Raw genomic sequence first — 72,089 nt, 5'->3', positions numbered from 1 at the left:
GTGTGTGTGTGTGTGTGTGTGTGTGTGTGTGTGTGTGTGTGTGTGTGTGTGTGTGTGTGTGTGTGTGTGTGTGTGTGTGTGTGTGTGTGTGTGTGTGTGTGTGTGCTCTACAGACACAGCAGCATCTTAACTTCCCCCAGTTGAAGTGTGGCGCAGGGCTAAGTGGTCCCTGTGCTCACAACGCCACCTCTCTCTGCCCAAACATGACAGCTGGGGACCTGACTGTTGCTATGGAAATCAGACCCCACCCGCCCCCGCATAAACACACACACACACACACACACACACACACACACACACACACACACACACACACACACACACACACACACACACACACACACACACACACACACACACACACACACAGGTTGAAAATGCCCCAGACTGCTCCTTTAAGACCAGTCCTCCTCCTCTTCTCCATGTTAACAAGTAGACATTTTTGTTGTTCCAAGCTGTTTCAAACAGGGTTTATTGCAAATGGGAAAATGGCTGAGGGAACACTGGGGTGCTTAACTGCACAGCTCAGCTTAGCTCTGTAGCTGAAACCATTCCCTCGAATGGCTTTCTAGTGGAAGTCATTTGTGAGTAATAAAAAAATACAAATAAAATGGTTGATTCATTAAACCTTAGTTTGAACAACACAATAGGCATTGTGAGTTAGGCATTAGTTACATACTGCAGTTATCCAGTTAAAGGTGTCTTCATATCTCTAATAACTGAAAAACACTGAATGTTGGAATCTTATTCATCTTTGAAGTTCTTTCTCTATTTTTGAACTAGTCATTTCATTACAGTACTGTACAATGAGCAGAACCTGTACTGTCACAGAGCCATGGGTCAAGCACGGCATATTACGTAGAGAAAGGGAGAGGAAGAGAGAGAGACAGATAGAGGACAATTCTCAGCACTCCTACTCTGAGACACTTTATACATTACAAGTCCTGGTCTTGGTGCCATTAAATATTGTGGTAATGACATTTGTGGGGTGGTTTGTGTTTTACAGTAGTGATTAGCCTCAAAGTGGGTTGTGTTTTACAGTAGTGATTAGCCTCAATGTGGGTTGTGTTTTACAGTAGTGATTAGCCTCAAGGTGGGTTGTGTTTTACAGTAGTGATTAGACTCAATGTGGGTTGTGTTTTACAGTAGTGATTAGCCTCAATGTGGGTTGTGTTTTACAGTAGGGATTAGCCTCAATGTGGGTTGTGTTTTACAGTAGTGATTAGCCTCAAGGGTGGTTGTGTTTTACAGTAGTGATTAGCCTCAAGGTGGGTTGTGTTTTACAGTAGGGATTAGCCTCAAGGGTGGTTGTGTTTTACAGTAGTGATTAGCCTCAAGGGTGTTTGTGTTTTACAGTAGTGATTAGCCTCAAGGTGGGTTGTGTTTTACAGTAGGGATTAGCCTCAAGGGTGGTTGTGTTTTACAGTAGTGATTAGCCTCAATGTGGGTTGTGTTTTACAGTAGGGATTAGCCTCAAGGGTGGTTGTGTTTTACAGTAGTGATTAGCCTCAAGGTGGGTTGTGTTTAACAGTAGTGATTAGCCTCAAGGTGGGTTGTGTTTTACAGTAGTGATTAGCCTCATGGTGGGTTGTGTTTTACAGTAGGGATTAGCCTCATGGTGGGTTGTGTTTTACAGTAGAGATTAGCCTCAAGGTGGGTCGTGTTTTACAGTAGTGATTAGCCTCAAGGTGGGTTGTGTTTTACAGTAGTGATTAGCCTCATGGTGGGTTGTGTTTTACAGTAGTGATTAGCCTCAATGTGGGTTGTGTTTTACAGTAGTGATTAGCCTCAAGGTGGTTTGTGTTTTACAGTAGTGATTAGCCTCATGGTGGGTTGTGTTTTACAGTAGGGATTAGCCTCAAGGTGGGTTGTGTTTTACCTATCCAATTGATAGATAATTATCTTAGGGCTGCGTCCTAAATGGAACCCTATTCACTATATGGTGCCCACACAACCCTGGTCAAAAGTAGTGCACTATAAAGAGAATAGGGTGATTTTTGGGACCCATCAGTATAAAATAAGTAATCCGGACCTTAATGCACTTGGTCACTATGTGTGAATCAAACAGGACCTGTGCTCTAATACAGAGTGGGAGAGGAGGCTTGCATCCTGAAAGGTAACCTATTCCCCATAGGCTTCTGCTCAAAAGTAGTGCACTATATTTGTATTTTATTTAACCTTGATTTTGACAGGGAGTCATATATATATATATATATAATATATATATATATTCCTAGAAAGGGAATAGGGTGCCATTTGGGATACAGATGAGATGTGGACCCATTAGACTGGAGATAAAGGTGCTCGTGGTGGGTGAGATTTATCTCTCAGGCTGAGTTGGCAGTTTATAGCAGAATGAATGGTAGAGACAAGATGGAGAACCAGAAGACACTACCGTTCTGAGTGTGATCTGAGATGGATCCGACCTTAAGGATGCAGATGACAATTATAAAACAAGTACAATTATTATCCAATAATTCCCAAGTCATTCCACTGTCTTGAATCTGAATAAATGAAAGATGGTCCTTGTCTATGGTTATCTAAGCTATTATTTGATACTTTTAAACATCTCCCGTTGTATATGAGTTGCCAGATTTTCTCTGTCCAACCTCAGCCTTTGTTGTTGGACAGTTCAGCCATGACAAGTGTAAACAGCCAGCCAACACATCTTCAACATGCTGAGAGAGACGAATGCTGAGTGCAAAGTGCTTGAGGGGGCTCTGTATAGAAAAGTTAGCTATACATCACACTAAATAATGATCTCCTATACATTTCATCAGTCCCACTCTCTCTGTCCCTGCTGTTTCTGTCAATTCTGGACTGTAGATGCTGCTGTCTCTGGCTGGTTGATATTAATGAGTGGAAGCTGATGGATACAGACAGTCAGTCCTGGCACAGGGACACGTGAGTCCTCCCTATCAAAGTCATCCACTCCATGTTCGTTGTTATTCACTCATCATGGACACGGAGCTGTCCCTATCAGAGTCATCCACTCCATGTTGTTGTTGTTATTCACTCATCATGGACACGGAGCTGTCCCTATCAGAGTCATCCACTCCATGTTGTTGTTATTCACTCATCATGGACACGGAGCTGTCCCTATCAGAGTCATCCACTCCATGTTGTTGTTATTCACTCATCATGGACACGGAGCTGTCCCTATCAGAGTCATCCACTCCATGTGTTGTTGTTATTCACTCATCATGGACACGGAGCTGTCCCTATCAGAGTCATCCACTCCATGTTGTTGTTGTTATTCACTCATCATGGACACGGAGCTGTCCCTATCAGAGTCATCCACTCCATGTTGTTGTTATTCACTCATCATGGACACGGAGCTGTCCCTATCAGAGTCATCCTTTTTTAATTTATACGTTGTTGTTGTTGTTGACTACAGAAGGATCCTGGTTTGACACTATGGAATATTTGCGGCATGCCTCGGTGTAGATACAAGTTTGCAATGTTGTTTTCTAAAATATTTTGCTCTTGAGACACCAAATCATATCATCCTCTCTGGTTTTGGGAGAAGGCAGTGACGTTTAGGCTACGATGTTGAAGAAGACGTGTATTGTGTGGAGTACCATAGTGGAAGTGGGCCTACAGACACAGGTGGGAGCAGGCCTCTCTAGTGCCAGCTCCAGTCTTGGTCCCTGGTCCTCTATCTCCAGGCCCTGTCATGCTGAGAGCACACATGACTGGTCCCTCCATGGAAGGGACCTATCGGCCAGCCGGCCGGCCGGAGACAGACCAGACCCTGGGAGCACTCAACCCCCCGCTGTCCACCCCATCCTACCCCATCCATCCGTCTAGCAGTATGTTGGCAATGTGAAGAATAAACTGGGTTCTTCACTGGGAGAGGCGGAGGTGTGTGTGTGTGTGTGTGTATGTGATCTGGGATGGAGTGCACCGGAGAGTAGCCCCTTCCCCACTGGAGGGCCAGCGACCAGCAGGCTCAGATTAGAGGAAATTTGTTCCACAATATTGCTGCCTCCTGGTTTCCAAGGCTGGGGCAGAGGCCCGCACAGAAGGTAGAGGCAGAGATTTGGGCGCAGGCCAAACCCTTTTCGCGTGTCTGTGGCTCCTCGTATCTACGCCACATGTGCTGAGCTCGACTCCCCACTGATCCTGCTCGAGCTTCATAGCCTCCCTGCCTGATGGAACAAATGCTAGATTTTCAGAAAATAAACTTATCTCATTTTGGATGACAACACATCCCCTCGGGTTGCGATGATGGCAAGGCACCGTTCTGGAAACCAGGCAGGCAGGGTCGACTGTACATTTCCCTACAGCTCTCTTCTGTTGTTAAAAAACGGCTGTCATTTTTCTCCAAGGGTGTTACAGTGAATTAGATGCACGTAGCCTTCATTTTTTTATTCCCGTGGCTGTAATATAAAAATAATCATTCAGTATCAATATCTGAAGTCCCTCTGGAAACCCCTCTTTGTACATGTCAGAGTTATTAAATGATCAGACCAGATTTAACCTATTGAGTCTATCATCAAACAAATGATCTTTATTCATTTCAAAGTATTGCTCTAAAAAGCGTGGTGCCTTTTTTGAAGCCTGTAATGTACAAAGGCTAATGTTTTCTAAATTGAAGTGTCACATGACATGATTGATGGCCTTAGTAGATTATCTATCTCCAATACGAGAGCCGTTATTGGCCAGACAGCAGGGAGGCCATTGTGTGTCCAATCAAATCAAATCAAATGTTATTGGTCACATACACGTGTTTAGCAGATGTAATTGCGGGTGTGGCGAAATGCTTGTGTTTCTAGCTCCAACAGTGCAGTAATATCTAACAAGTAATATTTAACAATTTCACAACAATACACACAATACACACACATCTAAAGTAAAGGAATGGAATTAAGAATATATAAATATGTGGATGATCAATGTCAGAGTGGCATAGACTAAGATACAGTAGAATAGAATACAGTATATACATATGAGATGAGTAATACATAGACTAAGATACAGTAGAATAGAATACAGTATATACATATGAGATGAGTAATGCATAGACTAAGATAAGTAGTAGAATAGAATACAGTATATACATATGAGATTAGTAATGCATAGACTAAGATACAGTAGAATAGAATAGAATACAGTATATACATATGAGATGAGTAATGCATAGACTAAGATATAGTAGAATAGAATACAGTATATACATATGAGATGAGTAATGCATAGACTAAGATACAGTAGAATAGAATACAGTATATACATATGAGATGAGTAATACATAGACTAAGATACAGTAGAATAGGATAGAATACAGTATATACATATGAGATGAGTAATGCAAGATATGTAAACATTATGTGTGTGTGTGTGTGTTTGTGATGTTTCCCATTTATTTCAATTGTATATTTTCATGATCTATATAAAATGGCCAGCTGTGGAAGAGAATTGTTTGCACACAAAACGGTGAATATCTATTCTGGACCTTATTCCCCTCATGATGAGTGTTTGAATGTAGGCTCTTCCTTCCTAGTCAGTTCCTTAGTGAGTTGTTAGCTAGTGGTCTCCTTGGGGACAGACGCTCGCTGACCGTATTGCTAAATGACATGCTAATACCAGTGTGTGAGTGTGTGTGAGTGTGTGTGTGGTGTGTGTGTGTGTGTGTGTGTGTGTGTGTGTGTGTGTGTGAGTGTGTGTGAGTGTGTGTGTGCTAAATGACATGTTAATACCATTGATCTCAACAGATCATCAGATGGACGTAACTCCCACACAGAGAACATTGATGACCCAAGCAGAAAATACATATATTTAAATATACTTAAATCATTAATATATTTAAGTATAAAGAATATGTTCGTCATAAATATACTTTAGTATACTAAACATGATCTAAATTGGAACAATTTTAAATACATTTAATTCATTTAATGTCAACTTTATTAGTGTTATTAGCTAAATATATATTAAATACATTTAAAATGATGTAAATGTAGACACTTTTTTTGTACTTAAGTATATTCTTAGTATACTAGATAAAGAGCAAAAAAAAAATATACCTTGAATACACCTTAAGTACATTTTATGTATATTTCTCCTAAATTAGAAATATACTACAATTCTGATTAAGTGTAAGTTTGATGTAGTTGACCAGTCAATGTCATTGTATTATTAATATACTAGCATAATCAATTAAATCGTATTCCTGTATTTATTTTTTCCCCAAATAAAGTATATTTATAATGTGTTTCAAACATACTTTTACAAATAGACTTCTACTCATTAACCACATTGGCTATTGTAAATAGCCATGTAAAGGTTACCTTGATTCACCAAGGCATCTTCTCATCCACAATGTTACAACATGCTATTTCCAAAGGAGTTGTGGCTGGAGCAGCAATGTACAATTAAAATGTTTGGTAAATGTGCAGCTGTGGCATTTCACACGAGTTGTTCACATTACAGTGATAAATTAACGTTTCAAAATATGTGTGATATGTAACGTGTAATAAAAAATGTACATCATTATTTAGTTGGAAAATTAACATCAAAACATTTGAATAAGCTAAATACACAGAACAAACATATTATAAATCAAAACTCCAGCTGCAGAAAAGGATGCTGGGTAATATGCAAAAAAAACATTTTCAAATACTTTTTAGAAAGTATACTTAAGTATATTTTCTCGAGATATTGAAAAGTATACTCTTAGGAAGCATGTTTCAGTTGAATGCATTCAGTTGTAGAACTGACTAGTCTCCCCCTTTCCCTTTCCTCAGCTGTGGAAGTTTCCCTTATGTGGAACAAAAAATCATGACCATTTTCAACTTTCTCTTTCTCTGCACTCTTCTGAACAGGAATTCATTACTGAAACTACACTTCTTGTGTACTTGATCACTCACAAGCAGAGATTCATTAAAACAAACAATGTTTGAACTTCAAAAATCTACTCCAAGTGTATTTGGAATGAATATCAAAATTACAATGAATGTGAATGGAATTGAAGTACACTTTTAATATGTTTGTTTTAAGTGTAATGATAGGTAACATATAGTTAAAGACTGAAAAACAATGAATGTAAAATACACTTTAATAAGCGTATTGAATTGTAATGATAGTATATTGCCACGTTCACAGTCAGAACTAGGAAACTCAGACATTTCCAGCTTGCTAACTGGTTGTAGTTATACACTTGCCATGTTCAACCAGTTAGCAAGACGTAAAAGTCAGTGTTTCCTATTTCTGAGTAGCACGTGAACATGGCATACGTACAATATATTAAAATACTGAAAAAACTATTAATTTAAAGTACACTTTAATAAGTGTGTTGAAGTGTAATAATAGTTTATGTATAGAATACTTAAGATATACTAGAAAAGTACATCTCGTATTTGAAGTATATTATATGAATTTGTACTATATTTAAGTATACTTCATTATATTTGTAATGTATTTAAATATACTTTCTTTTCGCTTGGGGATAAATACTTCTGCTAGAGGATTGATTTGAGAAGATAGATCTCATTAAAAAGTTGTATTTAGTGGTTGGACAAGGTATTAGGTGTATTTCCTCTCGGTTTAATTAGGAAAAGCAACAACAACAAAACTACAAAGAAATGCATCCAAATAAATAAGTTCAGTCCTTATTTCTAAATAGCTTGACTGGACAGACGTTAAAAACTTATTTCTCCATAGCTTGACTGGACGGCCATTTAAACCTTATTTCTCCATAGCTTGACTGGACAGACGTTTAAACCTTATTTCTCCATAGCGAGACTGGACAGACGTTTAAACCTTATTTCTCCATAGCTTGACTGGACAGACGTTTAAACCTTATTTCTCCATAGCGAGACTGGACAGACGTTTAAACCTTATTTCTCCATAGCTTGACTGGACAGACGTTTAAACCTTATTTCTCCATAGCTTGACTGGACAGACGTTTAAACCTTATTTCTCCATAGCTTGAATGGACAGACGTTTAAACCTTATTTCTCCATAGCTTGAATGGACAGACGTTTAAACCTTATTTCTCCATAGCTTGAATGGACAGACGTTTAAACCTTATTTCTCCATAGCTTGAATGGACAGACGTTTAAACCTTATTTCTCCATAGCTTGACTGGATGGCCGTTTAAACCTTATTTCTCCATAGCTTGAATGGACAGACGTTTAAACCTTATTTCTCCATAGCTTGAATGGACAGACGTTTAAACCTTATTTCTCCATAGCTTGACTGGATGGCCGTTTAAACCTTATTTCTCCATAGCTTGAATGGACAGACGTTTAAACCTTATTTCTCCATAGCGTGACTGGACGGCCGTTTAAACCTTATTTCTCCATAGCTTGAATGGACAGACGTTTAAACCTTATTTCTCCATAGCTTGACTGAACCAGTGATGATGTGACCGGTGTACTAGTCTGTCATGTGACCTCCAGTCAGACTAGGTTCTTTCTGTCCATCTTCTATTCATGAAATAACTCTCTAATAGACCTCGTTTGTCCGCTGAGGACCTATTAAACAGTGATCCGTATTCATCTCTCAAACAAAACCAGAAAGGAGAGGGTCTGCATCCCAAACGACATTCCAAACCAGGGCCAAAGTAATGCACTATGTAGGGAATAGGGTGCTATTTGGGACACACACAGGAATGCCCACTATCAGCAGCACAACTCCACCTCAAAAAGAGCAAGGCCAAAAGAACAAAACAAGCCAAACAAAGAAGGACTTCATTAGATCTAAATGAATAGTCTCCTGGGTCCATGACTGTCCTCCTTTCCTTGGGCCAAAGGATTACAAGTCCTTAATAGCTTTTTATCATCTACCCCTTTGATTTCCATCCAGCAATCAAGTGGCTTCTTCCATTTAATTTAAGTGTCTTGAGATGATGAGAAAAGAGAAATATGTCCCTCAATACTCCCTCTGTCCTGGAGTATAGACTGAGAGAGACTAGTCTCACTACTACCTCTGACCTGGAGTATAGACTGAGAGACTAGTCTCACTACTCCCTCTGACCTGGAGTATAGACTGAGAGAGACTAGTCTCACTACTCCCTCTGTCCAGGAGTATAGACTGAGACTAGTCTCACTACTCCCTCTGTCCTGGAGTATAGACTGAGAGACTAGTCTCACTACTCCCTCTGTTCTGGAGTATAGACTGAGAGAGACTAGTCTCACTACTCCCTCTGACCTGGAGTATAGACTGAGAGACTAGTCTCACTACTCCCTCTGTCCTGGAGTATAGACTGAGAGAGACAAGTCTCACTACTCCCTCTGTCCTGGAGTATAGACTGAGAGAGACTAGTCTCACTACTCCCTCTGACCTGGAGTATAGACTGAGAGACTAGTCTCACTACTCCCTCTGTCCAGGAGTATAGACTGAGACTAGTCTCACTACTCCCTCTGACCTGGAGTATAGACTGAGAGACTAGTCTCACTACTCCCTCTGTCCTGGAGTATAGACTGAGAGAGACTAGTCTCACTACTCCCTCTGACCTGGAGTATAGACTGAGAGACTAGTCTCACTACTCCCTCTGTCCTGGAGTATAGAGTGAGAGACTAGTCTCACTACTCCCTCTGTCCTGGAGTATAGACTGAGACTAGTCTCACTCCTCCCTCTGTCCTGGAGTATAGACTGAGAGACTAGTCTTACTACTCCCTCTGTCCTGGAGTATAGACTGAGAGAGACTAGTCTCACTACTCCCTCTGTCCTGGAGTATAGACTGAGAGACTAGTCTCACTACTCCCTCTGACCTGGAGTATAGACTGAGAGACTAGTCTCACTACTCCCTCTGTCCTGGAGTATAGACTGAGAGAGACTAGTCTCACTACTCCCTCTGACCTGGAGTATAGACTGAGAGAGACTAGTCTCACTACTCCCTCTGACCTGGAGTATAGACAGAGAGAGAATAGTCTCACTACTCCCTCTGTCCTGGAGTATAGACTGAGAGACTAGTCTCACTACTCCCTAAGACCTGGAGTATAGACAGAGAGACTAGTCTCACTACTCCCTCTGTCCTGGAGTATAGACAGAGAGACTAGTCTCACTACTCCCTCTGTCCTGGAGTATAGACAGAGAGACTAGTCTCACTACTCCCTCTGAGATGGAGTATAGGCTGAGAGAGACTAGTCTCACTACTCCCTCTGTCCTGGAGTATAGACTGAGAGACTAGTCTCACTACTCCCTCTGACCTGGAGTATAGACAGAGAGACTAGTCTCACTACTCCCTCTGTCCTGGAGTATAGACTGAGAGACTAGTCTCACTACTCCCTCTGTCCTGGAGTATAGACTGAGAGAGACTAGTCTCACTACTCCCTCTGACCTGGAGTATAGACTGAGAGAGACAAGTCTCACTACTCCATCTGTCCTGGAGTATAGACTGAGACTGTTCTCACTACTCCCTCTGTCCTGGAGTATAGACTGAGAGACTAGTCTCACTACTCCCTCTGTCCTGGAGTATAGACTGAGAGACAAGTCTCACTACTCCCTCTGTCCTGGAGTATAGACAGAGAGACTAGTCTCACTACTCCCTCTGACCTGGAGTATAGACTGAGAGAGACTAGTCTCACTCCTCCCTCTGTCCTGGAGTATAGACTGAGAGACTAGTCTCACTACTCTCTCTGTCCTGGAGTATAGACTGAGAGACAAGTCTCACTACTCCCTCTGTCCTGGAGTATAGACAGAGAGACTAGTCTCACTACTCCCTCTGACCTGGAGTATAGACTGAGAGAGACTAGTCTCACTACTCCCTCTGTCCTGGAGTATAGACTGAGACTAGTCTCACTACTCCCTCTGACCTGTAGTATAGACTGAGAGACTAGTCTCACTACTCCATCTGTCCTGGAGTATAGACTGAGAGACTAGTCTCACTACTCCCTCTGTCCTGGAGTGTAGACTGAGAGACTAGTCTCACTTCTCCCTCTGTCCTGGAGTATAGACTGAGAGAGACTAGTCTCACTACTCCCTCTGTCCTGGAGTATAGACTGAGAGAGACTAGTCTCACTACTCCCTCTGACCTGGAGTATAGACTGGAGAGACTAGTCTCACTACTCCCTCTGTCCTGGAGTATAGACTGAGAGACTAGTCTCACTACTCCCTCTGTCCTGGAGTATAGACTGAGAGAGACTAGTCTCACTACTCCCTCTGACCTGGAGTATAGACTGAGAGACTAGTCTCACTACTCCCTCTGTCCTGGAGTATAGACTGAGAGACTAGTCTCACTACTCCCTCTGTCCAGGAGTATAGACTGAGACTAGTCTCACTACTCCCTCTGACCTGGAGTATAGACTGAGAGACTAGTCTCACTACTCCCTCTGACCTGGAGTATAGACTGAGAGACTAGTCTCACTACTCCCTCTGTCCTGGAGTATAGACTGAGAGACTAGTCTCACTACTCCCTCTGTCCAGGAGTATAGACTGAGACTAGTCTCACTACTCCCTCTGTCCAGGAGTATAGACTGAGACTAGTCTCACTACTCCATCTGTCCTGGTGTATAGACAGAGAGACTAGTCTCACTACTCCCTCTGTCCTGGAGTATAGACTGAGACTAGTCTCACTACTCCATCTGTCCTGGTGTATAGACAGAGAGACTAGTCTCACTACTCCATCTGTCCTGGAGTATAGACTGAGAGACTAGTCTAACTACTCCCTCTGTCCTGGAGTATAGACTGGGAGACTAGTCTCACTACTCCCTCTGTCCTGGAGTATAGACTGGGAGACTAGTCTCACTACTCCCTCTGTCCTGGAGTATAGACTGAGAGAGACTAGTCTCACTACTCCCTCTGTCCTGGAGTATAGACTGAGAGAGACTAGTCTCACTACTCCCTCTGACCTGGAGTATAGACTGAGAGACTAGTCTCACTACTCCCTCTGTCCTGGAGTATAGACTGAGAGAGACTAGTCTCACTACTCCCTCTGTCCTGGAGTATAGACTGAGAGAGACTAGTCTCACTACTCCCTCTGTCCTGGAGTATAGACTGAGAGAGACTAGTCTCACTACTCCCTCTGTCCTGGAGTATAGACTGAGAGAGACTAGTCTCACTACTCCCTCTGTCCTGGAGTATAGATTGAGACTACTCTCACTACTCCCTCAGACCTGGAGTATAGACTGAGAGACTAGTCTCACTACTCCCTCTGTCCTGGAGTATAGACTGAGAGACTAGTCTCACTACTCCCTCTGACCTGGAGTATAGACTGAGAGACTAGTCTCACTACTCCATCTGTCCTGGAGTATAGACTGAGAGACTAGTCTCACTACTCCCTCTGTCCTGGAGTATAGACTGAGAGACTAGTCTCACTACTCCCTCTGAGATGGAGTATAGACTGAGAGAGACTAGTCTCACTACTCCCTCTGTCCTGGAGTATAGACAGAGAGACTAGTCTCATTACTCCCTCTAACCTGGAGTATAGACAGAGACTAGTTTCACTACTCCCTCTGTCCTGGAGTATAGACTGAGAGACTAGTCTCACTACTCCCTCTGTCCTGGAGTATAGACTGAGAGAGACTAGTCTCACTACTCCCTCTGACCTGGAGTATAGACTGAGAGAGACAAGTCTCACTACTCCATCTGTCCTGGAGTATAGACTGAGACTGTTCTCACTACTCCCTCTGTCCTGGAGTATAGACTGAGAGACTAGTCTCACTACTCTCTCTGTCCTGGAGTATAGACTGAGAGACAAGTCTCACTACTCCCTCTGTCCTGGAGTATAGACAGAGAGACTAGTCTCACTACTCCCTCTGACCTGGAGTATAGACTGAGAGAGACTAGTCTCACTACTCCCTCTGACCTGGAGTATAGACTGAGAGAGACAAGTCTCACTACTCCATCTGTCCTGGAGTATAGACTGAGAGAATAGTCTCACTACTCCCTCTGTCCTGGAGTATAGACTGAGACTAGTCTCACTACTCCCTCTGACCTGGAGTATAGACTGAGAGAGACTAGTCTCACTACTCCCTCTGTCCTGGAGTATAGACTGAGAGACTAGTCTCACTACTCCCTCTGACCTGGAGTATAGACTGAGAGACAAGTCTCACTACTCCCTCTGTCCTGGAGTATAGACTGAGAGACTAGTCTCACTACTCCCTCTGTCCTGGAGTATAGACTGAGAGACTAGTCTCACTACTCCCTCTGACATGGAGTATAGACTGAGAGAGACTAGTCTCACTACTCCCTCTGTCCTGGAGTATAGACAGAGAGACTAGTCTCACTACTCCCTCTGTCCTGGAGTATAGACTGAGAGACTAGTCTCACTACTCCCTCTGACCTGGAGTATAGACTGAGAGACTAGTCTCACTACTCCCTCTGTCCTGGAGTATAGACTGAGAGACTAGTCTCACTACTCCCTCTGAGATGGAGTATAGACTGAGAGAGACTAGTCTCACTACTCCCTCTGTCCTGGAGTATAGACTGAGAGAGACTAGTCTCACTACTCCCTCTGTCCTGGAGTATAGACAGAGAGAGACTAGTCTCACTACTCCCTCTGACCTGGAGTATAGACAGAGAGACTAGTCTCACTACTCCCTCTGTCCTGGAGTATAGACTGAGAGACTAGTCTCACTACTCCCTCTGACCTGGAGTATAGACTGAGAGAGACTAGTCTCACTACTCCATCTGTCCTGGAGTATAGACTGAGAGAGACTAGTCTCACTACTCCCTCTGTCCTGGAGTATAGATTGAGACTACTCTCACTACTCCCTCTGACCTGGAGTATAGACTGAGAGACTAGTCTCACTACTCCCTCTGTCCTGGAGTATAGACTGAGAGACTAGTCTCACTACTCCCTCTGACCTGGAGTATAGACTGAGAGACTAGTCTCACTACTCCCTCTGTCCTGGAGTATAGACTGAGAGACTAGTCTCACTACTCCATCTGTCCTGGAGTATAGACTGAGAGAGACTAGTCTCACTACTCCCTCTGTCCTGGAGTATAGACTGAGAGAGACTAGTCTCACTACTCCCTCTGACCTGGAGTATAGACTGAGAGACTAGTCTCACTACTCCCTCTGTCCTGGAGTATAGACTGAGAGAGACTAGTCTCACTACTCCCTCTGTCCTGGAGTATAGACTGAGAGAGACTAGTCTCACTACTCCCTCTGACCTGGAGTATAGACTGAGAGACTAGTCTCACTACTCCCTCTGTCCTGGAGTATAGACTGAGAGAGACTAGTCTCACTACTCCCTCTGTCCAGGAGTATAGACTGAGACTAGTCTCACTACTCCCTCTGACCTGGAGTATAGACTGAGAGACTAGTCTCACTACTCCCTCTGACCTGGAGTATAGACTGAGAGACTAGTCTCACTACTCCCTCTGTCCTGGAGTATAGACTGAGAGACTAGTCTCACTACTCCCTCTGTCCAGGAGTATAGACTGAGACTAGTCTCACTACTCCATCTGTCCTGGAGTATAGACTGAGACTAGTCTCACTACTCCCTCTGACCTGGAGTATAGACTGAGAGACTAGTCTCACTACTCCATCTGTCCTGGAGTATAGACTGAGAGACTAGTCTCACTACTCCCTCTGAGATGGAGTATAGACTGAGAGAGACTAGTCTCACTACTCCCTCTGTCCTGGAGTATAGACTGAGACTAGTCTCACTACTCCCTCTGACCTGGAGTATAGACTGAGAGACTAGTCTCACTACTCCCTCTGTCCTGGAGTATAGACTGAGAGACTAGTCTCACTACTCCCTCTGTTCTGGAGAATAGACTGAGAGACTAGTCTCACTACTCCATCTGTCCTGGAGTATAGACTGAGAGAGACTAGTGTCACTACTCCCTCTGTCCTGGAGTATAGACTGAGAGAGACTAGTCTCACTACTCCCTCTGACCTGGAGTATAGACTGAGAGAGACTAGTCTCACTACTCCATCTGTCCTGGAGTATAGACTGAGACTAGTCTCACTACTCCCTCTGTCCTGGAGTATAGACTGAGAGAGACTAGTCTCACTACTCCCTCTGACCTGGAGTATAGACTGAGAGACTAGTCTCACTACTCCCTCTGTCCTGGAGTATAGACAGAGAGACTAGTCTCACTACTCCCTCTGACCTGGAGTATAGACTGGAGAGACTAGTCTCACTACTCCCTCTGACCTGGAGTATAGACTGAGAGAGACTAGTCTCACTACTCCCTCTGTCCTGGAGTATAGACTGAGAGAGACTAGTCTCACTACTCCCTCTGTCCAGGAGTATAGACTGAGGAGACTAGTCTCACTACTCCCTCTGACCTGGAGTATAGACAGAGAGACTAGTCTCACTACTCCCTCTGTCTTGGAGTATAGACTGAGAGACTAGTCTCACTACTCCCTCTGACCTGGAGTATAGACTGAGAGAGACTAGTCTCACTACTCCCTCTGACCTGGAGTATAGACTGAGAGACTAGTCTCACTACTCCCTCTGTCCTGGAGTATAGACTGAGAGACTAGTCTCACTACTCCCTCTGTCCTGGAGTATAGACTGAGACAGACTAGTCTCACTACTCCCTCTGTCCTGGAGTATAGACTGAGAGACTAGTCTCACTACTCCCTCTGACCTGGAGTATAGACTGAGAGAGACTAGTCTCACTACTCCCTCTGTCCTGGAGTATAGACTGAGAGACTAGTCTCACTACTCCCTCTGACCTGGAGTATAGACAGAGAGACTAGTCTCACTACTCCCTCTGTCCTGGAGTATAGACTAGAGAGACTAGTCTCACTACTCCCTCTGTCCTGGAGTATAGACTGAGAGACTAGTCTCACTACTCCCTCTGTCCTGGAGTATAGACTAGAGAGACTAGTCTCACTACTCCCTCTGTCCTGGAGTATAGACTGAGAGAGACTAGTCTCACTACTCCCTCTGTCCTGGAGTATAGACTGAGAGACTAGTCTCACTACTCCCTCTGTCCTGGAGTATAGACTGAGAGAGACTAGTCTCACTACTCCCTCTGTCCTGGAGTATAGACTGAGAGAGACTAGTCTCACTACTCCCTCTGACCTGGAGTATAGACTGAGAGAGACTAGTCTCACTACTCCCTCTGTCCTGGAGTATAGACTGAGAGACTAGTCTCACTACTCCCTCTGACCTGGAGTATAGACTAGAGAGACTAGTCTCACTACTCCCTCTGACCTGGAGTATAGACTGAGAGAACTAGTCTCACTACTCCCTCTGTCCTGGAGTATAGACTGAGAGACTAGTCTCACTACTCCCTCTGTCCAGGAGTATAGACTGAGACTAGTCTCACTACTCCCTCTGACCTGGAGTATAGACTGAGAGACTAGTCTCACTACTCCCTCTGACCTGGAGTATAGACTGAGAGACTAGTCTCACTACTCCCTCTGTCCTGGAGTATAGACTGAGAGACTAGTCTCACTACTCCCTCTGACCTGGAGTATAGACTGAGAGACTAGTCTCACTACTCCATCTGTCCTGGAGTATAGACTGAGACTAGTCTCACTACTCCCTCTGACCTGGAGTATAGACTGAGAGACTAGTCTCACTACTCCCTCTGTCCTGGAGTATAGACTGAGAGAGACTAGTCTCACTACTCCCTCTGACCTGGAGTATAGACTGAGAGACTAGTCTCACTACTCCCTCTGTCCTGGAGTATAGACTGAGAGAGACAAGTCTCACTACTCCCTCTGTCCTGGAGTATAGACTGAGAGAGACTAGTCTCACTACTCCCTCTGACCTGGAGTATAGACTGAGAGACTAGTCTCACTACTCCCTCTGTCCTGGAGTATAGACTGAGACTAGTCTCACTACTCCCTCTGACCTGGAGTATAGACAGAGACTAGTCTCACTACTCCCTCTGACCTGGAGTATAGACTGAGAGAGACTAGTCTCACTACTCCCTCTGTCCTGGAGTATAGACTGAGAGAGACTAGTCTCACTACTCCCTCTGTCCTGGAGTATAGACTGAGAGACTAGTCTCACTACTCCCTCTGTCCTGGAGTATAGACTGAGAGAGACTAGTCTCACTACTCCCTCTGTCCTGGAGTATAGACAGAGAGACTAGTCTCACTACTCCATCTGTCCTGGAGTATAGACTGAGGAGACTAGTCTCACTACTCCCTCTGACCTGGAGTATAGACTGAGAGAGACTAGTCTCACTACTCCCTCTGTCCTGGAGTATAGACTGAGAGACTAGTCTCACTACTCCCTCTGTCCTGGAGTATAGACTAGAGAGACTAGTCTCACTACTCCCTCTGACCTGGAGTATAGACTGAGAGACTAGTCTCACTACTCCCTCTGACCTGGAGTATAGACTGAGAGACTAGTCTCACTACTCCCTCTGTCCTGGAGTATAGACTGAGAGACTAGTCTCACTACTCCCTCTGTCCTGGAGTATAGACTGAGAGACTAGTCTCACTACTCCCTCTGACCTGGAGTATAGACTGAGAGACTAGTCTCACTACTCCCTCTGACCTGGAGTATAGACTGAGAGAGACTAGTCTCACTACTCCCTCTGTCCTGGAGTATAGACTGAGAGACTAGTCTCACTACTCCCTCTGTCCTGGAGTATAGACTGAGAGACTAGTCTCACTACTCCCTCTGACCAGGAGTATAGACTGAGAGACTAGTCTCACTACTCCCTCTGTCCTGGAGTATAGACAGAGAGACTAGTCTCACTACTCCCTCTGACCTGGAGTATAGACTGAGAGAGACTAGTCTCACTACTCCATCTGTCCTGGAGTATAGACTGAGACTAGTCTCACTACTCCCTCTGTCCTGGAGTATAGACTGAGAGACTAGTCTCACTACTCCCTCTGACCTGGAGTATAGACTGAGAGACTAGTCTCACTACTCCCTCTGTCCTGGAGTATAGACTGAGAGACTAGTCTCACTACTCCCTCTGTCCTGGAGTATAGACTGAGAGAGACTAGTCTCACTACTCCCTCTGACCTGGAGTATAGACTGAGAGACTAGTCTCACTACTCCCTCTGTCCTGGAGTATAGACTGAGAGAGACTAGTCTCACTACTCCCTCTGTCCTGGAGTATAGACTGAGAGACTAGTCTCACTACTCCCTCTGACCTGGAGTATAGACTGAGAGAGACTAGTCTCACTACTCCCTCTGACCTGGAGTATAGACTGAGAGAGACTAGTCTCACTACTCCCTCTGTCCTGGAGTATAGACTGAGAGAGACTAGTCTCACTACTCCCTCTGACCTGGAGTATAGACTGAGAGAGACTAGTCTCACTACTCCCTCTGTCCTGGAGTATAGACTGAGAGACTAGTCTCACTACTCCCTCTGACCTGGAGTATAGACTGAGAGACTAGTCTCACTACTCCCTCTGTCCTGGAGTATAGACTGAGAGACTAGTCTCACTACTCCCTCTGTCCTGGAGTATAGACTGAGAGACTAGTCTCACTACTCCCTCTGAGATGGAGTATAGGCTGAGAGAGACTAGTCTCACTACTCCCTCTGTCCTGGAGTATAGACAGAGACTAGTCTCACTACTCCCTCTGACCTGGAGTATAGACAGAGACTAGTCTCACTACTCCCTCTGTCCTGGAGTATAGACTGAGACTAGTCTCACTACTCCCTCTGTCCTGGAGTATAGACTGAGAGAGACTAGTCTCACTACTCCCTCTGACCTGGAGTATAGACTGAGAGAGACAAGTCTCACTACTCCCTCTGTCCTGGAGTATAGACTAGAGACTGGTCTCACTACTCCCTCTGTCCTGGAGTATAGACTGAGAGACTAGTCTCACTACTCTCTCTGTCCTGGAGTATAGACTGAGAGACAAGTCTCACTACTCCCTCTGTCCTGGAGTATAGACAGAGAGACTAGTCTCACTACTCCCTCTGACCTGGAGTATAGACTGAGAGAGACTAGTCTCACTACTCCCTCTGACCTGGAGTATAGACTGAGAGAGACTAGTCTCACTACTCCCTCTGTCCTGGAGTATAGACTGAGAGACTAGTCTCACTACTCCCTCTGTCCTGGAGTATAGACAGAGAGACTAGTCTCACTACTCCCTCTGACCTGGAGTATAGACTGAGAGGACTAGTCTCACTATTCCATCTGTCCTGGTGTATAGACAGAGAGACTAGTCTCACTACTCCCTCTGACCTGGAGTATAGACTGAGAGACTAGTCTCACTACTCCATCTGTCCTGGAGTATAGACTGAGAGACTAGTCTCACTACTCCCTCTGTCCTGGAGTATAGACTGAGAGACTAGTCTCACTACTCCCTCTGTCCTGGAGTATAGACTGAGAGAGACTAGTCTCACTACTCCCTCTGTCCTGGAGTATAGACTGAGAGAGACTAGTCTCACTACTCCCTCTGACCTGGAGTATAGACTGAGAGACTAGTCTCACTACTCCCTCTGACCTGGAGTATAGACTGAGAGACTAGTCTCACTACTCCCTCTGACCTGGAGTATAGACTGAGACTAGTCTCACTACTCCCTCTGTCCTGGAGTATAGACTGAGAGAGACTAGTCTCACTACTCCCTCTGTCCTGGAGTATAGAGTGAGAGACTAGTCTCACTACTCCCTCTGTCCTGGAGTATAGAGTGAGAGACTAGTCTCACTACTCCCTCTGACCTGGAGTATAGACTGAGAGACTAGTCTCACTACTCCCTCTGTCCTGGAGTATAGACTGAGAGACTAGTCTCACTACTCCCTCTGTCCTGGAGTATAGACTGAGAGACTAGTCTCACTACTCCCTCTGTCCTGGAGTATAGACTGAGAGACTAGTCTCACTACTCCCTCTGACCTGGAGTATAGACTGAGAGAGACTAGTCTCACTACTCCCTCTGTCCTGGAGTATAGACAGAGAGACTAGTCTCACTACTCCCTCTGACCTGGAGTATAGACTGAGAGACTAGTCTCACTACTCCCTCTGTCCTGGAGTATAGACAGAGAGACTAGTCTCACTACTCCCTCTGTCCTGGAGTATAGACTGAGAGACTAGTCTCACTACTCCCTCTGTCCTGGAGTATAGACTGAGAGACTAGTCTCACTACTCCCTCTGTCCTGGAGTATAGACTGAGAGACTAGTCTCACTACTCCCTCTGTCCTGGAGTATAGACTGAGAGAGACTAGTCTCACTACTCCCTCTGACCTGGAGTATAGACTGAGAGACTAGTCTCACTACTCCCTCTGTCCTGGAGTATAGACTGAGAGACTAGTCTCACTACTCCCTCTGACCTGGAGTATAGACTGAGAGAGACTAGTCTCACTACTCCATCTGTCCTGGAGTATAGACTGAGAGACTAGTCTCACTACTCCCTCTGTCCTGGAGTATAGACTGAGAGACTAGTCTCACTACTCCCTCTGTCCTGGAGTATAGACTGAGAGAGACTAGTCTCACTACTCCCTCTGTCCTGGAGTATAGACTGAGAGAGACTAGTCTCACTACTCCCTCTGACCTGGAGTATAGACTGAGAGACTAGTCTCACTACTCCCTCTGTCCTGGAGTATAGACTGAGAGACTAGTCTCACTACTCCCTCTGACCTGGAGTATAGACTGAGAGACTAGTCTCACTACTCCCTCTGACCTGGAGTATAGACTGAGAGTAGTCTCACTACTCCCTCTGTCCTGGAGTATAGACTGAGAGACTAGTCTCACTACTCCCTCTGTCCAGGAGTATAGACTGAGACTAGTCTCACTACTCCCTCTGACCTGGAGTATAGACTGAGAGACTAGTCTCACTACTCCCTCTGACCTGGAGTATAGACTGAGAGACTAGTCTCACTACTCCCTCTGTCCTGGAGTATAGACTGAGAGACTAGTCTCACTACTCCCTCTGTCCAGGAGTATAGACTGAGACTAGTCTCACTACTCCATCTGTCCTGGAGTATAGACTGAGACTAGTCTCACTACTCCCTCTGTCCTGGAGTATAGACTGAGAGACTAGTCTCACTACTCCCTCTGTCCTGGAGTATAGACTGAGAGACTAGTCTCACTACTCCCTCTGTCCTGGAGTATAGACTGAGAGACTAGTCTCACTACTCCCTCTGTCCTGGAGTATAGACTGAGAGACTAGTCTCACTACTCCCTCTGACCTGGAGTATAGACTGAGAGACTAGTCTCACTACTCCCTCTGTCCTGGAGTATAGACTGAGAGACTAGTCTCACTACTCCCTCTGTCCTGGAGTATAGACTGAGAGACTAGTCTCACTACTCCCTCTGACCTGGAGTATAGACTGAGAGAGACTAGTCTCACTACTCCCTCTGTCCTGGAGTATAGACTGAGAGAGACTAGTCTCACTACTCCCTCTGTCCTGGAGTATAGACTGAGAGAGACTAGTCTCACTACTCCCTCTGACCTGGAGTATAGACTGAGAGAGACTAGTCTCACTACTCCCTCTGACCTGGAGTATAGACTGGAGAGACTAGTCTCACTACTCCCTCTGTCCTGGAGTATAGACTGAGAGAGACTAGTCTCACTACTCCCTCTGTCCTGGAGTATAGACTGAGAGAGACTAGTCTCACTACTCCCTCTGTCCTGGAGTATAGACTGAGAGAGACTAGTCTCACTACTCCCTCTGTCCTGGAGTATAGACTGAGAGAGACTAGTCTCACTACTCCCTCTGTCCTGGAGTATAGACTGAGAGACTAGTCTCACTACTCCCTCTGTCCTGGAGTATAGACTGAGAGACTAGTCTCACTACTCCCTCTGTCCTGGAGTATAGACTGAGAGACTAGTCTCACTACTCCATCTGTCCTGGAGTATAGACTGAGAGACTAGTCTCACTACTCCCTCTGTCCTGGAGTATAGACTGAGAGACTAGTCTCACTACTCCCTCTGTCCTGGAGTATAGACTGAGAGACTAGTCTCACTACTCCCTCTGACCTGGAGTATAGACTGAGAGAGACTAGTCTCACTACTCCCTCTGTCCAGGAGTATAGACTGAGAGACTAGTCTCACTACTCCCTCTGTCCTGGAGTATAGACTGAGAGAGACTAGTCTCACTACTCCCTCTGACCTGGAGTATAGACTGAGAGACTAGTCTCACTACTCCCTCTGTCCTGGAGTATAGACTGAGAGACTAGTCTCACTACTCCCTCTGAGATGGAGTATAGACTGAGAGAGACTAGTCTCACTACTCCCTCTGTCCTGGAGTATAGACTGAGAGACTAGTCTAACTACTCCCTCTGTCCTGGAGTATAGACTGAGAGACTAGTCTCACTACTCCCTCTGTCCTGGAGTATAGACTGAGAGACTAGTCTCACTACTCCCTCTGTCCTGGAGTATAGACTGAGAGAGACTAGTCTCACTACTCCCTCTGTCCTGGAGTATAGACAGAGACTAGTCTCACTACTCCCTCTGTCCTGGAGTATAGACTGAGAGAGACTAGTCTCACTACTCCCTCTGTCCTGGAGTATAGACTGAGAGAGACTAGTCTCACTACTCCCTCTGACCTGGAGTATAGACTGAGAGAGACTAGTCTCACTACTCCCTCTGACCTGGAGTATAGACTGAGAGACTAGTCTCACTACTCCCTCTGTCCTGGAGTATAGACTGAGAGAGACTAGTCTCACTACTCCCTCTGTCCTGGAGTATAGACTGAGAGAGACTAGTCTCACTACTCCCTCTGTCCTGGAGTATAGACTGAGAGAGACTAGTCTCACTACTCCCTCTGTCCTGGAGTATAGACTGAGAGAGACTAGTCTCACTACTCCCTCTGTCCTGGAGTATAGACTGAGACTAGTCTCACTACTCCCTCTGACCTGGAGTATAGACTGAGAGACTAGTCTCACTACTCCCTCTGTCCTGGAGTATAGACTGAGACTAGTCTCACTACTCCCTCTGACCTGGAGTATAGACTGAGAGACTAGTCTCACTACTCCATCTGTCCTGGAGTATAGACTGAGAGACTAGTCTCACTACTCCCTCTGTCCTGGAGTATAGACTGAGAGACTAGTCTCACTACTCCCTCTGAGATGGAGTATAGACTGAGAGAGACTAGTCTCACTACTCCCTCTGTCCTGGAGTATAGACAGAGACTAGTCTCACTACTCCCTCTGACCTGGAGTATAGACTGAGAGACTAGTCTCACTACTCCCTCTGTCCTGGAGTATAGACTGAGACTAGTCTCACTACTCCCTCTGTTCTGGAGTATAGACTGAGAGAGACTAGTCTCACTACTCCCTCTGACCTGGAGTATAGACTGAGAGAGACAAGTCTCACTACTCCATCTGTCCTGGAGTATAGACTGAGACTGTTCTCACTACTCCCTCTGTCCTGGAGTATAGACTGAGAGACTAGTCTCACTACTCTCTCTGTCCTGGAGTATAGACTGAGAGACAAGTCTCACTACTCCCTCTGTCCTGGAGTATAGACAGAGAGACTAGTCTCACTACTCCCTCTGACCTGGAGTATAGACTGAGAGAGACTAGTCTCACTACTCCCTCTGACCTGGAGTATAGACTGAGAGAGACAAGTCTCACTACTCCCTCTGTCCTGGAGTATAGCCTGAGACTGTTCTCACTACTCCCTCTGTCCTGGAGTATAGACTGAGAGACTAGTCTCACTACTCCCTCTGACCTGGAGTATAGACTGAGAGACTAGTCTCACTACTCCCTCTGTCCTGGAGTATAGACTAGAGACTAGTCTCACTACTCCCTCTGACCTGGAGTATAGACTGAGAGACAAGTCTCACTACTTCCTCTGTCCTGGAGTATAGACTGAGAGACTAGTCTCACTACTCCCTCTCTCCTGGAGTATAGACTGAGAGACTAGTCTCACTACTCCATCTGAGATGGATTATAGACTGAGAGAGACTAGTCTCACTACTCCCTCTGTCCAGGAGTATAGACAGAGACTAGTCTCACTACTCCCTCTGTCCTGGAGTATAGACTGAGACTAGTCTCACTACTCCCTCTGACCTGGAGTATAGACTGAGAGACTAGTCTCACTACTCCATCTGTCCTGGAGTATAGACTGAGAGACTAGTCTCACTACTCCCTCTGAGATGGAGTATAGACTGAGAGAGACTAGTCTCACTACTCCCTCTGTCCTGGAGTATAGACTGAGAGAGACTAGTCTCACTACTCCCTCTGTCCTGGAGTATAGACTGAGAGAGACTAGTCTCACTACTCCCTCTGACCTGGAGTATAGACTGAGAGACTAGTCTCACTACTCCATCTGTCCTGGAGTATAGACTGAGACTAGTCTCACTACTCCCTCTGACCTGGAGTATAGACTGAGAGAGACTAGTCTCACTACTCCCTCTGTCCTGGAGTATAGACTGAGAGACTAGTCTCACTACTCCCTCTGACCTGGAGTATAGACTGAGAGACTAGTCTCACTACTCCCTCTGACCTGGAGTATAGACTGAGAGACTAGTCTCACTACTCCCTCTGTCCTGGAGTATAGACTGAGAGACTAGTCTCACTACTCCCTCTGTCCTGGAGTATAGACTGAGAGAGACTAGTCTCACTACTCCCTCTGTCCTGGAGTATAGACTGAGAGAGACTAGTCTCACTACTCCCTCTGTCCTGGAGTATAGACTGAGAGAGACTAGTCTCACTACTCCCTCTGTCCTGGAGTATAGACTGAGAGACTAGTCTCACTACTCCCTCTGACCTGGAGTATAGACTGAGAGAGACTAGTCTCACTACTCCCTCTGTCCTGGAGTATAGACTGAGAGACTAGTCTCACTACTCCCTCTGTCCTGGAGTATAGACTGAGAGACTAGTCTCACTACTCCCTCTGAGATGGAGTATAGACTGAGAGAGACTAGTCTCACTACTCCCTCTGTCCTGGAGTATAGACTGAGAGACTAGTCTCACTACTCCCTCTGACCTGGAGTATAGACTGAGAGACTAGTCTCACTACTCCCTCTGTCCTGGAGTATAGACTGAGAGACTAGTCTCACTACTCCCTCTGTCCTGGAGTATAGACTGAGAGAGACTAGTCTCACTACTCCCTCTGACCTGGAGTATAGACTGAGAGAGACAAGTCTCACTACTCCATCTGTCCTGGAGTATAGACTGAGAGACTAGTCTCACTACTCCCTCTGTCCTGGAGTATAGACTGAGAGACTAGTCTCACTACTCCCTCTGTCCTGGAGTATAGACTGAGAGACTAGTCTCACTACTCCCTCTGTCCTGGAGTATAGACAGAGAGACTAGTCTCACTACTCCCTCTGACCTGGAGTATAGACTGAGAGAGACTAGTCTCACTACTCCCTCTGTCCTGGAGTATAGACTGAGAGACTAGTCTCACTACTCCCTCTGTCCTGGAGTATAGACTGAGAGACAAGTCTCACTACTCCCTCTGTCCTGGAGTATAGACTGAGAGACTAGTCTCACTACTCCCTCTGACCTGGAGTATAGACTGAGAGACTAGTCTCACTACTCCCTCTGTCCTGGAGTATAGACTGAGACTAGTCTCACTACTCCCTCTGTCCTGGAGTATAGACTGAGAGACTAGTCTCACTACTCCCTCTGTCCTGGAGTATAGACTGAGAGACTAGTCTCACTACTCCCTCTGTCCTGGAGTGTAGACTGAGAGACTAGTCTCACTACTCCATCTGTCCTGGAGTATAGACTGAGAGAGACTAGTCTCACTACTCCCTCTGTCCTGGAGTATAGACTGAGAGAGACTAGTCTCACTACTCCCTCTGACCTGGAGTATAGACTGAGAGACTAGTCTCACTACTCCCTCTGTCCTGGAGTATAGACTGAGAGACTAGTCTCACTACTCCCTCTGACCTGGAGTATAGACTGAGAGACTAGTCTAACTACTCCCTCTGACCTGGAGTATAGACTGAGAGTAGTCTCACTACTCCCTCTGTCCTGGAGTATAGACTGAGAGACTAGTCTCACTACTCCCTCTGTCCAGGAGTATAGACTGAGACTAGTCTCACTACTCCCTCTGACCTGGAGTATAGACTGAGAGACTAGTCTCACTACTCCCTCTGACCTGGAGTATAGACTGAGAGACTAGTCTCACTACTCCCTCTGTCCTGGAGTATAGACTGAGAGACTAGTCTCACTACTCCCTCTGTCCAGGAGTATAGACTGAGACTAGTCTCACTACTCCCTCTGTCCAGGAGTATAGACTGAGATTAGTCTCACTACTCCATCTGTCCTGGTGTATAGACAGAGAGACTAGTCTCACTACTCCCTCTGTCCTGGAGTATAGACTGAGACTAGTCTCACTACTCCCTCTGTCCTGGAGTATAGACTGAGAGACTAGTCTCACTACTCCCTCTGTCCTGGAGTATAGACTGAGAGACTAGTCTCACTACTCCCTCTGTCCTGGAGTATAGACTGGAGAGAGACTAGTCTCACTACTCCCTCTGTCCTGGAGTATAGACTGGGAGACTAGTCTCACTACTCCCTCTGTCCTGGAGTATAGACTGAGAGAGACTAGTCTCACTACTCCCTCTGACCTGGAGTATAGACTGAGAGACTAGTCTCACTACTCCCTCTGTCCTGGAGTATAGACTGAGACTAGTCTCACTACTCCCTCTGACCTGGAGTATAGACTGAGAGACTAGTCTCACTACTCCATCTGTCCTGGAGTATAGACTGAGAGACTAGTCTCACTACTCCCTCTGTCCTGGAGTATAGACTGAGAGAGACTAGTCTCACTACTCCCTCTGTCCTGGAGTATAGACTGAGAGAGACTAGTCTCACTACTCCCTCTGTCCTGGAGTATAGACTGAGAGAGACTAGTCTCACTACTCCCTCTGTCCTGGAGTATAGACTGAGAGACTAGTCTCACTACTCCCTCTGTCCTGGAGTATAGACTGAGAGACTAGTCTCACTACTCCCTCTGACCTGGAGTATAGACTGAGAGACTAGTCTCACTACTCCCTCTGACCTGGAGTATAGACTGAGAGTAGTCTCACTACTCCCTCTGTCCTGGAGTATAGACTGGAGAGACTAGTCTCACTACTCCCTCTGTCCTGGAGTATAGACTGAGAGACTAGTCTCACTACTCCCTCTGACCTGGAGTATAGACTGAGAGACTAGTCTCACTACTCCCTCTGACCTGGAGTATAGACTGAGAGACTAGTCTCACTACTCCCTCTGTCCTGGAGTATAGACTGAGAGACTAGTCTCACTACTCCCTCTGACCTGGAGTATAGACTGAGAGACTAGTCTCACTACTCCCTCTGTCCTGGAGTATAGACTGAGAGACTAGTCTCACTACTCCCTCTGTCCTGGAGTATAGACAGAGAGACTAGTCTCACTACTCCCTCTGTCCTGGAGTATAGACTGAGAGACTAGTCTCACTACTCCCTCTGTCCTGGAGTATAGACTGAGAGACTAGTCTCACTACTCCCTCTGTCCTGGAGTATAGACTGAGAGACTAGTCTCACTACTCCCTCTGTCCTGGAGTATAGACTCGAGAGACTAGTCTCACTACTCCCTCTGTCCTGGAGTATAGACTGAGAGACTAGTCTCACTACTCCCTCTGTCCTGGAGTATAGACTGAGAGAGACTAGTCTCACTACTCCCTCTGACCTGGAGTATAGACTGAGAGACTAGTCTCACTACTCCCTCTGTCCTGGAGTATAAACTGAGAGACTAGTCTCACTACTCCCTCTGTCCTGGAGTATAGACTGAGAGAGACTAGTCTCACTACTCCCTCTGACCTGGAATATAGACTGAGAGAGACTAGTCTCACTACTCCCTCTGACCTGGAGTATAGACTGAGAGACTAGTCTCACTACTCCCTCTGTCCTGGAGTATAGACTGAGAGAGACTAGTCTCACTACTCCCTCTGTCCTGGAGTATAGACTGAGAGAGACTAGTCTCACTACTCCCTCTGACCTGGAGTATAGACTGAGAGAGACTAGTCTCACTACTCCCTCTGTCCTGGAGTATAGACTGAGAGAGACTAGTCTCACTACTCCCTCTGTCCTGGAGTATAGACTGAGACTACTCTCACTACTCCCTCAGACCTGGAGTATAGACTGAGAGACTAGTCTCACTACTCCCTCTGTCCTGGAGTATAGACTGAGACTAGTCTCACTACTCCCTCTGACCTGGAGTATAGACTGAGAGACTAGTCTCACTACTCCATCTGTCCTGGAGTATAGACTGAGAGACTAGTCTCACTACTCCCTCTGTCCTGGAGTATAGACTGAGAGACTAGTCTCACTACTCCCTCTGAGATGGAGTATAGACTGAGAGAGACTAGTCTCACTACTCCCTCTGTCCTGGAGTATAGACAGAGACTAGTCTCACTACTCCCTCTGACCTGGAGTATAGACAGAGACTAGTCTCACTACTCCCTCTGTCCTGGAGTATAGACTGAGACTAGTCTCACTACTCCCTCTGTTCTGGAGTATAGACTGAGAGAGACTAGTCTCACTACTCCCTCTGACCTGGAGTATAGACTGAGAGAGACAAGTCTCACTACTCCCTCTGTCCTGGAGTATAGACTGAGAGACTGTTCTCACTACTCCCTCTGTCCTGGAGTATAGACTGAGAGACTAGTCTCACTACTCCCTCTGTCCTGGAGTATAGACTGAGAGACTAGTCCCACTACTCCCTCTGTCCTGGAGTATAGACAGAGAGACTAGTCTCACTACTCCCTCTGACCTGGAGTATAGACTGAGAGAGACTAGTCTCACTACTCCCTCTGACCTGGAGTATAGACTGAGAGAGACAAGTCTCACTACTCCATCTGTCCTGGAGTATAGACTGAGACTGTTCTCACTACTCCCTCTGTCCTGGAGTATAGACTGAGAGACTAGTCTCACTACTCCCTCTGACCTGGAGTATAGACTGAGAGACTAGTCTCACTACTCCCTCTGTCCTGGAGTATAGACTGAGAGACTAGTCTCACTACTCCCTCTGTCCTGGAGTATAGACTGAGAGACTAGTCTCACTACTCCCTCTGTCCTGGAGTATAGACTGAGAGACTAGTCTCACTACTCCCTCTGACCTGTAGTATAGACTGAGAGACTAGTCTCACTACTCCATCTGACATGGAGTATAGACTGAGAGAGACTAGTCTCACTACTCCCTCTGTCCAGGAGTATAGACAGAGACTAGTCTCACTACTCCCTCTGTCCTGGAGTATAGACTGAGACTAGTCTCACTACTCCCTCTGACCTGGAGTATAGACTGAGAGACTAGTCTCACTACTCCATCTGTCCTGGAGTATAGACTGAGAGACTAGTCTCACTACTCCCTCTGAGATGGAGTATAGACTGAGAGAGACTAGTCTCACTACTCCATCTGTCCTGGAGTATAGACTGAGAGAGACTAGTCTCACTACTCCCTCTGTCCTGGAGTATAGACAGAGAGAGACTAGTCTCACTACTCCCTCTGACCTGGAGTATAGACTGAGAGACTAGTCTCACTACTCCATCTGTCCTGGAGTATAGACTGAGACTAGTCTCACTACTCCCTCTGACCTGGAGTATAGACTGAGAGAGACTAGTCTCACTACTCCATCTGTCCTGGAGTATAGACTGAGAGACTAGTCTAACTACTCCCTCTGTCCTGGAGTATAGACTGGGAGACTAGTCTCACTACTCCCTCTGTCCTGGAGTATAGACTGGGAGACTAGTCTCACTACTCCCTCTGTCCTGGAGTATAGACTGAGAGAGACTAGTCTCACTACTCCCTCTGACCTGGAGTATAGACTGAGAGAGACTAGTCTCACTACTCCCTCTGACCTGGAGTATAGACTGAGAGACTAGTCTCACTACTCCCTCTGTCCTGGAGTATAGACTGAGAGAGACTAGTCTCACTACTCCCTCTGTCCTGGAGTATAGACTGAGAGAGACTAGTCTCACTACTCCCTCTGACCTGGAGTATAGACTGAGAGAGACTAGTCTCACTACTCCATCTGTCCTGGAGTATAGACTGAGAGAGACTAGTCTCACTACTCCCTCTGTCCTGGAGTATAGACTGAGAGACTAGTCTCACTACTCCCTCTGACCTGGAGTATAGACTGAGAGACTAGTCTCACTACTCCCTCTGTCCTGGAGTATAGACTGAGAGACTAGTCTCACTACTCCCTCTGACCTGGAGTATAGACTGAGAGACTAGTCTCACTACTCCATCTGTCCTGGAGTATAGACTGAGAGACTAGTCTCACTACTCCCTCTGTCCTGGAGTATAGACTGAGAGACTAGTCTCACTACTCCCTCTGAGATGGAGTATAGACTGAGAGAGACTAGTCTCACTACTCCCTCTGTCCTGGAGTATAGACTGAGAGACTAGTCTCACTACTCCCTCTGACCTGGAGTATAGACTGAGAGACTAGTCTCACTACTCCCTCTGTCCTGGAGTATAGACTGAGAGACTAGTCTCACTACTCCCTCTGTCCTGGAGTATAGACTGAGAGAGACTAGTCTCACTACTCCCTCTGACCTGGAGTATAGACTGAGAGAGACAAGTCTCACTACTCCCTCTGTCCTGGAGTATAGACTGAGAGACTAGTCTCACTACTCCCTCTGTCCTGGAGTATAGACTGAGAGACTAGTCTCACTACTCTCTCTGTCCTGGAGTATAGACTGAGAGACAAGTCTCACTACTCCCTCTGTCCTGGAGTATAGACAGAGAGACTAGTCTCACTACTCCCTCTGACCTGGAGTATAGACTGAGAGAGACTAGTCTCACTACTCCCTCTGTCCTGGAGTATAGACTGAGACAAGTCTCACTACTCCATCTGTCCTGGAGTATAGACTGAGAGACTAGTCTCACTACTCCCTCTGTCCTGGAGTATAGACTGAGACTAGTCTCACTACTCCCTCTGACCTGTAGTATAGACTGAGAGACTAGTCTCACTACTCCCTCTGTCCTGGAGTATAGACTGAGACTAGTCTCACTACTCCCTCTGACCTGTAGTATAGACTGAGAGACTAGTCTCACTACTCCATCTGTCCTGGAGTATAGACTGAGAGACTAGTCTCACTACTCCCTCTGTCCTGGAGTATAGACTGAGAGACTAGTCTCACTACTCCCTCTGACATGGAGTATAGACTGAGAGAGACTAGTCTCACTACTCCCTCTGTCCAGGAGTATAGACTGAGAGACTAGTCTCACTACTCCCTCTGACCTGGAGTATAGACTGAGAGACTAGTCTCACTACTCCCTCTGTCCAGGAGTATAGACTGAGACTAGTCTCACTACTCCCTCTGTCCTGGAGTATAGACTGAGACTAGTCTCACTACTCCCTCTGACCTGGAGTATAGACTGAGAGACTAGTCTCACTACTCCCTCTGTCCTGGAGTATAGACTGAGAGAGACTAGTCTCACTACTCCCTCTGACCTGGAGTATAGACTGAGAGACTAGTCTCACTACTCCCTCTGTCCTGGAGTATAGACTGAGAGAGACTAGTCTCACTACTCCCTCTGTCCTGGAGTATAGACTGAGAGAGACTAGTCTCACTACTCCCTCTGACCTGGAGTATAGACTGAGAGACTAGTCTCACTACTCCCTCTGTCCTGGAGTATAGACTGAGAGACTAGTCTCACTACTCCCTCTGACCTGGAGTATAGACTGAGAGACTAGTCTCACTACTCCCTCTGACCTGGAGTATAGACTGAGAGACTAGTCTCACTACTCCCTCTGACCTGGAGTATAGACTGAGAGAGACTAGTCTCACTACTCCCTCTGTCCTGGAGTATAGACTGAGAGACTAGTCTCACTACTCCCTCTGACCTGGAGTATAGACTGAGAGACTAGTCTCACTACTCCCTCTGTCCTGGAGTATAGACTGAGAGACTAGTCTCACTACTCCCTCTGTCCTGGAGTATAGACTGAGAGAGACTAGTCTCACTACTCCCTCTGTCCTGGAGTATAGACAGAGAGAGACTAGTCTCACTACTCCATCTGTCCTGGAGTATAGACTGAGAGACTAGTCTCACTACTCCCTCTGTCCTGGAGTATAGACTGAGAGACTAGTCTCACTACTCCCTCTGTCCTGGAGTATAGACTGAGAGACTAGTCTCACTACTCCCTCTGTCCTGGAGTATAGACTGAGAGAGACTAGTCTCACTACTCCCTCTGACCTGGAGTATAGACTGAGAGAGACTAGTCTCACTACTCCCTCTGACCTGGAGTATAGACTGAGAGAGACAAGTCTCACTACTCCCTCTGTCCTGGAGTATAGACTGAGAGACTAGTCTCACTACTCTCTCTGTCCTGGAGTATAGACTGAGAGACTAGTCTCACTACTCCCTCTGTCCTGGAGTATAGACTGAGAGACTAGTCTCACTACTCCCTCTGTCCTGGAGTATAGACTGAGGAGACTAGTCTCACTACTCCCTCTGTCCTGGAGTATAGACTGAGAGACAAGTCTCACTACTCCCTCTGTCCTGGAGTATAGACTGAGAGACTAGTCTCACTACTCCCTCTGTCCTGGAGTATAGACTGAGAGACTAGTCTCACTACTCCCTCTGACCTGGAGTATAGACTGAGAGAGACTAGTCTCACTACTCCCTCTGTCCAGGAGTATAGACTGAGAGACTAGTCTCACTACTCCCTCTGTCCTGGAGTATAGACTGAGAGACTAGTCTCACTACTCCCTCTGTCCAGGAGTATAGACTGAGAGACTAGTCTCACTACTCCCTCTGTCCTGGAGTATAGACTAGAGACTAGTCTCACTACTCCCTCTGACCTGGAGTATAGACTTGAGAGACTAGTCTCACTACTCCCTCTGTCCTGGAGTATAGACTGAGAGAGACTAGTCTCACTACTCCCTCTGTCCTGGAGTATAGACTGAGAGACTAGTCTCACTACTCCCTCTGTCCTGGAGTATAGACTGAGAGAGACTAGTCTCACTACTCCCTCTGTCCTGGAGTATAGACTGAGAGACTAGTCTCACTACTCCCTCTGTCCTGGAGTATAGACTGAGAGACTAGTCTCACTACTCCCTCTGTCCAGGAGTATAGACTGAGAGACTAGTCTCACTACTCCCTCTGACCTGGAGTATAGACTGAGAGACTAGTCTCACTACTCCCTCTGACCTGGAGTATAGACAGAGAGACTAGTCTCACTACTCCCTCTGTCCTGGAGTATAGACAGACAGAGACTAGTCTCACTACTCCCTCTGTCCTGGAGTATAGAGTGAGAGACTAGTCTCACTACTCCCTCTGTCCTGGAGTATAGACTGAGAGAGACTAGTCTCACTACTCCCTCTGACCTGGAGTATAGACAGAGAGACTAGTCTCACTTCTCCCTCTGACCTGGAGTATAGACTGGAGACTAGTCTCACTACTCCCTCTGTCCTGGAGTATAGACTGAGAGACTAGTCTCACTACTCCCTCTGTCCTGGAGTATAGACTGAGAGACTAGTCTCACTACTCCCTCTGTCCTGGAGTATAGACTGAGAGACTAGTCTCACTACTCCCTCTGACCTGGAGTATAGACTGAGAGACTAGTCTCACTACTCCCTCTGTCCTGGAGTATAGACTGAGAGACTAGTCTCACTACTCCCTCTGTCCTGGAGAATAGACTGAGAGAGACTAGTCTCACTACTCCCTCTGACCTGGAGTATAGACTGAGAGAGACTAGTCTCACTACTCCCTCTGTCCTGGAGTATAGACTGAGAGACTAGTCTCACTACTCCCTCTGTCCTGGAGTATAGACTGAGAGACTAGTCTCACTACTCCCTCTGTCCTGGAGTATAGACTGAGAGAGACTAGTCTCACTACTCACTCTGACCTGGAGTATAGACTGGAGACTAGTCTCACTACTCCCTCTGTCCTGGAGTATAGACTGAGAGAGACTAGTCTCACTACTCCCTCTGTCCAGGAGTATAGACTGAGAGACTAGTCTCACTACTCCATCTGTCCTGGAGTATAGACAGAGACTAGTCTCACTACTCCCTCTGTCCTGGAGTATAGACTGAGAGAGACTAGTCTCACTACTCCCTCTGTCCTGGAGTATAGACTGAGAGACTAGTCTCACTACTCCCTCTGACCTGGAGTATAGACTGAGAGACTAGTCTCACTACTCCCTCTGTCCTGGAGTATAGACTGAGAGACTAGTCTCACTACTCCCTCTGTCCTGGAGTATAGACTGAGAGACTAGTCTCACTACTCCATCTGTCCTGGAGTATAGACTGAGAGACTAGTCTCACTACTCCCTCTGTCCTGGAGTATAGACTGAGAGACTAGTCTCACTACTCCCTCTGACCTGGAGTATAGACTGAGAGAGACTAGTCTCACTACTCCCTCTGTCCTGGAGTATAGACTGAGAGACTAGTCTCACTACTCCCTCTGACCTGGAGTATAGACTGAGAGACTAGTCTCACTACTCCCTCTGTCCTGGAGTATAGACTGAGAGACTAGTCTCACTACTCCCTCTGTCCTGGAGTATAGACTGAGAGAGACTAGTCTCACTACTCCCTCTGACCTGGAGTATAGACTGAGAGACTAGTCTCACTACTCCCTCTGTCCTGGAGTATAGACTGAGAGACTAGTCTCACTACTCCCTCTGTCCTGGAGTATAGACTGAGAGACTAGTCTCACTACTCCCTCTGTCCTGGAGTATAGACTGAGAGACAAGTCTCACTACTCCCTCTGTCCTGGAGTATAGACAGAGAGACTAGTCTCACTACTCCCTCTGACCTGGAGTATAGACTGAGAGAGACTAGTCTCACTACTCCCTCTGTCCTGGAGTATAGACTGAGAGACAAGTCTCACTACTCCATCTGTCCTGGAGTATAGACTGAGACTGTTCTCACTACTCCCTCTGTCCTGGAGTATAGACTCGGAGACTAGTCTCACTACTCCCTCTGTCCTGGAGTATAGACTGGGAGACTAGTCTCACTACTCCCTCTGTCCTGGAGTATAGACTGAGAGAGACTAGTCTCACTAGTCCCTCTGACCTGGATTATAGACTGAGAGAGACTAGTCTCACTACTCCCTCTGACCTGGAGTATAGACTGAGAGACTAGTCTCACTACTCCCTCTGTCCTGGAGTATAGACTGAGAGAGACTAGTCTCACTACTCCCTCTGTCCTGGAGTATAGACTGAGAGAGACTAGTCTCACTACTCCCTCTGACCTGGAGTATAGACTGAGAGAGACTAGTCTCACTCCTCCATCTGTCCTGGAGTATAGACTGAGCGAGACTAGTCTCACTACTCCCTCTGTCCTGGAGTATAGACTGAGACTACTCTCACTACTCCCTCAGACCTGGAGTATAGACTGAGAGACTAGTCTCACTACTCCCTCTGTCCTGGAGTATAGACTGAGACTAGTCTCACTACTCCCTCTGACCTGGAGTATAGACTGAGAGACTCGTCTCACTACTCCATCTGTCCTGGAGTATAGACTGAGAGACTAGTCTCACTACTCCCTCTGTCCTGGAGTATAGACTGAGAGACTAGTCTCACTACTCCCTCTGAGATGGAGTATAGACTGAGAGAGACTAGTCTCACTACTCCCTCTGTCCTGGAGTATAGACAGAGACTAGTCTCACTACTCCCTCTGACCTGGAGTATAGACAGAGACTAGTCTCACTACTCCCTCTGTCCTGGAGTATAGACTAGAGAGACTAGTCTCACTACTCCCTCTGACCTGGAGTATAGACTGAGAGAGACAAGTCTCACTACTCCCTCTGTCCTGGAGTATAGACTGAGAGACTGGTCTCACTACTCCCTCTGTCCTGGAGTATAGACTGAGAGACTAGTCTCACTACTCCCTCTGTCCTGGAGTATAGACTGAGAGACTAGTCCCACTACTCCCTCTGTCCTGGAGTATAGACAGAGAGACTAGTCTCACTACTCCCTCTGACCTGGAGTATAGACTGAGAGAGACAAGTCTCACTACTCCCTCTGTCCTGGAGTATAGACTGAGAGAGACAAGTCTCACTACTCCCTCTGTCCTGGAGTATAGACTAGAGACTGTTCTCACTACTCCCTCTGTCCTGGAGTATAGACTGAGAGACTAGTCTCACTACTCCCTCTGACCTGGAGTATAGACTGAGAGACTAGTCTCACTACTCCCTCTGTCCTGGAGTATAGACTGAGACTAGTCTCACTACTCCCTCTGACCTGGAGTATAGACTGAGAGACAAGTCTCACTACTTCCTCTGTCCTGGAGTATAGACTGAGAGACTAGTCTCACTACTCCCTCTGTCCTGGAGTATAGACTGAGTGACTAGTCTCACTACTCCATCTGAGATGGAGTATAGACTGAGAGAGACTAGTCTCACTACTCCCTCTGTCCAGGAGTATAGACAGAGACTAGTCTCACTACTCCCTCTGTCCTGGAGTATAGACTGAGAGACTAGTCTCACTACTCCCTCTGTCCAGGAGTATAGACTGAGACTAGTCTCACTACTCCATCTGTCCTGGAGTATAGACTGAGACTAGTCTCACTACTCCCTCTGACCTAGAGTATAGACTGAGAGACTAGTCTCACTACTCCCTCTGTCCTGGAGTATAGACTGAGAGAGACTAGTCTCACTACTCCCTCTGACCTGGAGTATAGACTGAGAGACTAGTCTCACTACTCCCTCTGTCCTGGAGTATAGACTGAGAGAGACAAGTCTCACTACTCCCTCTGTCCTGGAGTATAGACTGAGAGAGACTAGTCTCACTACTCCCTCTGACCTGGAGTATAGACTGAGAGACTAGTCTCACTACTCCCTCTGTCCAGGAGTATATACTGAGACTAGTCTCACTACTCCCTCTGACCTGGAGTATAGACAGAGACTAGTCTCACTACTCCCTCTGACCTGGAGTATAGACTGAGACTAGTCTCACTACTCCCTCTGTCCTGGAGTACAGACTGAGAGAGACTAGTCTCACTACTCCCTCTGTCCTGGAGTATAGAGTGAGAGACTAGTCTCACTACTCCCTCTGTCCTGGAGTATAGACTGAGAGAGACTAGTCTCACTACTCCCTCTGTCCTGGAGTATAGAGTGAGAGACTAGTCTCACTACTCCCTCTGTCCTGGAGTATAGACTGAGACTAGTCTCACTACTCCCTCTGTCCTGGAGTATAGACTGAGAGACTAGTCTCACTACTCCCTCTGTCCTGGAGTATAGACTGAGACTAGTCTCACTACTCCCTCTGTCCTGGAGTATAGACTGAGAGACTAGTCTCACTACTCCCTCTGACCTGGAGTATAGACTGAGAGACTAGTCTCACTACTCCCTCTGTCCTGGAGTATAGACTGAGAGACTAGTCTCACTACTCCCTCTGACCTGGAGTATAGACTGAGAGAGACTAGTCTCACTACTCCCTCTGACCTGGAGTATAGACTGAGAGAGACTAGTCTCACTACTCCCTCTGTCCTGGAGTATAGACTGGAGACTAGTCTCACTACTCCCTCTGACCTGGAGTATAGACTGAGAGACTAGTCTCACTACTCCCTCTGTCCTGGAGTATAGACTGAGAGAGACTAGTCTCACTACTCACTCTGTCCTGGAGTATAGACTGAGAGACTAGTCTCACTACTCCCTCTGTCCTGGAGTATAGACTGAGAGAGACTAGTCTCACTACTCCCTCTGTCCAGGAGTATAGACTGAGACTAGTCTCACTACTCCATCTGTCCTGGTGTATAGACAGAGAGACTAGTCTCACTACTCCCTCTGACCTGGAGTATAGACTGAGAGAGACTAGTCTCACTACTCCCTCTGTCCTGGAGTATAGACTGAGACTAGTCTCACTACTCCCTCTGTCCTGGAGTATAGACTGAGAGACTAGTCTCACTACTCCCTCTGTCCTGGAGTATAGACTGAGAGACTAGTCTCACTACTCCCTCTGTCCTGGAGTATAGACTGAGAGACTAGTCTCACTACTCCCTCTGTCCTGGAGTATAGACTGAGAGAGACTAGTCTCACTACTCCCTCTGACCTGGAGTATAGACTGAGAGAGACTAGTCTCACTACTCCCTCTGTCCTGGAGTATAGACTGAGAGACTAGTCTCACTACTCCCTCTGACCTGGAGTATAGACTGAGAGACTAGTCTCACTACTCCCTCTGTCCTGGAGTATAGACTGAGAGACTAGTCTCACTACTCCCTCTGTCCTGGAGTATAGACTGAGAGAGACTAGTCTCACTACTCCCTCTGACCTGGAGTATAGACTGAGAGAGACTAGTCTCACTACTCCCTCTGTCCTGGAGTATAGACTGAGAGACTAGTCTCACTACTCCCTCTGTCCTGGAGTATAGACTGAGAGACTAGTCTCACTACTCCCTCTGTCCTGGAGTATAGACTGAGAGACAAGTCTCACTACTCCCTCTGTCCTGGAGTATAGACAGAGAGACTAGTCTCACTACTCCCTCTGTCCTGGAGTATAGACTGAAGAGACTAGTCTCACTACTCCCTCTGACCTGGAGTATAGACTGAGAGAGACTAGTCTCACTACTCCCTCTGTCCTGGAGTATAGACTGAGAGACTAGTCTCACTACTCCCTCTGTCCTGGAGTATAGACTGAGAGACTAGTCTCACTACTCCCTCTGACCTGGAGTATAGACTGAGAGACTAGTCTCACTACTCCCTCTGACCTGGAGTATAGACTGAGAGAGACTAGTCTCACTACTCCCTCTGTCCTGGAGTATAGACTGAGAGACTAGTCTCACTACTCCCTCTGTCCTGGAGTATAGACTGAGAGAGACTAGTCTCACTACTCACTCTGTCCTGGAGTATAGACTGAGAGACTAGTCTCACTACTCCCTCTGTCCTGGAGTATAGACTGAGAGAGACTTGTCTCACTACTCCCTCTGTCCTGGAGTATAGACTGAGAGACTAGTCTCACTACTCCATCTGTCCTGGAGTATAGACTGAGCGAGACTAGTCTCACTACTCCCTCTGTCCTGGAGTATAGACTGAGACTACTCTCACTACTCCCTCTGACCTGGAGTATAGACTGAGAGACTAGTCTCACTACTCCCTCTGTCCTGGAGTATAGACTGAGACTAGTCTCACTACTCCCTCTGACCTGGAGTATAGACTGAGAGACTCGTCTCACTACTCCATCTGTCCTGGAGTATAGACTGAGAGACTAGTCTCACTACTCCCTCTGTCCTGGAGTATAGACTGAGAGACTAGTCTCACTACTCCCTCTGAGATGGAGTATAGGCTGAGAGAGACTAGTCTCACTACTCCCTCTGTCCTGGAGTATAGACAGAGACTAGTCTCACTACTCCCTCTGACCTGGAGCATAGACAGAGACTAGTCTCACTACTCCCTCTGTCCTGGAGTATAGACTGAGACTAGTCTCACTACTCCCTCTGTTCTGGAGTATAGACTGAGAGAGACTAGTCTCACTACTCCCTCTGACCTGGAGTATAGACTGAGAGAGACAAGTCTCACTACTCCATCTGTCCTGGAGTATAGACTGAGACTGTTCTCACTACTCCCTCTGTCCTGGAGTATAGACTGAGAGACTAGTCTCACTACTCTCTCTGTCCTGGAGTATAGACTGAGAGACAAGTCTCACTACTCCCTCTGTCCTGGAGTATAGACAGAGAGACTAGTCTCACTACTCCCTCTGACCTGGAGTATAGACTGAGAGAGACTAGTCTCACTACTCCCTCTGACCTGGAGTATAGACTGAGAGAGACAAGTCTCACTACTCCATCTGTCCTGGAGTATAGCCTGAGACTGTTCTCACTACTCCCTCTGTCCTGGAGTATAGACTGAGAGACTAGTCTCACTACTCCCTCTGACCTGGAGTATAGACTGAGAGACTAGTCTCACTACTCCCTCTGTCCTGGAGTATAGACTGAGACTAGTCTCACTACTCCCTCTGACCTGGAGTATAGACTGAGAGACAAGTCTCACTACTTCCTCTGTCCTGGAGTATAGACTGAGAGACTAGTCTCACTACTCCCTCTCTCCTGGAGTATAGACTGAGTGACTAGTCTCACTACTCCATCTGAGATGGAGTATAGACTGAGAGAGACTAGTCTCACTACTCCCTCTGTCCAGGAGTATAGACAGAGACTAGTCTCACTACTCCCTCTGTCCTGGAGTATAGACTGAGACTAGTCTCACTACTCCCTCTGACCTGGAGTATAGACTGAGAGACTAGTCTCACTACTCCATCTGTCCTGGAGTATAGACTGAGAGACTAGTCTCACTACTCCCTCTGAGATGGAGTATAGACTGAGAGAGACTAGTCTCACTACTCCATCTGTCCTGGAGTATAGACTGAGAGAGACTAGTCTCACTACTCCCTCTGTCCTGGAGTATAGACTGAGAGAGACTAGTCTCACTACTCCCTCTGTCCTGGAGTATAGACTGAGAGACTAGTCTCACTACTCCCTCTGTCCTGGAGTATAGACTGAGACTAGTCTCACTACTCCCTCTGACCTGGAGTATAGACTGAGAGAGACTAGTCTCACTACTCCCTCTGTCCTGGAGTATAGACTGAGAGAGACTACTCTCACTACTCCCTCAGACCTGGAGTATAGACTGAGAGACTAGTCTCACTACTCCCTCTGTCCAGGAGTATAGACTGAGACTAGTCTCACTACTCCCTCTGACCTGGAGTATAGACTGAGAGACTAGTCTCACTACTCCCTCTGTCCTGGAGTATAGACTGAGAGACTAGTCTCACTACTCCCTCTGTCCTGGAGTATAGACTGAGAGACTAGTCTCACTACTCCCTCTGTCCTGGAGTATAGACTGAGAGAGACTAGTCTCACTACTCCCTCTGTCCTGGAGTATAGACTGAGAGACTAGTCTCACTACTCCCTCTGACCTGGAGTATAGACTGAGAGACTAGTCTCACTACTCCCTCTGTCCTGGAGTATAGACTGAGAGAGACTAGTCTCACTACTCCCTCTGACCTGGAGTATAGACTGAGAGAGACTAGTCTCACTACTCCCTCTGTCCTGGAGTATAGACTGAGAGACTAGTCTCACTACTCCCTCTGTCCTGGAGTATAGACTGAGAGACTAGTCTCACTAGTCCCTCTGACCTGGAGTATAGACTGAGAGACTAGTCTCACTACTCCCTCTGTCCTGGAGTATAGACTGAGAGACTAGTCTCACTACTCCCTCTGACCTGGAGTATAGACTGAGAGACTAGTCTCACTACTCCCTCTGACCTGGAGTATAGACTGAGAGACTAGTCTCACTACTCCCTCTGTCCTGGAGTATAGACTGAGAGAGACTAGTCTCACTACTCCCTCTGTCCTGGAGTATAGACTGAGAGACTAGTCTCACTACTCCCTCTGACCTGGAGTATAGACTGAGAGACTATTCTCACTACTCCCTCTGTCCTGGAGTATAGACTGAGAGACTAGTCTCACTACTCCCTCTGACCTGGAGTATAGACTGAGAGAGACTAGTCTCACTCCTCCATCTGTCCTGGAGTATAGACTGAGAGACTAGTCTCACTACTCCCTCTGTCCTGGAGTATAGACTGAGAGACTAGTCTCACTACTCCCTCTGTCCTGGAGTATAGACTGGAGACTAGTCTCACTACTCCCTCTGTCCTGGAGTATAGACTGAGAGACTAGTCTCACTACTCCCTCTGTCCTGGAGTATAGACTGAGAGACTAGTCTCACTACTCCCTCTGTCCTGGAGTATAGACTGAGAGACTAGTCTCACTACTCCCTCTGTCCTGGAGTATAGACTGAGAGAGACTAGTCTCACTACTCCCTCTGTCCTGGAGTATAGACTAGAGACTAGTCTCACTACTCCCTCTGTCCTGGAGTATAGACTGAGAGACTAGTCTCACTACTCCCTCTGTCCTGGAGTATAGACTGAGACTAGTCTCACTACTCCCTCTGTCCTGGAGTATAGACTGAGAGACTAGTCTCACTACTCCCTCTGTCCTGGAGTATAGACTAGAGAGACTAGTCTCACTACTCCCTCTGTCCTGGAGTATAGACTAGAGACTAGTCTCACTACTCCCTCTGTCCTGGAGTATAGACTGAGAGACTAGTCTCACTACTCCCTCTGTCCTGGAGTATAGACTGAGAGAGACTAGTCTCACTACTCCCTCTGTCCTGGAGTATAGACTGAGAGACTAGTCTCACTACTCCCTCTGTCCTGGAGTATAGACTGAGAGAGACTAGTCTCACTACTCCCTCTGACCTGGAGTATAGACTGAGAGACTAGTCTCACTACTCCCATCTGTCCTGGAGTATAGACTGAGAGAGACTAGTCTCACTACTCCCTCTGACCTGGAGTATAGACTAGAGACTAGTCTCACTACTCCCTCTGTCCTGGAGTATAGACTGAGAGAGACTAGTCTCACTACTCCCTCTGTCCTGGAGTATAGACTGAGAGACTAGTCTCACTACTCCCTCTGTCCTGGAGTATAGACTGAAGAGACTAGTCTCACTACTCCCTCTGTCCTGGAGTATAGACTGAGAGACTAGTCTCACTACTCCCTCTGACCTGGAGTATAGACTGGAGACTAGTCTCACTACTCCCTCTGACCTGGAGTATAGACAGAGACTAGTCTCACTACTCCCTCTGACCTGGAGTATAGACTGAGACTAGTCTCACTACTCCCTCTGTCCTGGAGTATAGACTGAGAGAGACTAGTCTCACTACTCCCTCTGTCCTGGAGTATAGAGTGAGAGACTAGTCTCACTACTCCCTCTGTCCTGGAGTATAGACTGAGAGAGACTAGTCTCACTACTCCCTCTGTCCTGGAGTATAGAGTGAGAGACTAGTCTCACTACTCCCTCTGTCCTGGAGTATAGACTGAGACTAGTCTCACTCCTCCCTCTGTCCTGGAGTATAGACTGAGAGACTAGTCTTACTACTCCCTCTGTCCTGGAGTATAGACTGAGACTAGTCTCACTACTCCCTCTGTCCTGGAGTATAGACTGAGACTAGTCTCACTACTCCCTCTGACCTGGAGTATAGACTGAGAGACTAGTCTCACTACTCCCTCTGTCCTGGAGTATAGACTGAGAGACTAGTCTCACTACTCCCTCTGACCTGGAGAATAGACTGAGAGAGACTAGTCTCACTACTCCCTCTGACCTGGAGTATAGACTGAGAGAGACTAGTCTCACTACTCCCTCTGTCCTGGAGTATAGACTGAGACTACTCTCACTACTCCCTCTGACCTGGAGTATAGACTGAGAGACTAGTCTCACTACTCCCTCTGTCCTGGAGTATAGACTGAGAGAGACTAGTCTCACTACTCACTCTGACCTGGAGTATAGACTGAGACTAGTCTCACTACTCCCTCTGTCCTGGAGTATAGACTGAGAGAGACTAGTCTCACTACTCCCTCTGTCCAGGAGTATAGACTGAGACTAGTCTCACTACTCCATCTGTCCTGGTGTATAGACAGAGAGACTAGTCTCACTACTCCCTCTGTCCTGGAGTATAGACTGAGAGACTAGTCTCACTACTCCCTCTGTCCAGGTGTATAGACTGAGACTAGTCTCACTACTCCATCTGTCCTGGAGTATAGACTGAGACTAGTCTCACTACTCCCTCTGACCTGGAGTATAGACTGAGAGACTAGTCTCACTACTCCCTCTGTCCTGGAGTATAGACTGAGAGAGACTAGTCTCACTACTCCCTCTGACCTGGAGTATAGACTGAGAGACTAGTCTCAATACTCCCTCTGTCCTGGAGTATAGACTGAGAGAGACAAGTCTCACTACTCCCTCTGTCCTGGAGTATAGACTGAGAGAGACTAGTCTCACTACTCCTTCTGTCCAGGAGTATATACTGAGACTAGTCTCACTACTCCCTCTGACCTGGAGTATAGACAGAGACTAGTCTCACTACTCCCTCTGACCTGGAGTATAGACTGAGACTAGTCTCACTACTCCCTCTGTCCTGGAGTATAGACTGAGAGAGACTAGTCTCACTACTCCCTCTGTCCTGGAGTATAGAGTGAGAGACTAGTCTCACTACTCCCTCTGTCCTGGAGTATAGACTGAGAGAGACTAGTCTCACTACTCCCTCTGTCCTGGAGTATAGAGTGAGAGACTAGTCTCACTACTCCCTCTGTCCTGGAGTATAGACTGAGACTAGTCTCACTCCTCCCTCTGTCCTGGAGTATAGACTGAGAGACTAGTCTTACTACTCCCTCTGTCCTGGAGTATAGACTGAGACTAGTCTCACTACTCCCTCTGTCCTGGAGTATAGACTGAGACTAGTCTCACTACTCCCTCTGACCTGGAGTATAGACTGAGAGACTAGTCTCACTACTCCCTCTGTCCTGGAGTATAGACTGAGACTAGTCTCACTACTCCCTCTGACCTGGAGTATAGACTGAGAGACTAGTCTCACTACTCCCTCTGTCCTGGAGTATAGACTGAGAGAGACTAGTCTCACTACTCCCTCTGACCTGGAGTATAGACTGAGACTAGTCTCACTACTCCCTCTGTCCTGGAGTATAGACTGAGAGAGACTAGTCTCACTACTCCCTCTGTCCAGGAGTATAGACTGAGAGACTAGTCTCACTACTCCCTCTGTCCTGGAGTATAGACAGAGAGACTAGTCTCACTACTCCCTCTGTCCTGGAGTATAGACTGAGAGACTAGTCTCACTACTCCCTCTGTCCTGGAGTATAGACAGAGAGACTAGTCTCACTACTCCCTCTGACCTGGAGTATAGACTGAGAGACTAGTCTCACTACTCCCTCTGTCCTGGAGTATAGACAGAGAGAGACTAGTCTCACTACTCCCTCTGACCTGGAGTATAGACTGAGAGACTAGTCTCACTACTCCCTCTGTCCTGGAGTATAGACTGAGAGAGACAAGTCTCACTACTCCCTCTGTCCTGGAGTATAGACTGAGAGAGACTAGTCTCACTACTCCCTCTGTCCAGGAGTATATACTGAGAGACTAGTCTCACTACTCCCTCTGACCTGGAGTATAGACTGAGAGACTAGTCTCACTACTCCCTCTGACCTGGAGTATAGACAGAGACTAGTCTCACTACTCCCTCTGACCTGGAGTATAGACTGAGACTAGTCTCACTACTCCCTCTGTCCTGGAGTATAGACTGAGAGAGACTAGTCTCACTACTCCCTCTGTCCTGGAGTATAGACTGAGAGACTAGTCTCACTACTCCCTCTGTCCTGGAGTATAGACTGAGAGAGACTAGTCTCACTACTCCCTCTGTCCTGGAGTATAGACTGAGAGACTAGTCTCACTACTCCCTCTGTCCTGGAGTATAGACTAGAGACTAGTCTCACTACTCCCTCTGTCCTGGAGTATAGACTGAGAGACTAGTCTCACTACTCCCTCTGTCCTGGAGTATAGACTGAGAGACTAGTCTCACTACTCCCTCTGTCCTGGAGTATAGACTGAGAGACTAGTCTCACTACTCCCTCTGTCCTGGAGTATAGACTGAGAGACTAGTCTCACTACTCCCTCTGTCCTGGAGTATAGACTGAGAGACTAGTCTCACTACTCCCTCTGACCTGGAGTATAGACTGAGAGAGACTAGTCTCACTACTCCCTCTGTCCTGGAGTATAGACTGAGAGAGACTAGTCTCACTACTCCCTCTGTCCTGGAGTATAGACTGAGAGACTAGTCTCACTACTCCCTCTGTCCTGGAGTATAGACTGAGAGACTAGTCTCACTACTCCCTCTGTCCTGGAGTATAGACTGAGAGAGACTAGTCTCACTACTCCCTCTGACCTGGAGTATAGACTGAGAGACTAGTCTCACTACTCCCTCTGTCCTGGAGTATAGACTGAGAGACTAGTCTCACTACTCCCTCTGTCCAGGAGTATAGACTGAGACTAGTCTCACTACTCCATCTGTCCTGGTGTATAGACAGAGAGACTAGTCTCACTACTCCCTCTGTCCTGGAGTATAGACTGAGAGACTAGTCTCACTACTCCCTCTGTCCAGGAGTATAGACTGAGACTAGTCTCACTACTCCATCTGTCCTGGAGTATAGACTGAGACTAGTCTCACTACTCCCTCTGACCTGGAGTATAGACTGAGAGACTAGTCTCACTACTCCCTCTGTCCTGGAGTATAGACTGAGAGAGACTAGTCTCACTACTCCCTCTGACCTGGAGTATAGACTGAGAGACTAGTCTCACTACTCCCTCTGTCCTGGAGTATAGACTGAGAGAGACAAGTCTCACTACTCCCTCTGTCCTGGAGTATAGACTGAGAGAGACTAGTCTCACTACTCCCTCTGTCCTGGAGTATAGACTGAGAGACTAGTCTCACTACTCCCTCTGTCCTGGAGTATAGACTGAGAGACTAGTCTCACTACTCCCTCTGACCTGGAGTATAGACTGAGAGACTAGTCTCACTACTCCCTCTGTCCTGGAGTATAGACTGAGAGAGACTAGTCTCACTACTCCCTCTGTCCTGGAGTATAGACTGAGAGACTAGTCTCACTACTCCCTCTGTCCTGGAGTATAGACTGAGAGAGACTAGTCTCACTACTCCCTCTGTCCTGGAGTATAGACTGAGAGACTAGTCTCACTACTCCCTCTGTCCTGGAGTATAGACTAGAGACTAGTCTCACTACTCCCTCTGTCCTGGAGTATAGACTGAGAGACTAGTCTTACTACTCCCTCTGTCCTGGAGTATAGACTGAGACTAGTCTCACTACTCCCTCTGTCCTGGAGTATAGACTGAGACTAGTCTCACTACTCCCTCTGACCTGGAGTATAGACTGAGAGACTAGTCTCACTACTCCCTCTGTCCTGGAGTATAGACTGAGAGACTAGTCTCACTACTCCCTCTGTCCTGGAGTATAGACTGAGAGACTAGTCTCACTACTCCCTCTGTCCTGGAGTATAGACTGAGAGAGACTAGTCTCACTACTCACTCTGACCTGGAGTATAGACTGAGAGACTAGTCTCACTACTCCCTCTGTCCTGGAGTATAGACTGAGAGAGACTAGTCTCACTACTCCCTCTGTCCAGGAGTATAGACTGAGACTAGTCTCACTACTCCATCTGTCCTGGTGTATAGACAGAGAGACTAGTCTCACTACTCCCTCTGTCCTGGAGTATAGACTGAGACTAGTCTCACTACTCCATCTGTCCTGGAGTATAGACAGAGAGACTAGTCTCACTACTCCATCTGTCCTGGAGTATAGACTGAGAGACTAGTCTAACTACTCCCTCTGTCCTGGAGTATAGACTGGGAGACTAGTCTCACTACTCCCTCTGTCCTGGAGTATAGACTGGGAGACTAGTCTCACTACTCCCTCTGTCCTGGAGTATAGACTGAGAGAGACTAGTCTCACTAGTCCCTCTGACCTGGATTATAGACTGAGAGAGACTAGTCTCACTACTCCCTCTGACCTGGAGTATAGACTGAGAGACTAGTCTCACTACTCCCTCTGTCCTGGAGTATAGACTGAGAGAGACTAGTCTCACTACTCCCTCTGTCCTGGAGTATAGACTGAGAGAGACTAGTCTCACTACTCCCTCTGACCTGGAGTATAGACTGAGAGAGACTAGTCTCACTCCTCCATCTGACCTGGAGTATAGACTGAGCGAGACTAGTCTCACTACTCCCTCTGTCCTGGAGTATAGACTAGAGACTAGTCTCACTACTCCCTCTGTCCTGGAGTATAGACTGAGAGACTAGTCTCACTACTCCCTCTGTCCTGGAGTATAGACTGAGACTAGTCTCACTACTCCCTCTGTCCTGGAGTATAGACTGAGAGACTAGTCTCACTACTCCCTCTGTCCTGGAGTATAGACTGAGAGACTAGTCTCACTACTCCCTCTGTCCTGGAGTATAGACTGAGAGACTAGTCTCACTACTCCCTCTGAGTTGGAGTATAGACTGAGAGAGACTAGTCTCACTACTCCCTCTGTCCTGGAGTATAGACTGAGACTAGTCTCACTACTCCCTCTGACCTGGAGTATAGACTGAGAGACTAGTCTCACTACTCCCTCTGTCCTGGAGTATAGACTGAGACTAGTCTCACTACTCCCTCTGTCCTGGAGTATAGACTGAGAGAGACTAGTCTCACTACTCCCTCTGACCTGGAGTATAGACTGAGAGAGACTAGTCTCACTACTCCCTCTGTCCTGGAGTATAGACTGAGAGACAAGTCTCACTACTCCCTCTGTCCTGGAGTATAGACAGAGAGACTAGTCTCACTACTCCCTCTGTCCTGGAGTATAGACTGAGAGAGACTAGTCTCACTACTCCCTCTGACCTGGAGTATAGACTGAGAGAGACAAGTCTCACTACTCCCTCTGTCCTGGAGTATAGACTGAGAGACTGTTCTCACTACTCCCTCTGTCCTGGAGTATAGACTGAGAGACTAGTCTCACTACTCCCTCTGTCCTGGAGTATAGACTGAGAGACTAGTCTCACTACTCCCTCTGTCCTGGAGTATAGACTGAGACTAGTCTCACTACTCCCTCTGACCTGGAGTATAGACTGAGAGACTAGTCTCACTACTCCATCTGTCCTGAAGTATAGACTGAGAGACTAGTCTCACTACTCCCTCTGTCCTGGAGTATAGACTGAGAGACTAGTCTCACTACTCCCTCTGACCTGGAGTATAGACTGAGAGAGACTAGTCTCACTACTCCCTCTGTCCAGGAGTATAGACTGAGAGACTAGTCTCACTACTCCCTCTGTCCTGGAGTATAGACTGAGACTAGTCTCACTACTCCCTCTGACCTGGAGTATAGACTGTGAGAGACTAGTCTCACTACTCCCTCTGTCCTGGAGTATAGACTGAGAGACTAGTCTCACTACTCCCTCTGTCCTGGAGTATAGACTGAGAGAGACTAGTCTCACTACTCCATCTGTCCTGGAGTATAGACTGAGAGAGACTAGTCTCACTACTCCCTCTGTCCTGGAGTATAGACTGAGAGAGACTAGTCTCACTACTCCCTCTGACCTGGAGTATAGACTGAGAGACTAGTCTCACTACTCCCTCTGTCCTGGAGTATAGACTGAGAGACTAGTCTCACTACTCCCTCTGTCCTGGAGTATAGACTGAGAGACTAGTCTCACTACTCCCTCTGTCCTGGAGTATAGACTGAGAGAGACTAGTCTCACTACTCCCTCTGTCCTGGAGTATAGACTGAGACTACTCTCACTACTCCCTCAGACCTGGAGTATAGACTGAGAGACTAGTCTCACTACTCCCTCTGTCCTGGAGTATAGACTGAGACTAGTCTCACTACTCCCTCTGTCCTGGAGTATAGACTGAGAGACTAGTCTCACTACTCCCTCTGTCCTGGAGTATAGACTGAGAGACTAGTCTCACTACTCCCTCTGTCCTGGAGTATAGACTGAGAGACTAGTCTCACTACTCCCTCTGTCCTGGAGTATAGACTGAGAGAGACTAGTCTCACTACTCCCTCTGTCCTGGAGTATAGACTGAGAGAGACTAGTCTCACTACTCCCTCTGACCTGGAGTATAGACTGAGAGACTAGTCTCACTACTCCATCTGTCCTGGAGTATAGACTGAGAGACTAGTCTCACTACTCCCTCTGAGATGGAGTATAGACTGAGAGAGACTAGTCTCACTACTCCCTCTGTCCTGGAGTATAGACTGAGACTAGTCTCACTACTCCCTCTGACCTGGAGTATAGACTGAGAGACTAGTCTCACTACTCCCTCTGTCCAGGAGTATAGACTGAGACTAGTCTCACTACTCCCTCTGACCTGGAGTATAGACTGAGAGACTAGTCTCACTACTCCCTCTGACCTGGAGTATAGACTGAGAGACTAGTCTCACTACTCCCTCTGTCCTGGAGTATAGACTGAGAGACTAGTCTCACTACTCCCTCTGTCCAGGAGTATAGACTGAGACTAGTCTCACTACTCCATCTGTCCTGGAGTATAGACTGAGACTAGTCTCACTACTCCCTCTGACCTGGAGTATAGACTAGAGAGACTAGTCTCACTACTCCCTCTGTCCTGGAGTATAGACTGAGAGACTAGTCTCACTACTCCCTCTGACATGGAGTATAGACTGAGAGAGACTAGTCTCACTACTCCCTCTGTCCTGGAGTATAGACTGAGACTAGTCTCACTACTCCCTCTGTCCTGGAGTATAGACTGAGAGACTAGTCTCACTACTCCCTCTGTCCTGGAGTATAGACTGAGAGACTAGTCTCACTACTCCCTCTGTCCTGGAGTATAGACTGAGAGAGACTAGTCTCACTACTCCCTCTGTCCTGGAGTATAGACTGAGAGACTAGTCTCACTACTCCCTCTGTCCTGGAGTATAGACTGAGAGACTAGTCTCACTACTCCCTCTGACCTGGAGTATAGACTGAGAGACTAGTCTCACTACTCCCTCTGTCCTGGAGTATAGACTGAGAGACTAGTCTCACTACTCCCTCTGTCCTGGAGTATAGACTGAGAGACTAGTCTCACTACTCCCTCTGTCCTGGAGTATAGACTGAGAGACTAGTCTCACTACTCCCTCTGACCTGGAGTATAGACTGAGAGACTAGTCTCACTACTCCCTCTGACCTGGAGTATAGACTGAGAGAGACTAGTCTCACTACTCCCTCTGTCCTGGAGTATAGACTGAGACTACTCTCACTACTCCCTCTGACCTGGAGTATAGACTGAGAGACTAGTCTCACTACTCCCTCTGTCCTGGAGTATAGACTGAGAGAGACTAGTCTCACTACTCACTCTGACCTGGAGTATAGACTGAGACTAGTCTCACTACTCCCTCTGTCCTGGAGTATAGACTGAGAGAGACTAGTCTCACTACTCCCTCTGTCCAGGAGTATAGACTGAGACTAGTCTCACTACTCCATCTGTCCTGGTGTATAGACAGAGAGACTAGTCTCACTACTCCCTCTGTCCTGGAGTATAGACTGAGACTAGTCTCACTACTCCATCTGTCCTGGTGTATAGACAGAGAGACTAGTCTCACTACTCCATCTGTCCTGGAGTATAGACTGAGAGACTAGTCTAACTACTCCCTCTGTCCTGGAGTATAGACTCGGAGACTAGTCTCACTACTCCCTCTGTCCTGGAGTATAGACTGGGAGACTAGTCTCACTACTCCCTCTGTCCTGGAGTATAGACTGAGAGAGACTAGTCTCACTAGTCCCTCTGACCTGGATTATAGACTGAGAGAGACTAGTCTCACTACTCCCTCTGTCCTGGAGTGTAGACTGAGAGTCTAGTCTCACTTCTCCATCTGTCCTGGAGTATAGACTGAGAGAGACTAGTCTCACTACTCCCTCTGTCCTGGAGTATAGACTGAGAGAGACTAGTCTCACTACTCCCTCTGACCTGGAGTATAGACTGAGAGACTAGTCTCACTACTCCCTCTGTCCTGGAGTATAGACTGAGAGACTAGTCTAACTACTCCCTCTGTCCTGGAGTATAGACTGAGAGACTAGTCTCACTACTCCCTCTGTCCTGGAGTATAGACTGAGACTAGTCTCACTACTCCCTCTGTCCTGGAGTATAGACTGAGAGACTAGTCTCACTACTCCCTCTGACCTGGAGTATAGACTGAGAGACTAGTCTCACTACTCCCTCTGTCCTGGAGTATAGACTGAGAGACTAGTCTCACTACTCCCTCTGTCCTGGAGTATAGACTGAGAGACTAGTCTCACTACTCCATCTGTCCTGGAGTATAGACTGAGAGAGACTAGTCCCACTACTCCCTCTGACCTGGAATATAGACTGAGAGACTAGTCTCACTACTCCCTCTGTCCTGGAGTATAGACAGAGAGACTAGTCTTACTACTCCCTCTGTCCTGGAGTATAGACTGAGAGAGACTAGTCTCACTACTCCCTCTGTCCTGGAGTATAGACAGAGAGACTAGTCTCACTACTCCCTCTGACCTGGAGTATAGACTGAGAGAGACTAGTCTCACTACTCCCTCTGACCTGGAGTATAGACTGAGAGAGACTAGTCTCACTACTCCCTCTGTCCTGGAGTATAGACTGAGAGAGACTAGTCTCACTACTCCCTCTGACCTGGAGTATAGACTGAGAGACTAGTCTCACTACTCCATCTGTCCTGGAATATAGACTTAGAGAGACTATTCTCACTACTCCATCTGTCCTGGAGTATAGACAGAGAGACTAGTCTCACTACTCCCTCTGTCCTGGAGTATAGACAGAGAGACTAGTCTCACTACTCCCTCTGACCTGGAGTATAGACTGAGAGAGACTAGTCTCACTACTCCCTCTGACCTGGAGTATAGACTGAGAGAGACTAGTCTCACTACTCCCTCTGTCCTGGAGTACAGACTGAGAGACTAGTCTCACTACTCCATCTGTCCTGGAATATAGACTTAGAGAGATTAGTCTCTTTACTCCCTCTGACCTGGAGTATAGACAGAGAGACTAGTCTCCCTACTCCATCTGTCCTGGAGTATAGACTGAGAGAGACTAGTCTCACTACTCCATATGTCCTGGAGTATAGACTGAGAGAGACTAGTCTCACTACTCCATATGTCCTGGAGTATAGACAGAGACTAGTCTCACTACTCCCTCTGTCCTGGAGTATAGACTGAGAGAGACTAGTCTCACTACTCCCTCTGACCTGGAGTATAGACTGAGAGACTAGTCTCACTACTCCCTCTGTCCTGGAGTATAGACTGAGAGACTAGTCTCACTACTCCCTCTGTCCTAGAGTATAGACTGAGAGAGACTAGTCTCACTACTCCCTCTGTCCTAGAGTATAGACTGAGAGAGACTAGTCTCACTACTCCCTCTGTCCTGGAGTATAGACTGAGACTAGTCTCACTACTCCCTCTGTCCTGGAGTATAGACTGAGAGACTAGTCTCACTACTCCCTCTGTCCTGGAGTATAGACAGAGAGACTAGTCTCACTACTCCCTCTGTCCTGGAGTATAGACTGAGAGAGACTAGTCTCACTACTCCCTCTGTCCTGGAGTATAGACAGAGAGACTAGTCTCACTACTCCCTCTGACCTGGAGTATAGACTGAGAGAGACTAGTCTCACTACTCCCTCTGACCTGGAGTATAGACTGAGAGAGACTAGTCTCACTACTCCCTCTGTCCTGGAGTACAGACTGAGAGACTAGTCTCACTACTCCCTCTGACCTGGAGTATAGACTGAGAGACTAGTCTCACTACTCCATCTGTCCTGGAATATAGACTTAGAGAGACTATTCTCACTACTCCATCTGTCCTGGAGTATAGACAGAGAGACTAGTCTCACTACTCCCTCTGTCCTGGAGTATAGACAGAGAGACTAGTCTCACTACTCCCTCTGACCTGGAGTATAGACTGAGAGAGACTAGTCTCACTACTCCCTCTGACCTGGAGTATAGACAGAGAGACTAGTCTCCCTACTCCATCTGTCCTGGATTATAGACTGAGAGAGACTAGTCTCACTACTCCATATGTCTTGGAGTATAGACTGAGAGAGACTAGTCTCACTACTCCCTATGTCCTGGAGTATAGACAGAGACTAGTCTCACTACTCCCTCTGTCCTAGAGTATAGACTGAGAGAGACTAGTCTCACTACTCCCTCTGACCTGGAGTATAGACTGAGAGACTAGTCTCACTACTCCCTCTGACCTGGAGTATAGACAGAGACTAGTCTCACTACTCCCTCTGTCCTAGAGTATAGACTGAGAGAGACTAGTCTCACTACTCCCTCTGTCCTGGAGTATAGACTGAGACTAGTCTCACTACTCCCTCTGTCCTAGAGTATAGACTGAGAGACTAGTCTCACTACTCCCTCTGACCTGGAGTATAGACAGAGAGAGACTAGTCTCACTACTCCCTCTGACCTGGAGTATAGACTGAGAGACTAAACCTACAAACATATGAACCTTATAACCCACTAACCTATAACCCACTAACCTTACTAACCTATAGCCTGCTAACATGCTAACCTTACTAACCTATAGCCTGCTAACATGCTAACCTTACTAACCTATAGCCTGCTAACATGCTAACCTTACTAACCTATAGCCTGCTAACCTTACTAACCTGTAGCCTGCTAACATGCTAACCTTACTAACCTGTAGCCTGCTAACATGCTAACCTTACTAACCTATAGCCTGCTAACATGCTAACCTTACTACCCTATAGCCTGCTAACCTTACTAACCTTCAGCCTGCTAACATGCTAACCTTACTAACCTATAGACTGCTAACATGCTAACCTTACTAACCTATTGCCTGCTAACATGCTAACCTTACTAACCTATAGCCTGCTTACCTTACTAACCTTCAGCCTGCTAACATGCTAACCTTACTAACCTATAGCCTGCTAACATGCTAACCTTACTAACCTATAGCCTGCTAACATGCTAACCTTATTAACCTCTAACCTTCTAGCCTGGTAACCCTGTAAGCCTGGTAACCCTGTAACCCTACTAACCCTGTAACCCTACTAACCCTGTAACCCTACTAACATACTAAACCAACTAACCTACTGAACATACTAAAACGACTAACCTACTAAACCTATAACCCACTAACCTACTAAACGTACTAACCTATAACCTACTAACCCTACTAACCAACTCACCTACTAACTTACTAACCCTACTAAACATATAACCTACTAACCCTACTAACCTGCTAAACCTACTAAACCTATAACCTACTAACCTGCTGAACCTGCTAAACCTATAACCTACTAACCCCACTAACCAACTCACCTACTAACTTACTAACCCTACTAAACCTATAACCTACTAACCCTACTAACCTGCTAAACCTACTATACCTACTAACCTACTAAACCTATAACCCACTAACCTACTAACCTACTAAACCTACTAACCTACTGAACCTACTAACCTAATAAACCTACTAAATCTACAAACATTCTAACCCTACTAAACCCCCTAACCCTACTAAACCCCCTAACCCTACTAAACCTTCTAACCTACTAAACCTACTAAACATATAACCTACTAACCCTACTAACCAACTCACCTACTAACCTATTAACCCTACTAAACATATAACCTGCTAACCCTACTAAACTCACTAAACTCACTAAACCTACTAAACATACTAAACCTATAACCCACTAACCTACTAAACTTACTAACCTACTGAACCTACTAACCTATTAAACCTTCTAGTCTACTAAACCTACTAACATACTAACCTTCTAACCCTACTAACCTACTTACCTATTAAACCTACTAACCCTACTAAACCCTACTAACCTACTTACCTATTTAACCTACTAACCCTACTAAATCTACTAACAGTCTAACACTACTAAACCCCCTAACCCTCCTAAATCCCCTAGCCCTACTAAACCCCCTAGCCCTACTAAACCCCCTAGCCCTACTAACCCTACTAAACCTACTAAACCCCCTAGCCCTACTAAACCCCCTAGCCCTACTAAACCCCCTAGCCCTACTAACCCCCCTAGCCCTACTAACCCTATTAACCTACTAAACCTACTAACAGTCTAACCCTACTAAACCCCCTAGCCCTACTAACCCTACTAAACCTACTAAACCTACTAACAGTCTAACCCTACTAAACCCCCTAACCCTACTAAACCCCTAGCCCTACTAACCCTACTAAACCTACTAAACCTCTAACAGTCTAACCCTACTAACCCCTAACCCTACTAAACCCCCTAGCCCTACTAACCCTACTAAACCCCCTAGTCCTACTAACCTACTAACCTACTAAACCTACTAACAGTCTAACCCTACTAAACCCCCTAGCCCTACTAAACCCCCTAGCCCTACTAACCCTACTAACCCTACTAAACCTACTAAACCTACTAACAGTCTAACCTTACTAAACCCCTATCCCTACTAACCCTACTAAACCTACTAAACCCCTAACCCTACGAACCCCCTAGCCCTACTAAACCCCTAGCCCTACTAAACCTACTAAACCTACTAACAGTCTAACCCTACTAAACCCCACTAACCTAATTACCTATTAAACCTACTAACTCTACTAAACCTACTAACAGGCTAACACTACTAAACCTACTAAACCTACTAACAGTCTAACCTTACTAAACCCCCTATCCCTACTAACCCTACTAAACCTACTAAACCCCTAACCCTACGAACCCCCCTAGCCCTACTAAACCCCCTAGCCCTACTAAACCTACTAAACCTACTAACAGTCTAACCCTACTAAACCCCACTAACCTAATTACCTATTAAACCTACTAACTCTACTAAACCTACTAACAGGCTAACACTACTAAACCCCCTAACCCTACTAAACCCCTAGCCCTACTAAACCCCCTAGCCCTACTAAACCCCTAACCCTACTAAACCCCCTAGCCCTACTAAACCCCTAGCCCTACTAACCCCCCTAGCCCTACTAACCCTACTAACCTACTAAACCTACTAACAGTCTAACTCTACTAAACCCCCTAGCCCTACTAACCTACTAAACCTACTATATTTTTGGGATGACTTTAGAATTTCAATAAAAAGGGACAGAAATGTTTTTTAAAAGAACATGACCAGAAGACATGTATTCATTAGAGGCTTGTTATTTCATTACACTATTAGGATTAATGTATCTTGTCTATGGACATGTTTTACATAGCCGTCTATGGGGAAATGCATCACTACTGTAGATATGTTTCACATAGAACAGACGTCTACATGGATATACTACAGTACTGTTAAACTATATTATCCAACCCTCCAGACGGGAGCCTTACTACAATTACATGTTTCTATGGTATGATTTATTTATTTAACCAAGTAGGTTAATATGATGGTACTTCAGATGATGTTAGAATAAGGATAGAAAACTTTATTGTCCACGCAATTTGAAAATGTGTGTTTGACTTCACAGTTCACACGTAACATACAGACAACATAAAATATCATCAGGAGCAGCTCGTCATTAAGATCATTTCAGATCAACTATTTAAAGGTTAAAGCAGGGTGATTCCATAATAACATGTTTGATGTAAATACGGCAGGATTGTGCAGGTGACAAACTAACAGACACCTGAAAACGTGTTAATCATTAAGCCTGTTCTCAAACCTCTCAAATCATGAAGCCTGTGCTCAAACCTCTCAAATCATGAAGCCTGTTCTCAAACCTCTCAAATCATGAAGCCTGTTCTCAAACCTCTCAAATCATGAAGCCTGTTCTCAAACCTCTCAAATCATGAAGCCTGTTCTCAAAACTCTCAAATCATTAAGCCTGTTCTCAAACCTCTCAAATCATGAAGCCTGTGCTCAAATCTCTCAAATCATGAAGCCTGTTCTCAAACCTCTCAAATCATGAAGCCTGTGCTCAAACCTCTCAAATCATGAAGCTTGTTCTCAAACCTCTCAAATCATGAAGCCTGTTCTCAAACCTCTCAAATCATGAAGCCTGTTCTCAAACCTCTCAAATCATGAAGCCTGTGCTCAAACCTCTCAAATCATGAAGCCTGTTCTCAAACCTCTCAAATCATGAAGCCTGTTCTCAAAACTCTCAAATCATGAAGCCTGTTCTCAAAACTCTCAAATCATGAAGCCTGTTCTCAAAACTCTCAAATCATGAAGCCTGTTCTCAAAACTCTCAAATCATGAAGCCTGTTCTCAAAACTCTCAAATCATGAAGCCTGTTCTCAAAACTCTCAAATCATGAAGCCTGTGCTCAAACCGCCTGTGTTAAAATCATTAAGCCAGAAGTTGGCAGATCGACTGTATCGACTTCAGATGAGTTCCAGACGATTGTTGGGGTCATTGATCAAAACGGGTCATAATAGTTTGTAGGCCAAACCTTTCGGACGCTACATACGACTTTATGAGAATTCCGATTTTCGGGATGTCTCATGGTCTGACAAACAACGCTCTAGCTCTGTCACCTTTCACCCCAGATGTCTCATGGTCTGACAAACACCGCTCTAGCTCTGTCACCTTTCACCCCAGATGTCTCATGGTCTGACAAACAACGCTCTAGCTCTGTCACCTTTCACCCCAGATGTCTCATGGTCTGACAAACACCACTCTAGCTCTGTATACTAGCTCTGTCACCTTTCACCCCAGATGTCTCATGGTCTGACAAACACCACTCTAGCTCTGTCACCTTTCACCCCAGATGTCTCATGGTCTGACAAACAACGCTCTAGCTCTGTAACCTTTCTCCCCAGATGTCCCATGGTCTGACAAACAACGCTCTAGCTCTGTCACCTTTCTCCCCAGATGTCCCATGGTCTGACAAACAATGCTCTAGCTCTGTCACCTTTCTCCCCAGATGTCCCATGGTCTGACAAACACCACTCTAGCTCTGTCACCTTTCACCCCAGATGCGAAAGGGGAAAAGAGATATCTCTAGCTTAAACTGATGAATTTTAATGAGAATGTGTATTATTATGCTATTTAGATTTCTGCTGTGGCGCAGTTCAAACAACAACAAACTGCCACCCAGCCACAGTTTTTGGTAAACAGCTGAGGGATGGGGCTGGAGAAATATCACTACCCTTACATTTATAGACAGAGCTATGGATGCAAGGACTGACCATCCATGAGAACAACATTAATAACCATGTTTTGAGGCTATACTGGGTTTGTTTACAATTACATTGTTTACAAACAATGGAGTAAAACGAGCTTGTATTTTGGGTTCCGATGAGTTACGACAGTTGAACTAAGCTCACGGGGCATTTAGGAGTTAGATTCTGCAAGAATCTATCATTCATTTAAACAGGTTCCTAAATGTAGGTAGCTGTCGCAGATTGTCCTCTTTAAATCACTGAGTGATGAGATGTAACAATCCTGTGGTTGCCTGTGTTTAAGATATGAAATAACAGGGGATCTTATATCAATGGTACATGGTACATTGTGAAAGCAAAAATGTCCACATTTCCATTGTCTCTGGGCATTTCCACGGTAACAAAACGATGCTGAGAAAACGTATGAGAAACAAAAACCAACAATTGTAAAGTTAAACAAGCCATACAACTCCAAGCACAAGGACTACTTTTAACAGAGCAAATGCAAATTCTGGTATCAGAATGACGGCACCAACGGCACAACCCGTCATTCTGTTACCAAACTTTCTATCTGCACTGTTCTTCAAGTAAATATGTTTTTTTTGTGACATATTTAGTGGACATTGTTGAAAGTCGTCCTTGTGCGTAGAGTTGTATGGATTGTTTAATTTTGTAGTCATTGGTTTTGGTTTGGCATACATTTTAAAGTGAAAAATCGGAGTCTCAACATCACTCTGTTATCGTGGAATTGCCCCTCTGTATAATGGATCAACAAAGATGGTCATGTATTGTATTATCAGCGTGTCCTCTTTCCAGTCCACAAAGGGTTAACTTCATTCATATTTTTTCAAATTCCTTCCTTCCATCGTCCTCTCTACACTCCTCTCTTCCCCCTATCTCCACTCCTCCCTTCCACTGTCTTTTAGGTTAATCAGGTGTAATTTAAAACCGAAATGCCTGACAGTACATTTCTGTGACGGAAGAAGGCTATTGCTTGTATTTCTGCATGGCTGTTTGGATCAAAGACTGGTTATCTCTGCTATCGAGCTGTTTTAACCTCTGTCTAGTCTGATTACAGACAAAGGGAACTGAATTTCCCTGTTAATCAGCACTAATGTTCAGGGACAGCTATAGACTATACACACTTTAACAAGTTTAAATGCAAAGCCAAGTAGAAAAGTTATATTAAAGGAATGAATGAGACACCACTTCACCTGGAAGTTTAAAGAGATATAGCCTGGTTAGATAATGCTATGGAGATGTTCCCACAGTTTAAAGAGATATAGCCTGGCTAGATAATGCTATGGAGATGTTCTCACAGTTTAAAGAGATATAGCCTGGCTAGATAATGCTATGGAGATGTTCTCACAGTTTAAAGAGATATAGCCTGGCAAGATAATGCAATGGAGATGTTCACACAGTTTAAAGAGATATAGCCTGGCTAGATAATGCTATGGAGATGTTCCCACAGTTTAAAGAGATATAGCCTGGCTAGATAATGCTATGGAGATGTTCTCACAGTTTAAAGAGATATAGCCTGGCTAGATAATGCTATGGAGATGTTCCCACAGTTTAAAGAGATATAGCCTGGCTAGATAATGCTATGGAGATGTTCCCACAGTTTAAAGAGATATAGCCTGGCTAGATAATGCTATGGAGATGTTCCCACAGTTTAAAGAGATATAGCCTGGCTAGATAATGCTATGGAGATGTTCCCACAGTTTAAAGAGATATAGCCTGGCTAGATAATGCTATGGAGATGTCCACACAGTTTAAAGAGATATAGCCTGGCTAGATAATGCTATGGAGATGTTCCAAGAAAGTGGACACAGAACTCGCTGAATGTATTCATCTCAGATGTAACATTCAAGACCAACATCATTTAGCCCTGTATGTATTTATATAAATGTGTAATCTCTTACTGTCTTACATTTCATTCAATTCAATATGACTTTAACAGAGGATTTACATGAGCTTTTATATTATTACCTTGATACCTAGACCTTATAACATAGCTGCATAGTACAGGATGTATCCAGGCTAATTGCGTGCAGTATGTTGCTGTGTGTGTGTGCGTGTGTGTGTGTGTGTGTGTGTGTGTGTGTGTGTGTGTGTGTGTGTGTGTGTGTGTGTGTGTGTGTGTGTGTGTGTGTGTGTGTGTGTGTGTGTGTGTGTGTGTGTGTGTGTGTGTGTGTGTTGGGGTGATGTCTGATGTGGGGGGTTTTCTGGTAGATGTGACAGTTTAAAGGTTGAGACCCAACAGCTGTGTTTATGAATTCCCCAGTGCACCTGCTAAGGTTAGGCTGCAGAGCAAGTGTTAGTGGACTCAGTCACTCTCTGTCTCAGGGATTAACTAACAAGGCCTACGCCCCAAATTGCACCATACTCCCTATGTAGTAGGGAGTAGTGTGCCACTTTGGGACTCAGACAAGTCTATGTATAGGGCACTGTGGGACTGACGCCAGAGAGAGAGAGAGAGTAACTACGGACGTGTATAGTTAGAGAAGCATGTCATCACCTTCCCCATTGGTGTCTCTGTAGGTTCATAAGATATTCATTGTTGTAGTTAGCGTGTAGATTCAGGGCTAATCTCTGTTCTGTTGCCTTTATGTAAATTGGCCTATGTATTCATAACAGGAGGAGATGTCAGTAATGGAATGAGGCTATTTTGAGGCATGACGAAGTCTTTATGTGCTCTTATGTTAATGTCTAAATCTAACCTAAAATACTGTTGCTATTTAATCGTTTGAATGGAAAATCCTCAATGCTCAATTTCAAAAGAAGACACAAACACAAAATGAAGATTGAGACAAACCATTTGACAGACCCATTTAAATTAAGGCAGGTTCACAGATAGACATTTTAGTTTTCGCTAGTTTGCTAGTTCTTGATTACAATGTTGACATTTTACTCTGAATTAACCTGATTAATGTAATTGAATGTAAAAGCCCATGCCTCAGCGTTTCACATGATCACAGGAGATGGATTAGGAAAGAAGGCTTTCAAATTGAATATAGCTCTCCCAGCTCCGCCTGTTAATGTGCCGTTTACCACTACTTGAGTCACTGACCGCCGCTATTTAGTCAAACTAATGATGATGCACAGTCCGTTCCTATCCCTAGATAATTAAAAGAAAAGCCTCTCCACACACCTCTAATTCAGCATTAACTTTTTGATAGAATTGACAGACTCACTTGCATCCCCCCCAAAAAACGGTCTTATCAATTTGGCCCTCTCTAAATCACTTGTGGCGTTGTTTGCGGGGAAATTACTATTTTGAAATCTATTCTCTGTCACTCATTATCGATTACTCAAAACCTGGAACTACTGCGAGCATTCCATAGAAAGCTGTGAATTTCCTGTCAGGTGAGCGTTTATAGCACTTGGCCTCAGCATCTATTCAAATAACGTTGCTTAGCAAGACAGTATTGGAATTAAATTTTATGTTTTGCTGAGACACAAGCAGTTGCTGATATCAAAAGTTTTCTGATATGTCGATGGGTAAACACTCTAGTTAAAACTCCATAAAAATGGGATTTTGGTCAATACACTTTATTTGGCAGTTTAGGCTGCACGTGAGGTTGAGAAATACTGTATCTATCATTACATACTATTTAATTTTGAATAAAAAATATTCTGAATATAGAATCTGTTGCCTAGAAACAGACTTTTATGTTTCGTCTGTGGTTTTTAAAATGTCCTCTTATTGCGCTTCACTCCTAGAAAAAAGGGTTCCAAAAGTGTTCTTCGGCTGTCCCCCCATAGGATAACCCCTTTTGGTTGTGTAACCTTTATTTAACTAGGTAAGTCAGTTAAGAAAAAAATCTTATTTACATTGTATCGGCCTACAGGAAGAACCCTTTTTGGTTCCTGATAGAACTCTTTTAGGTTCCATGTAGAACCCTCTGTGGAAAGGGTTCTACATAGAACTCAAAAGGGTTCTACCTGGAACCAAAAAGGGTTCTTCAAAGGGTTCTCCTATGGGGACAGCCGAAGGACCATTATTGGTTCTAGATAGCACCTTTTTATCTCAGAGTGTACTGCCTTCTAAAACACCCTAACCTGTTACTAAACACCAGAGCCATATATTCCCTAAACTGTTACTAAACACATCACATTTGCTCAGTGTGCAGTGTGACTGTCCCCACTCACCGCTCTCTCCCAGACAGGCTGTTACACACACACCCAGACAGAGGCTTGGTTGGTACAATAAGTAAATGAATAAATAGGCTGATGTTGAATTTTCCCCTCACTTGCCTCCACTGACACAAATAGGATCTACAGTAATTTATAATGCTGTTAGAGAAACGAAGTGGCTGGGTTCTCTCTCTCTCGCTCTCTCTCTCTCTTTCCTCTCTTGCTCTCTCTCCTCTCTCCCTTGCTCATTCTCTGTCTTTAGCTCTCTCTTTTCTCTCTCTCTCTCTTCTCCTCTCCTCTCTCTCTATCCCCCATCTCTCTCTCGCCCCCCTCTCGCTCTCTTTAACCAAGGTGTCTGTCACCTTGTGTGCAGGAGGGCCTGTGAGAGCCAGAGAGTGGGACCGGGGGAAGGAACGCACTGACACCCTGCTTTACTATTCCACACACGGCCCAAAGGCTAAGTGACATCAAGACTCATTATTGTGATCACATGCCACATTTGTAACTGGTTAGTGAGCAAATTGTGATAAAATAGGCTGATGCCCCTTCTGAGCCCATCTCCCTTACACACGCTGGACTTCTCCTCTCCTAATGGTGGTCTCGGTGTGTGAGTTTTTATCTAAATATCCATGGACACAATTACCTTATCCACTGATACGCAAAGATGCTGGGTTGTGCAGAGACTGGAAACAACAGAAATAGGTGGATGTTTGTGTATCAACATTTGGAGACCAGAAGTAAATAACTAGGAAATGTAACTGTACGACATACAGGTCATTTTGAGTCCTGTGGTATTATTGCTCCTGATGTGTTTATGGTGGTGCAGTATTTATCCAAAGGAATAACAGGGGATTCTCAGAGAATCTACAGCGACTTGGAACACATTTAGGATAATGATTAGTAACCTACTTACACCATGAGACCAACGGGGAAATCAGGTGATGCTCTGACATCACCTTTCACATAGTCTACAGGTTGTCCCAAATGGCACCCTATTCCCTTTATAGTGCACTACTTTTGACAGGCCCTGGTCAAAAGTAATGCACTAAATAGGGAATAGGGGGCCAGTATTTAGGAAAACATGATTTCATTTTGGGTTGGTATTTCAATACATGGAATATACAACCATAGATCTAGGATCCTAACTCACCTGACTCAAGCCAGACACCATACACACAACAGGCAATTCTTAGCATATGCCGAAATAATGAGGATAGGGGAAGAGAAGTAGAAAAAAAACATCTCTCTATGCTTGCTTGCCCGCATAAACCTCCAATTGGCGAAATGAAAATCTGTCTTAAACAAAGAGAGGAGAGACCCCATGGAGTCTGGGTCTACAGTTTCTGTCACATAACTATTCCTTGGAGGCTTCATATGACAAAAGGCAGAAAGTTTCTTTGTCCCCTCTCTTCTTGTCACGTTACACCCCTCATACCCGTAGTCTACCCCACCCCACCCCCCTCTCCTGTTGTCTGGCTGTCGGTTCTGTCAGCCCGTAGCCTGGCACCTGCTCTCACGTTCCTAATTAGGATCCTTTAATTAATTATATACGGCAGAGCATCTCCTTATCTCTGGGCTGGTCTCTCTCCCCCCTCCCTCTACTGTAGTTCTATCTAGTCTTTATCTGTGCCATGAAATATTTGTATGTTTTTATTTGATAGCTCCATATCTGAATATGTCCAGAGCACCAAACTGAACAAGTGTACCAAGTTTCATGTTCTTATTTCCATCTCCTACCTCCTGCTTGGTTTTTCCCTCCTCTTCTTCAGCTTTAACCTGCTGCTGTATGAACGTCTATCTTTGGCTGTATGAACATCTATCTGGGGCTGTATGAACGTCTATCTTTGGCTGTATGAACATCTATCTGGGGCCGTATGAACATCTATCTGGGGCCGTATGAACATCTATCTGGGGCTGTATGAACATCTATCTGGGGCCGTATGAACATCTACCTGGGGCCGTATGAACATCTAACTGGGGCTGTATGAACATCTATCTGGGGCTGTATGAACATCTATCTGGGTCTGTATGAACATCTATCTGGGGCTGTATGAACATCTAACTGGGGCTGTAGGAACATCTATCTGGGTCTGTATGGACATCTATCTGGGGCTGTATGAACATCTATCTGGGGCTGTATGAACATCTATCTGGGGCTGTATGAACATCTATCTGGGTCTGTATGAACATCTATCTGGGTCTGTATGAACATCTATCTGGGGCTGTATGAACATCTATCTGGGGCTGTATGAACATCTATCTGGGGCTGTATGAACATCTATCTGGGGCTGTATGAACATCTATCTGGGGCTGTATGAATGTCTATCTCAAACCAAATCAAATTGTGTTTGTCACATGCGCCGAATACAAGAGGTGTAGACCTTAAAGTGAAATGCTTACTTATGAGCCCCTAACCAACAATGCATTTTAAAAAATATGGACAAGAATAAGAAATAAAAGTAACAAGTAATTAAAGAGCAGCAGTAAAATAACAATAGTGAGCCAACATACAGGGGGGGTACCGGTACAGAGTCAATGTGCGGGGGCACTGGTTAGTTGAGGTAATATGTACATGTAGGTAAAGTTATTAAAGTGACTATGCATAGATGATAACAATAGAGTAGCAGCGGTGTAAAAGAGGGGGGGCAATGCAAATAGTCTGGGTAGCCATTTGATTAGGTGTTCAGAAGTCTTATGGCTTGGGGGTAGAAACTGTTTAGTAGCCTCCTGGACCTAGACTTAGTGCTTGCCTTGCGGTAGCAGAGAAACTCTACGACTAGGGTGGCTGGAGTCTTTGACAATTTTTAGGGCCTTCCTCTGACACCGCTTGGTATAGAGGTCCTGGATGGCAGGAAGCTTGACCCCAGTGATGTACTGGATCATTCACACTACCCTCTGTAGTGCTTTGCTGTCAGAGGCCGAGCAGTTGCCAAACCAGGCAGTGATGCAACCAGTCAGGATGCTCTCGATGGTGCAGCTGTAGAACCTTTTGAGGATCTGAGGACCCAAGCCAAATCTTTTCAGTCTCTTGAGGGGGAATAGGTTTTGTCATGCCCTCTTCACGACTGTCTTGGTGTGCTTGGACCATGCTAGTTTGTTGGTGATGTGGACACCAAGGAACTTGAAGCTCTCAACCTGCTCCACTACAGCCCCGTCAATGAAAATGGGGCGTGCTCGGTCCACTTTTTCCTGTAGTCCACTATCATCTCCTTTGTCTTGATCACGTTGAGGGAGAGGTTGTTTTCCTGGCACCACATGGCCAGGTCTCTGACCTCCTCCCTACAGGCTGTCTTGTCGTTGTCTGTGATCAGGCCTACCACTGTTGTGTCATCAGCAAACTTAATGATTGTGTTGGAGTCATGCCTGGCCATGCAGTCATGAGTGAACAGGGAGTACAGGAGGGGACTGAGCACGCACCCCTGAGGGGCCCTTGTGTTGAGGATCAGCATGGCGGATCTGTTGTTACCTACCCTTACCACCTGAGGGTGGCCCGTCAGGAAGTCCAGGATCCAATTGCAGAGGGAGGTGTTTAGTCCCAGGGGATCCTTAGCTTAGTGATGAGCTTTGAGAGCACTATGGTGTTGAACGCTGAGCTGTAGTCAATGAATAGCATTCTCACATAGGTGTTCCTTTGTCAAGATGGGAAAGGGCAGTGTGGAGTGCAATAGAGATTGCATCATCTGTGGATCTGTTGGGGCGGTATGGAAATTGGAGTGGGTCTAGTGTTTCTGGGATAATGGTGTTGATGTGAGCCATGACCAGCCTTTCAAAGCACTTCATGGCTACAGTCGTGAGCGCTACGGGTCGGTATTTGTTTTGGCAGGTTACCTTAGTGTTCTTGGGCACAGGCACAAAGATGGTCTGCTTAAAACATGTTGGTATTACAGACTCGGACAGGGAGAGGTTGAAAATGTCAGTGAAGACACTTGCCAGTTGGTCAGAGCATGCTTGCAGTACACATCCTGGAAATCCATCTGGCCCTGCGGCCTTGTGAATGTTGACCTGTTTAAAGGAAAGTGTGATCAAACTGTCTTCCAGAGCAGCTGGTGCTCTCATGCATGTTTCAGTGGTATTTGCCTTGAAGCGAGCATAGAAGTAGTTTAGCTCGTCTGGTAGGCTCGGGTCACTGGGCAGCTCTCGGCTGTGCTTCCCTTTGCAGTCTGTAATGGTTTGCAAGCCCTGCCACATCCGACGTGCATCAGAGCCGGTGTAGTACGATTCGATCTTAGTCCTGAATTGATGCTTTGCCTGTTTTATGGTTCATCGGAGGGCATAGCCGGATTTCTTATAAGCTTCCGTGTTAGAGTCCTGCTCCTTGAAAGCGGCAGCTCTTGCCTTTAGCTCAGTGCAGATGTTTCCTGTAATCCATGGCTTCTGGTTGGGGTGGGTATGTACGGTCACTGTGGTGACGACATCATCTATGCACTTATTGATGAAACCAATGACTGATGTGATGTACTCCTCAATACCATCGGAGGAATCCAAGAACATATTCCAGTCTGTGCTAGCAAAACAGTCCTGTATCTTAGCATCTGCTTCATCTGACCACTTTTTTATTGATCTAGTCACTGGTGCTGCCTGCTTTAATTTTTGCTTGTAAGCAGGAGTCAGGAGGATAGAATTATGGTCAGATTTGCCAAATGGAGGGTGAGGGAGAGCTTTGTACGCGTCTCTGTGTGTGTAGTAAAGGTGGTCCAGAGTTCTTTTCCCTCTGGTTGCACATTTAACATGCTGATAGAAATTTGGTAAAACGGATTTAAGTTTCCCTGCATTAAAGTCCCCGGCTACTATGGGTGCCGCCTCTGGGTGAGCGTTTTCTTGTTTACTTATGGCGGAATACAGCTCATTCATTGCTGCCTTAGTGCCAGCCTCTGACTGTGGTGGAATGTAAACAGCTACGGAAAATACAGATGAAAACTCTATTTTTTTTTTTATTTCACCTTTATTTAACCAAATAGGCTAGTTGAGAACAAGTTCTCATTTACAGCTGCGACCTGGCCAAGATAAATCACAGCAGTGCGACAAAAACAACAACACAGAGTTACACATAAACAAATGTACAGTCAATAACACAATAGAAAAGAAAAATAGAAAAATCTATGAACAGTGTGTGCAAATGTAGAAGAGTAGGGAGGTAGGCAATAAATAGGCCCTAGAGGTGAAAATAATTACAATTTAGCATTAATACTGGAGTGATAGATGTGCAGATGATGTGCAAGTAGAGACACTGGGGTGCAAGAGGGTAAGTAATAATATGGGGATGAGGTAGTCGGGTGTGCTATTTACAGATTGGCTGTGGACAGGTACAGTGATCGGTAAGCTGCTCAGATAGTTGATGCTTACATTTAGAGAGGGAGATATAAGACTCCAGCTTCAGAGATTTTTGCAATTTGTTCCAGTCATTGGCAGCAGAGAACTGGAAGGAAATGCAGCCAAAGGAAGTGTTGGCTTTGGGGATGACCACTGCAAAATACCTGCTGGACCATGTGCTGCGGGTGGGTGTTGATATGGTGACCAGTGAACTGAGATACCTAGCAAAGACTTATAGATGACCTGGAGCCAGTGGGTTTGGCAACAGATATGTAGTGAGGGCCAGCCAACGAGAACATACAGGTCGCAATGGTGGGTAGTATATGGGGCTTTGGTGATAAAATGGATGGCACTGTGTTAGACTACATCCAGTTTGCTGAGTAGAGTGTTGGGGGCTATTTTGTAAATGACATCGCCGAAGTCAAGGATCGGAAGGATAGTCAGTTTTACGAGGGTAAGTTTGGCAGCATGAGTAGGTTGTGTGGTCTACAGTTTATCATGAGATACTCTACCTCAGGCGAGCAATAGCTCGAGACTTCCTTAGATATCGTGCACCAGCTGTTATTTACAAAAATACATAGTCCGCCGCCCCTTGTCTTACCAGACGCCGCTGTTCTATCCTGCCGGTACAGTGTTTAACCAGTCAGCTGTATGTTGATACTGTCGTCGTTCAGCCACGACTCCGTGAAGTGTAAGATATTACAGTTTTGAATGTCCCGTTGGTAGATTAATCTTCCGCGTAGGTCATCTATAGGTCATCTATTTTATATTCCAAAGATTGCACGTTTACTAGCAGAATGGAAAGAAGTGGGAGTTTATTCGATTCCCTATGAATTCTCAGAAGGCAGCCCGCCCTCTGGCACCTTTTTCTCCGCCTCCTCTTCACGAAAAACACGAGAATCTGGGCCTGTTCCTGAGAAAGCAGTATATCGTTCGTGTCGGCCTCGTCAGACACGTTAAAGGAAAAAAGGATTCTGCCAGTCCGTGGTGAGTAATCGTAGTCCTGGTGTCCAGAAGTTATTTTCGATCATAAGAGACGGTAGCGGCAACATTATGTACAAAATAAGTAAACAAATAAAACACAATCCGTTGGGGACATGTAAAAACGTCTGCCATCTTCTCCGGTGCCATCTTATCTGGGGCTGTATGAACAGCAGCAACTCAGAGTAGGAGTGCTGATCTAGGATCAGGTCTCCACTCTCCATGTCATCGTAGTCATTATGATCTGAAAGGCAAAACTGTTCCAGGTCACCACTCCTACTCTGAGACACTTTATACATTCAGGTCCAGGTCTTGCTGCCATTAAATATTGTGGTAACAACGTTTTTGGGGGTGGTTTGTGTTTTACAGTAGTGATTAGCCTCAAGGTGGGTTGTGTTTTACAGTAGTGATTAGCCTCAAGGTGGGTTGTGTTTTACAGTAGTGATCAGCCTCAATGTGGGTTGTGTTTTACAGTAGCGATTAGCCTCAATGTGGGTTGTGTTTTACAGTAGTGATTAGCCTCAAGGTGGGTTGTGTTTTACAGTAGTGATTAGCCTCAAGGGTGGTTGTGTTTTACAGTAGTGATTAGCCTCAATGTGGGTTTTGTTTTCCAGTAGTGATTAGCCTCAAGGTGGGTTGTGTTTTACAGTAGTGATCAGCCTCAATGTGGGTTGTGTTTTACAGTAGCGATTAGCCTCAATGTGGGTTGTGTTTTACAGTAGTGATTAGCCTCAAGGTGGGTTGTGTTTTACAGTAGTGATTAGCCTCAAGGGTGGTGGTGTTTTACAGTAGTGATTAGTCTCAAGGTGGGTTGTGTTTAACAGTAGTGATTAGCCTCAAGGATGGTTGTGTTTTACAGTAGTGATTACCCTCAACATGGTGTTTGTTTTGCAGTAATGATTAGCCTCAATGTGGGTTGTGTTTTACAGTAGAGATTAGCCTCAATGTGGGTTTTGTTTTCCAGTAGTGATTAGCCTCAAGGTGGGTTGTGTTTTACAGTAGAGATTAGCCTCAACATGGGTTTTGTTTTGCAGTAGTGATTAGCCTCAAGGTGGGTTGTGTTTTACAGTAGAGATTAGCTTCAACATGGGTTTTGTTTTCCAGTAGTGATTAGCCTCAAGTTGTTGATCTTGGTAAAGGAATACGTACCTGTCAGCCATCACCATCAGAAACCGCCTCACAACTGCTGCTACTCCGCTTACACTAGCATGTGTCCCAAATGGAACCCTATTCCCTATATAGTGCATTACTTTTGGCCAGGGCAGATAGGGCTCTGGCTTAAAGTAGTGCACTATATTGGGAATAGGGTTCCATTTGGTACGCAATATGAGACGTGCCTGGTTGAAGAAAAGCTCCTATAAAATATTTATTCACTGATCAGCACACAATAGAGGAAAGATTAAAGTTTTGGCTGACTTGTGGACTGTCCTGTCCTCTCAGATCAAGGTTTTGTCCAGGCTGACCTGTGGACTATCCTGTCCTCTCAGATCAAGGTTTTGTCCAGGCTGACCTGTGGACTGTCCTGTCCTCTCAGATCAAGGTTTTGTCCAGGCTGACTTGTGGACTGTCCTGTCCTCTCAGATCAAGGTTTTGTCCGGGCTGACCTGTGGACTGTCCTGTCCTCTCAGATCAAGGTTTTGTCCAGGCTGACTTGTGGACTGTCCTGTCCTCTCAGATCAAGGTTTTGTCCAGGCTGACTTGTGGACTGTCCTGTCCTCTCAGATCAAGGTTTTGTCCAGGCTGACTTCTGGACTGTCCTGTCCTCTCAGATCAAGGTTTTGTCCAGGCTGACTTCTGTCCTGTCCTCTCAGATCAAGGTTTTGTCCGGGCTGACCTGTGGACTGTCCTGTCCTCTCAGATCAAGGTTTTGTCCGGGCTGACCTGTGGACTGTCCTCTCCTCTCATAAATGATCCTGCTAACAGTGTTGCAGGAGTCCACCATATGAGCATCACAATGGCTGTACTGTAATCTACAGGGCAAAATAAGTTTCGGATTATGTAGAATACAACAGAATACAACAGAACACAATAGAATATAACAGAACATAAAAATAATGGAATAGAACAGAATAGAACAGTACAGAACAGTACAGAACAGTACAGAACAGAATACAACATAATAGAATAGAATAGAATAGAATAGAATAGAGCAGTATAGAACAGAACAGAACAGTACAGAACAGAATAGAACAGAATAGAACAGAATAGAATAGAATAGAGCAGTATAGAATAGAATAGAATAGAACAGAATAGAATAGAACAGAATAGAACAGAACACAATAGAATATAACAGAACATAAAAATAACAATATAGAACAGAATAGAACAGAATAGAACAGAACAGAATAGAACAGAACACAACAGAATATAACAGAACATAAAATAACAATATAGAACAGAATAGAACAGAATAGAATAGAAAATAACAGTACAGAACAGAACAGAATATAACCTTATAGAACAGAATTGAAAATAATAGAACAGAATAGAACATAATATAATAGAGTAGAACATAATAGAACAGAATAAAATAGAAGAGAAAAGAAAAGAATAAAACAGAATAGAATAGAATCGAGTAGAACATAATAGAACATAATAAAATAGAAGAGAAAATAACAGAATAGAATAGATTAGAACATAATAGAATAGAGTAGAACAGAATATAACATAATAGAATATAACCTTATAGAACAGATTTGAACATAATATAACAGAATAGAACAGAATAGAATAGAATAGAGTAGAACATAATAGAACATAATAAAATAGAAGAGAAAAGAAAAGAATAAAACAGAATAGAATAGAGTAAAACATAATAGAATAGAGTAGAACAGAATATAACATAATAGAATATAACCTTATAGCACAGAATTGAACATAATAGAACATAATAGAACATAATAGAAAAGAATAGAATAGAACATAATAGAATAGAACAGAATAGAATATAATAGAATAGAGTAGAACAGAATATAACATAATAGAATATAACCTTATAGAACAGAATAGAACAGAATAGAACAGAACAGAATAGAATATAATTGAACATAATAGAACAGAACAGAACAGAATAGAACAGAATAGAATAGAATAGAACAAAATAGAACAGAATAGAACAGAATAGAATAGAACAGAACAGAATAGAATAGAGAAACTTTATTTTTCCCAGACGGAACTTCAATAGTTTTGTTGGCTCCTGCCATTCCTTCCACAATTTTCTCAGAAAAGTTTAGATAAATCTGCTAAATTATTATCTAAATTATGCTAAATATATATATATATATATATATATATATATATATATATATATATATATATATATATAATTTTCAATTCTGATCTGAGAGGATATATATATATATATTATGCATTTCCGGGGAGTTGCATTAGACAACACATATGCATATATTAAGCCTATAAGAGAGTGTATTTATGGAGAAATTGTCTGTGGATTTTTCACCCTGTACCCCTCAGGGGAACAAGATCCAAATGTTTGTGCAGACAAACCCGCTAGCCTTACCGTCATC

Source organism: Salmo salar, chromosome ssa18, assembly GCF_905237065.1.
Source record: "Salmo salar chromosome ssa18, Ssal_v3.1, whole genome shotgun sequence".
In the NCBI taxonomy this organism is placed as follows: Eukaryota; Metazoa; Chordata; class Actinopteri; order Salmoniformes; family Salmonidae; genus Salmo; species Salmo salar.
Note: the sequence above shows the minus strand (reverse complement) of the source record.